This window comes from Dipteris shenzhenensis, chromosome 26, assembly GCF_047967505.1.
Source record: "Dipteris shenzhenensis isolate YYH24624 ecotype China chromosome 26, Dip_SZ_1.0, whole genome shotgun sequence".
NCBI lineage: Eukaryota > Viridiplantae > Streptophyta > Polypodiopsida > Gleicheniales > Dipteridaceae > Dipteris > Dipteris shenzhenensis.
This window is the reverse complement of record NC_141621.1, coordinates 39,224,835-39,287,523: the sequence shown is the minus strand read 5'-3', so window position 1 is coordinate 39,287,523 and position 62,689 is coordinate 39,224,835. Positions and strand designations below refer to the sequence as shown.

Genomic DNA, 62,689 nt, shown 5'->3' with positions numbered 1-62,689 from the left:
GCTAAGACCAAAGAGAGATGGGTACTCGCTTGAACGGTCATTCTCTAAACGCCCAAAAAATACGTGTGAGCAAGCACATATTTGACAAAATCGTGAATTTAAAATTTTATATTTTTTGGTGTAATTGTTTACCCCCTCTTTCATACATATACTTGGGTTGTAATTTACAATTTAAAAGACCCATCCATACATGAAAATACCATAATTATGTTCGGTAGGTTTTTTTTTAAAGGCTCCCTTCATGTCCGTAAATGGCTTGTAAGTCCCCCAATTTAAAAAATCCACTTCCTTCAACGAACCTATTACCTTGCATTTTGTACTAAGTGACCCCTGGAGGGTACTCATTTGAAAGCCCTTGAAAAGAAGAAGCCGTTGTAATTGTAAACTAAGAGAATGGATATCACAATGTAAAGATATACCATTTTATGCAAAAAATGGTCCCAAATTTCTTGTTAAGACAAATTTATGCATAACGTAATGGGTACCAATGGGAATGGAATTGTGTTGTTATAACATTGCTGAGAAATCTTATAACATTAGTGAAAAAAGAAAGCTATCAAGGTAGGTAGGAAAAGGCCGTAAGAAAGTAGGAGCCACGCATATCAAATGGGATAAGTGGGGTGAGGACAATGGGACAAGGAAAGGAGTACATAATCTGGAAATGCAACCGGTCCAAGGTATACCTTGCATTTTTGGAAACATAAATGGGAGCATGCGCAAGCACAGCATCTCCCAATGTACTTGCAAGGTGCACGGATCTACCTTGGATTCTAGTCAGCTAGCACTTGTGATCTTCTAGTAAAGGTCTCTCTCTCTCTCTCTCTTTGAGACTCTCTCTCACGCACACACAACTCATATCCTCTGATCTGTCGCTCATGGATGCGGGTAAAGAGGTGAGCAACGAAGGACCCATTGGCGCCCTTGATCTTCCCAGCCCTCACAGATCACTGCCCATCTCTCCAATCGATCACCCCCCCCCCTCGGACCACATGGAGTGGCGATTGACACCGCACAAGCTTCAAGCCTACTTCCCCGACTCACTGCCTCAGCCCACCACCGACCCTCTCAGCCGCCCTAAACCTGAAAAATGCTTCGGGGCATTCCGTAAGTTGCTGGATCAGTCCATCTTTACAGTTCTGCAGTTTCCTGGGCTCCTGGGCTCAGCTTAATGTGTGGCGAGTAGATCAGTAGGCTCAAGGCGTCGGGACGGCGGGAATCTAGAAGAGTGGGGCAGTTAGTCCTTGCTATGCTTTATGGCTTTCAATCTTGTGAATGACTATCGTGAGGTGAAAACTGCACTGTTCGCTTTGGTGTAGAGGTGGAGTCATCTAGATATGTGTATTCATCTCTGTATAAAGACATGTTTGCAATTGCAGATCCGTCTAAAAAAAAACTCGATGGATATAATAAGCGCCAGAATCAAATGCTGGAAGAATTTGGAAGACTGGATGACGCAACGCGACTTAATGAACCTTCGGCTGTAGGTTTCATGGCTTTGGAGCTTTTGAGCATTTGTATGTACGATTATGGTCAGTTGATGTACACAAATTGTTCATGAGTTGTATGAGAGAGAAAAAGAGAGAGAGGGAGTTGAGGGGGGAGGGGCTCTGGGTGGAGGGAAGACAGAAACAGATGCCCAATTGATTCCCTACTCGGTCTGCAATGTCTAATCAGGCTGAGATCAAAGCCACTTCATGGTGGGAGACCTTTGCAATTAACATTTCCAACGCAGCCAACTTGACGATATTTGTAGCCACTGTGGTTGTGGCAGCCTTTAGCGGATCTCTTGCTATAATTGCGTCCGCTTTGGATTCGCTATTGGACTTGATGTCTGGCCTTATTCTCTGGTACACTTCTGTCAAAATGAAGAAGCCCAACCCGCATGTCTATCCTATAGGGAAGCAACGGATGCAGCCTGTGGTAAGTTCTGTCTACAGCAACTGCAAGCCTTCAACAATCGGGCGAAGAGGCTTACAGGTTTTATCTTCTGCAGGGCATTCTGGTGTTCTCAGCAGTCATGGCAGCTATGGGCCTGCAAGTGCTGATTATTTCAGTGCAGAGGCTCATTACCAAGGCAAGTGTTTGGATTATAAAGTGTATATTTGCTATGAAACATAATGCGCGATGACCTTGCTTATAAGACTGTGGGTTTGCAGGAAAAGCAAGTGGATCTGCACGGAAAGAAGGCGTACTTGGTGATAATAATTATGGGCGTTTCAATAGTGGTGATGTTAGCTCTGGCGGCCTATTGCCAAACGTTTAAGAGCAAGCTAGTGAGAGCATATGCAGACGACCATTTCTTCGACGCACTGACCAATGTTGTGGGGCTTGCTTCTGCGATTCTGGCTTCGAAATTTCGGTGGTGGATCGATCCTTTGGGTGCCTTATTAGTAAGTACACTGTACAGCAGACCGTTCAATGGATGCATCGATCAAAGGTCTTGCACAGAACTTGATTTCTCGTAGGAATATTCAGAGAGAAGAAATCCTCACGGTTTGGGAAAACCACCTTTCTTTGAGCAATTAGTAAGCCAATCACAAAACCACCGGTAGACCGTATCGTCAAAAATTGAGATTCTTAGGTGTTTTGGATCACAAAAAAGCGACACAGCTTGTTTGAATGGATGCAATGGATGTATACGATTGAGTTGCGAACGGGGTACTAAGTTGGATGTGCGGTTTGTGTGTGGGCAGTTGGCGATGTACACGATAATATGCTGGACGGTGGCGGTGAGGAAGAATGCGAGGTGGCTAGTGGGGAGGACGGCATCGGTGGAGGAACTACAGAAGTTAACGTATGTAAGCTGGAATCACGACGAAAGGATAGAGAAGATAGAGACGGTGAGGGCGTATTCATGTGGAGGGAGCTATGTAGCGGAGGTGGGAGTGGTGATGCCCAAAGAGACGCAGCTGTTCGTCTCCAACGAAATCTCTCAGTCCCTCCAACTCAAACTCGAGGCCCTCCCCTTCGTCGAACGTGCCTTCGTGCATGTCCTCTCTCAGGATGCTCCCCCCCGTTCACACGTGTAGTCCCCCCCGCACACGCCTTAACCTTAGCGCATGCACACACGCGTAGCGACATTCGCACACATCTTCTCTCTCTCTCTCATGCTGCATGTCCTCTACCAAGATGCTCCCCCCCATTCACACGTGTAGTCCCATCGTATATGCATGCCTTCATGCATACTCATGCCGGCAAGCACATGCGCGTGTGCGCGCACCCATGCCCCTCTTCTTCTTGAGCCTCCTCTCATATAACAGATATTTTCCTTGCTCTCCTAGCTTTATCATTGTGCCATGGATCATCTCCTTTTTACATTTGGAATGGGCTATGTGAAGGTAGGCACTAGTTGGCAGGAATCTCAATGGTCACATATGAGTTGCAAATAGTGGGCAGGTACTTCTACATGCATAAATTCAAGCACATGGGCAAATGTCACCTCAATGCATGGAGCACATAACATTTCACAATTCAAGCACATGTAAGAGTTATTCTCAATCTCTTCTCATAGCAGCAAAATTTCAAATGATAGGATGCAAGATAGTGATATGATGCATCCCATAACATGTTGATGATGATATAATGCATGACAATCCCACATGACACAATATAATATGATGCCTAGTGACGCTACATGACAGGATGCAACATGGCGCAATATGATGATGCAACATGATATGATGCATGATGATGCTAGATGATAGGATGCAACATATCACATGTAGCATCCTATCATCTAGACTCAAAATTTTAGGAAAGTAGACTCAAAGGCTCAAAAATGAGACTCAAATTGGATTTTATTGCATCATCACTCCATCATCGTAACAAACATATGTACAAACACTTTGTCTCATATTACTAGTCTGCAAGCTTTAGAGTAGGGCTCATCTCTCATTGGACTACATAACCAATTCCACATCACAACAAAACACTTGTATTACAGATACCCTGTCTTGTATCACTACTAGTATGTGGGTAGCATGTACAAATACTCTATCTTGTATTACTAGTCTGCAAGCTTTAGAGCAAGATTCATATTGTCACTAGACTACATAGCCAATTCCCCATCACAACCAAACACTTGGCTTTCTCGCATTGCATCTTTAGGTGTAAGCCTCATCGATGGGTTTTTGGTCATCATCTTGTCACCAATGTCTAACATAATGGATTGCAAAAGTGACTAGTTAGGCATGCAAACACCCAATTTGAGATATTTATGGGCATCGCACCATTTTGTTGATAATCCAACCAAGGGGAAACACATTAGATTGTAGACTATATCTCCCTTGCATTATAAAAATCCATAACTTGGTGCAAGCCAATATTTTTAGGATGATCTTGCTCACATTGGTGTGCCCGATCCTCCTCAATCTTATCCTACATCTGCTTCATTTTTTTGAAGTCCTTTTATGCTTCTCTAAAACATCTTTGCCAATTCCTAATCAATGATTCAAAATTTACATGCACCATATGAAGTAAAATCTAGCAAGATGTTTCTAGGATGCAAGTCTATGTAGAACCAACTGGGCCTAATGCAAACATGCTAGTCCAACAAGGAGAGCATGGATTAGATGGTGCACATTGGCACAAAAGATCTTTGTTCTCTATACCATGTCTTCTCCTATGATTACATCCTCTATCTTTCCTTTTGCCTTTTCCACCATCATCTCTACTCATCCCTCTAAGTTTGCATCAACCTAACACCTAAAGGACCCTTTATCAAATGGCAACCTAAGGAAAAACTAAGAAAGGCTTCCACCACCATTGAAAGTATGATGTGATGGTCTATATGGGCTCTTCTTAAGTCGTAGCAATAACTCAAAGGAGGATAGTGGTGTGTTGTTTGCATGGCCACCTCTTTTGTGATTCTTATCTATGAGTCCCACATTAACAATAGTAATATTATTGCTACCAACTTTAATATTACAATGATCAGTGGTGGTGAACTATTGTTATCAGTGGTACTACACCCGTTACAGCCAATAAAACTAGTAGTCCAATTTCTTGCCAAGTTTACTATCGGTACTTGTGCCTTTCTTGGAGGTAGTGCTACTTCTATCAAGTGCAAGCTTGCATCTATCAATGGTAGATTTATCATCTACTAGTGGTATTGTTCATACTACTGGCAATAGATTGTCAATTTCTATTTTTTTTAAATAACATGAAGATGTTTCCATGGTTGTATCTGTCATTTCATGAAAAATATGTTCATGCACGTAAATTATGCAAAAATTGCATGCAATTACATGAGTATGTAATCCGGGAAACATTCAAAAAGCTTTGTCATCTAATCATCCATTTCTTTCTTTCCTCTTATTCATTAAATTTTTAGTTGCTATGATTTGTCTTGAGAATTATGATATGTGTGTTGAAACCATTTCATTTCTTTTAATCCTTTGAAAGGGATAGGAAAATCTGAATCCATATGGTTGGCATATTCTAAATTTATTGAATAAACTCCTTCATTTCAACTTTTGTTATATTATTTAATTATCAAATATAAAAGCAAGAATTGGACTAGGAACTTCAAAGAGTCCTTTCTTGAAAGCTTTAGGTCTACATAAATTTTAAATATACATGTTGTATTCCTAAATATTTCAAAGCCTTATGACTCATAGTCCACATATTATACAAGCCCATGCAAGAACCTTAAGTATAAGACTTGAAATCCTACTATGATGGCCTAAGGATAGTAATGTGAATAAGTTTGAGATTGGAGAAATTTTGAGTGTATACAAAGACCAAAAGGGGATTTATACACCTTATTAAAGGTATAATCCCAATGATTTCATGGATATTGGTATTGAAGGTCACAAAATTCTTAAACATCTACTACAAGCACAATCTATCATACTAGAAATGAAGTATTTGCCACAACAACTTTAACCTATATGCATGACAAATTTATATTATGTATCCATCCTACATTTTGTTGGCAAACCAATCAAAGAAATACATATGGACCTAGAATTTGAGGCTAAGTAAACTAAATGCGTTGAAAAAGCAAGTAACACTAAATGACTTTAGTCGACCAAGCTTGCATGCAAATAGTAGTCTATAAAAGTCAACATATTGAATAGTATGATCCAAGCTCAAAGAAATCTAGATTCAAGAGAGAAATTACCAAATTGAAATTCGTAAATGTAGTCAAAACATATCAGGATTCATCCATCAATTTTCATGCTAGAAACCATGTCATATTTTAGTCATCAAAGTTAGCTTAACTATCAATTTTGTCGATACATTTTTTACACTTTCATTTATGTTATCTATATATTTATTGTCAAACTCAACATAAAATTATTTGTTCTACCATGCAAGACTTTAACTTTTTTTCAAACTCCCTTTTTGAGTAAAAAAGAATATATTTACAGACAATGACTTGTTGGATTATAATTGGAGGTTGATAAAAACCAATTTTATCTCTCCTTTATAGAGAATTCATCACATGAAAGAATTAAATTAAGTTATTTTCAAGCATGTTTGTGGTCAGCATAAAATACATGGACAAGGTTTCAACTTGTTTATAATATTTTGGATTGGCATGATATGCCAAGTCTCTCATACACTATAACATGAAGATCACACAAGTGGTAGGAGGATCAAAAGCATGTCAAAACTAGATTTGAATTAAATAATTTGAAAGATCAACTTTCAAGGTGTATGATTGATTATCCCTATTGCAGGAACTACCTAAATAATTTGAAAGATCAAAGAGAGGCAAGGGATGACATGGGATAAAATACCAATAAAAGATTTGAATCATTAAGAAAAATATGCGACACACAAAATCATGGAAGTGAGTGGAAAGATAGCAAAACAATAAGGATCTACATAGAGCAACATCTTATATGTTGGGAAAGGTGCATCAATTGTTGAATAACATAAACTAGTATAATATTAAAAACTAACTAAAAATCTCTATGCAAGAACCACTAAAAACCGAGAAAAGGAATCAACTTTGGAAATCCAACTAAAAAACAAAGCCGAATGAAACTCCTATCACAAGCATAAAGAGTGGCATAGTAAAATGGAAACAACATTGGTTTTGTAGTTTTTACTTCATCAAAATTGAAGTAGACATAAGATCTTCATGAATATTGTTTGCAGAATACAAAAATGGTTCACTACGAATGTCATGTGTAAATTATCCATCGCTCATAGAGTAAGCATAAATGTTCCTTGAACTTTGAAAATTTTCATAGGCTGGAGTTTGATCCTTCACACCCCATGACACACACTCAGTCATGGTATTTTGTAGTTGCATTGCAGTCTCCACGTTTTTTTTGCATTTCATTTTGGAGTTAGTAGTATCCTAGTATGTCTTTTCAATTTTGATTTTGGCTTGTGTGTGGGGTGGGGGGGAGCACATGCATGCATGCACACAAAAAGTTCTTTTTAGTGAAATACACATGCACATGCACATATTTTTATTTTAAGTGAAATCCATGTATGTTCATATTACAAGAAATAGTCCCTAAAGAGGAGACATACAATTATAATACCAAAATATTTCATTGTAAGACAAGCAAACAGAGTAATCTATTTGATGAACAGACATGCAATCATAAAAGGATTGCCTAAGCAACACACACATGCATGTGTGCACATGTGCACGTGCATGCACACACACACACACACACACACACACACTCACGCATGCATGCACACATGCATGGTGTGCCTCCCCCCCAATGCCAAACCCACCCACCCACGCACACACATTCTTTAGAAAGATTTATTGAGAGAATATTGTGGCCTTAAAGGATTTTGAAAGAAATTCCCTTCCTATGATGAAAAACTTATATACAAGTTATGGGATGACATCATTGGAAGGTCCTCTTTCACTAGGCAATCTTAGACTAAAATGCTTCACCGTAGTCCTTTTTTTCTTAATAATATCACAAGCACAATATAGTTTCTACAATTTTGAGGTTCTATCACAAGAAATTAAAGACAAAATAAAAGTGGATTTTACACCTTCTCGGAAGATCAATGTTTTGATTTGATACAAATCCATTTTCCCTCACAAGAATGTTGGAATCTAAACTAATTATAAATTATAACTAAGTTTGGAATTTGGATGACATGAACCTATTAGGACCACTAAATACTTGCTTGTTTCTCGATGATTTTATCAAATTATCAAAGGATTTAAACTAGAATGTAAGAATCGACTTAAGAAGGATATTGTATTATTTTACAACACTTGATTAGTTCAAACTTAGTATTTGCCTTCATAATATGATTTCTCTTGTCCTATTTATTTTGAACATTTATACATGAACTGAAAAGCTTGAGGTGAGTAGTTAATTGCAACAATGTAAGCACATCTCTTAATATATTACATCCCAAGAAGCTACATTAAGATGTGTATTTTTATCAAGGTTCCTATGAACGAGTGAACTAAGCACTCAAGGACATGAGGGAGATTGAATGAACAATCTCAAAAAGTATGTCACTCTAGAGCTTGAAAATATCAAAGCAATACTAAGGACTCTCCTCTATGAAAGGTTTCAGTAGTTCATCTACCACATCCATCTGCTCTTTTGCATGCCCTTTCTATAACAAATTTGGCACCATAGAGGGCACCCCTTGCTATGAGTGTAGACCAAAGAAGGAATATTTGGCCCCTCCACACATAGCTATCCCTCTCCATTTATTTGGATTTTCAGCACATACAACCTCCTTGCTTGCCCTTGTGTAAGGTAGAAAAGGATAGAGTGGCTTGGGTTACATCATCAAGGAGAACATACATGTGCTATTGAGATATCACAAAAGATCTGTCAAGAGTAGACATGTCTAGGGGCAAAATGCCAATAGGTCTAAAGTCCTCAACATATATTTATTTTTCTCAAGATGTCTTGAAGCTCTTGGATACAATTAACACAAGTGTAGTTCTACACACCTCCCTCCACTTAGTTTTTGACATCCACACATGCCAACGATGCTTTGACTGTGTCTTAAATGGTTTGTACATAGCCATGTCTAGTGGTTGTAGCTTATCACTAATATGAGGAGGCATGGTGACCATATTAGGACCAATATCTATTGAAACTAGAATAGACACCAAATTATGTGGAAGTTGTAGACATCCAAAAACTAGTTGTTCCTTAGTAGAAAGGCTTAACGTCAGGACAAAATTCTAAAAAGGGTGAATCCACAAATGGAAAAAGTCTAATTATCCAAGTCTTGTCTTGGATGGTAATGTAAATATATGGCTCACATTCATGAAGGTAGTTCCTAGTCCTTGATTCCATTGTATGTAGAGATTCGAGATGGCCTTACCCCCTACATTTAGGGATGGCCTTATCTTCTGCATTAGTCTTTGATTCCCCTATAAAGATGTAAGGATTAGGGATGGCCTTACCTTCTGCATTAACACAGTACATCACAAAGACCCACCCCTTTTCTTATGGCATAAGTCCTTTCACATATTGGGTCCCTTTTCTTGCAAGCATTCTCATGATTGCAACCATGCCTAATCGGCATACCCTTTCATCATAGTTCCATATATTGCACAGTTGATATTGATATTTTATATACAAGCTCTCTAATTTTATCATAGGACTTTGATACAAAGTAGGGATTTAGATTGGTAGCTTGATCTTGTTTCAATTCTTGGGCTACTCTCATCAACAACAACTCCAAATTCCTATTCGGGAAACCTCCACCATTCCAAGTCATGCAATGTAAGACTATGTGTGGTTTGATAGAAGCCACTCAATAATCAATTTCTCATCTATTGCACTTAGGACCTAGATCGCATCCACATCTCTTTTCCTTTGTTCTTCCATCCAATTAATTTTCCAAGGAGTAAGGTCCGATGCTATAGTGCCTTGTTGCAATGGCTCCTAAATAAAAAGGATCCATTGTAGCTTCATATCCCCAATAGACCCTTTTTGGGACTCTTGACTTCTTGGCTACTCTTTCCTATACCCGTTCCCACATAAAAATTCTTGGAAAGAGCATGTGCAACCTTCCTACCTTGAGACTTTGTTGTAATGGCAAACTATTTCTTATGCTCTTTGTTGGATCTCCTCTTCATCCATTTCTTCTAACAGCATGCGTTGTGTGCAGATCCAATGAATATAGAGAGCTTCAGCTTGCAAGTTTGTGGGATTTCAAATCAATCGAAATAAGGGCCCAAAATTATTATGGATGGGGGGGGGGGGGGGGGGAAGGAAATGTGACATAGGCATGAGAGGTGCAATCCTTCACATGGCCATGAGGGAATAAGAGGAAGGGAAGTGGGTAAGAGGGATTGGATGGGAAATGCTATGGAGAAGGATCTTGGCTTAAAAGTGGAGACTACGTATGGGTTTTGCAATTCTTTTATAAGGTTTTCCAATGGTTTTGCAATGTTGAAGGAATTAGATTGTATCCCTTAATTTGAACTACCAAGTAATGATGTCTAGTCTTCATGCCCTATTCTCTCATTTGACTTGCTTGTACTAATTTGAATCAAATTTCTAATGCAAATTGGTACAAAGGACATTTGGATACATGTGGGTGCTTGCTTGGGGACACTATCCCCCATTGATTTGCCCCACATCCATGCCTTACTCCATCATTGACGGAGTAAGGCATGGATGTGCAAAAATTCATCACGGTCAGGTGTCCCAGTCAGCTACTGCCATGTGTTGGACTGTGCAGAGACCCTGAATTTCAGGGTGCTCAAAATTTGGTGCTTTTTGCATCATTGGATAGCTCTTGCTCCCCTGATCACTCCTATGTGCAAGAAACACAAAATGGTCATTGGTTAAGCAAATTGAACATGGGCGTGGCTTCTAAGGAAAGGTGTTGCATGTCATGTCTCTCCTTAACTTGATCTATGTGGCCTAGCCATTGAACAAAGCTAATTATTACTCGTGTAACATGGTTGAAACTCATGCATTGTGTACTACATGGGTAGCTCAACTCTCCACCTGAGTTCATTTATGCTCAGGTTGAACCCCTAGCGTTTTGCACTACATGGGTAGCTCATGTCTTTACCCAAACTCCATATCTACTACCCCACCAACCTCCCCATGTGGTTTAGTTGGTGCATTTGTGTTAAAACAAGCATGCCTTCCTCAGAAGCCATTGGGGAAGGTGTCGATAGGTGTGCAAATGTGTCTCATCTCAAGAACCTTGAACCTAAAGACATTCGTGCATTGTGGTGTAAAGTGGTGCTAGTGACAAGGTGTGGGAACATTGCGATACATGAGCAAGAGACATTGGTTACTTGTGACACAAGCATATTACGCTCAATACAATGTTCGAGAAATATTTGTTATTCAACTAAGCCACTAAGTTGCATACTAACACAACAATGTTCAAACCAATGCACCAAACCTATAACGAAGATCAATGGAAAATGCGAAGAAAATTTACTTGAAAAACATGGATAATTAATCATTAAGAATGGAGGAAACAAGGTTAAACTATAGGCTAAGAGAATCTCGCCACATGGAAGGGGGAGAAAAGTGACAAGTTTTAAAGTTGGAGGAAGTTCCAAACATGGCATGTAAACTTTCCAAATTAGTGGACCACTAAATCTGGCATCCCAAAATCCCAAATCGACATCCACAACCCCAAATTCATTGTTGATGAGAGATGATCGTGTTGCATCTTAAATAAGCTTGCCACATCACACCCTAGCGTCACCTTCCAATGTATAATAATATAATTAAAGATGTATCTATCGTCCTACTCAACAAAAAATGCACACCCCATTAGTATTTATTGAAGCGAGGGGTTGAAAAGAACAAAGTTTGAATAGTTTAAATAATTAAAAGCAATAAATGGGGGTGTTTAATTTTTTTAAAGCACCCTAAATCATCTTTTACTCTGTCACCCCTTCATCTCGAACCCCCCCCCCCCCCCCCGCGACCAAAAAAACAAAGCACAACCTAGTTACCCTTCTCTCTTCCAACCATCTTCATCTCCCCTCCATCTTGTCAAAGTTGTCTACCTCTCTTGCTCTCAAGTCCATGTCCTCTTTTACCCTTAGCCCTATTTCCTCCCCTCATAGCTCTCTACAACACATTTGTTACTCATGCACATTTTGTCACTTTCATTGCTTACGATTGCCCATCAATTCGTTGTCAGTATGTTTTTCACTCCCTTTTCATTACTACAACCCATCGTGTGTGTGGGGTGTGAGTTGTTACTCTATTGCTTAGTCAAATATCATGACTGTATTGCTTAGTCAAAGATCAAGTATGGTTTGATTAGGTTAGGTTAGGCTAGGTTACATTAGGTTAATCTAAGTCAAACTAAATAATACTTGCACTTACAATCCACAAATAACATTATTGACTTCTTCTCTCTCTCTCTCTCTCTTAAAAAATGAATTGCAAGTTGCTTGGCAAGAGAGGAACGAACGCATAGCTACCATGCGAGGATTTGGCTATGTATAGGGACCAGAGCAAAGATGACGACCACGCATACAACTACATCGACTAAGTTCCCTCGTGCTGCAGACAGGTACCAACTTTCACAAAAAATTATTTTTCTCAACAAATCACAAAACATAGGGAGTTTCAAATTTTTGAAGGTTTTTCTTGTGAATTTGCACATTTTAAAGCCAAAATATAATTGAATTGCCTGAAATTTTGCATCCGTACAAAAATTGTGAAATAAAAATTTATAGGTGAAAATGAAAATGTTACAAGCTCATTGTATCTAGTTTGCGAGTTCTTTGTGAACAATGACGAGTACCCGTGCATTTCTTCCTACTAGCAAGGACAATTAGTTTAAATTCTAGAGAAGTGGTCACTATTAGCACTGTCTGGAGGCGCTCTCCTTACACTGTTCTTAAAAAATGTCCCTCCAATTATTTTAGGCCACGTTTTAAAACTTTCTATTCTCAACGACATATATCTCTCTCTCTCTCCTCCCCCTTCCCAAATCAACTAGTCTCTCTTTCCCCCTCTCTGTCTCTCTACCAAATCAACTCGTCCCTCTAAGGGCAGTGCACTTGTACTCGCTTGTTTGTGTACCATCATAGAAGATGCCTCCCCTTGAGAGAGGAAGGGAATATGATAATCCAATCATTGTGATTGTGTTATCGTGACTTGGATAAACGAGACTAATAGGTATGTTGATAAGTTAATGACAGGTGCTTGTTCGTGGAAAATGTGCCGTCAAGATAGGTTGCATGAAAATAAGGGGCAATCGTCGATCTCTCTCATGCCAAGAATGTGTACAACGATAATCATCCCTACCGGAGGCTGCTGCCATGGCTTGGATTTGAGCATTATTACAAATGCGGGCACAGAAGCAAATTATAGTTTCTGTAACAGTATCCTCAAATACAAATGATGCTGTCGAAATAGGGATTACCAAAACTGGAACAGCGGTGGACAGTATGACAGATGATTTTAAGTTGTACGCAGGACACTTTGAAAGCAGCTAGCTTCTTCCTTCCAACATGCTGTCACACATCAACGATCCCAATCTGTCACGTCGATCCATTAGAGATTAAGGATTGCCTGTCTGCTCAAAGAACTATCGTCGTTCTCTGCTTGTATACAATGATCTGGACTACCTTGCATATTTATACCTGCTGATTGAACGTTTATATTATAAATCCAATTTTCTTCAATGATAGAAGTTGAACAATAAATATGTGAAGAATCCATGCTTCAGAAACTTGGTATGGCTCCAAAAAACTTGCCAACTTAATCAGATTTCCAAGTAATAATAATATTTACAGCTTCTCTGTGGAGATGCTGCCCAATGACCCAACGATCACTATTTTAAACTGGTCAATACGTGTATGCTTCAATTGAATGTTAAACCGAAGTTGGCAAGCCAAGCCTTCAAAGAATACCTCATTACCAAGAATGTTCTCTCATCATCAGTAGGGCAACTGATTAAATCAATCGTCATGCGGATGACCTATCAAAGCTGTGCTACAAAATGCCAGTCAACCGCAACGAATGTGCCAGCAAACCCCTTACAAAACTGTGGCACATTGAGATACACAGAGAAGAGTATCTGCAGGTCACACGGTGCTCTAAACATTGAAGCGAAAAAGCATGACATCTCCTTCTTGTACAATGTATTCCTTTCCTTCTGACCTCAGCTGCAAGACAACATTTAATTTTACAATCAATCCAGCACAATAACTCACCAGGAAAGCCTTCAGGGAAAAAGATGCAAATTGCAAAAGGGTAAAAGACATTCTGTGCTTTTCTATATCTAACCATACCACGCCTTTTTCTCGGGCAGCTGCAAAGGACCCTGCAGCAACAAAATCTTCGTATGCAACCTGCACAGCAGTTTACCGTGATAAAAAATTCTACAGCTGATACTCTTAATGCAATAAAAGCAGATTGTATCAGCAGATGGGCAATCAACCATGAAACAGATTTGTATGATACATGCCTTGACATTCTCTTGGAAGCAGGAACAGGGCTGGCAGGCATACAGGATGGTTATTGACTATCACAATTGATTTTTATAGTTCAAGAAATCTCTGTTTAAATTTATCGCTCCTACTTTGTCTGGTAATTTGAGCATGTGGAACATACAATCACCCCCAACCTATCCGTTTGACTTTAGAATTTAAAGTTTAGACTTTTCGAACAGCACAGGGGACATAGTTTGAACAGAGCTCAGACAAGTACTGAGGGTCTTTGCTAGAGCTTATGACAAACAGTTGACTTACTGTCTCAGCCCGAATGAAACCTCTTTCGAAGTCAGAATGAATAACACCAGCAGCCTGAGGTGCCGTCATCCCTGTTTGTGTTCAAAAAATGTAACTAACTCAATAGCATCTCGTGCGACTGGGAAATAACGAGTTCTATAGAAACTATCTAAACATACCTGCAAGAATTGTCCAGGCCTTGGTTTCCTGTCATGATTAGTTGAAATGAAATCATGACTATGCACAAATAACCATGGCCCAATCCTTTAAACTTTGCAGTGGTGAAGTTCCAAGACAACATAAATATCTTTTAAGACTTCAAATGGAAAATTATATTCTGTGATTAGATTGTACTGGAAAATAGAATTCTGTGATTAGATTGTACTGCAAGCATAGCAAAAGTACCTTCTCCCCAGAGGTGAAGTATGTCCGCAAACCCAAGAGATTATATGTTGCCCTAACCAATGACCCTAACCCCCCTTCTGAAACCCCTAAGGACTTCAGGAAATCTTGCCTCTCAATGGGATCCAGCTCTGTTAACTCAGCTTCAACCTGCACACTCCTTATAGATGAAGCTAATAAGACCAAAATTCCACACCCCGTAAACAACTGGTAATAAAATTAAAATGCACATCAAACGGAAGTCTTTTACCAGGTATCTACAGCTAGAAAATCACATGTAGGCCCCCATTGCAAACATTAAAATGTACTAAATCCAGTGATTAATAGGTACTTTGATCAAAAGAATACCTGAGCAGATACCACCACCACTTCAGAACCCATTTGTCTGGCAACACTCCTAACTTTCTCCACATGGCAGTTCTTAGAAGGGTTTCCAAGATCATGCTCTGCCACATTTGCTGCAAATATTACAGGTTTCATTGTCAGGAGGCAGAGTTGTTGTACCAACTTCCTTTCATCTTCTGACATTTCAACCGCACGTGCTGGTTTGCCATCGAGCAAAGCATCATTTATTCTTTTAAGAGCCGATACCTCCATCTCCTCCTGCATTTTGTGGAAATACATCATCCATGGGACTGCAACTTCGAAAAGAAGACCAGATATGAGGACATCTTTGGCGATGCACCTAGACCAAAATCATGACAAACCTTGGCTTTAACTTGAGGATCTTTTGCTCTAGTCTTTTTCAGCCTCTCCATTCTTTTTTCAACCTGTGCACTTCAATGGAAAGGAACGAGGATCAATTTTCAGCCAGTCTTGTTAATTCCAATATTAGGCATGGCCATTGTACTAAATATACACTACTTGCTCAAACAGTGCTATTTTCTTGGACAACGTGATTCCACATACTTTACCCACCTTTACAAAAAAGAGCTGACAATCCATACAAGAGATGTCGATATGACTGCAGGAACCAGTTGAAAACCTACATTGAGCTGTTAAAAGAGATTACATGATCTACATCTAGAGCCTACACATCATGTCAGAGAATGGGCAGCAACCTAATGGTAGTCCTGCATAATATGGAAGTAACGTAATCACAAGGCTCTCTCCAATATTTCAGGCATGGATGGAATGAGGAGTAAGGGGACATATGTCCTGTTATATGCCAATGGGAAGGGCACTCTGTAGCAAGAGATAGACTATCCTCACTCTCTCTCCTGCTCACTAATTGCAAACTGCAAGATGATGCACTCAATACACAAAGTAATGCTATGGATGTGAGTGAGAGAATCAGAGGGAGAGAATGTAGTGGACCTCCGAAGAGGAAATAGATACAACTGAATAATGAATGCCCAAATGGGCTGAATACAACTGTATGAAGGGGCTGAAACCCTCACTGCAAACTGAAAGACTAGACTACCTAGAGGAGGTGAAACCTCACTAGATCCCTGTAGGATTTCACCTCACTAGATCCCTGTAGAGGCTGAGGCTACCCTGCTTGAAAACCAAGAGTAGAAAAAAAACCGCTTGCATATCATTCAATATGTGTGTGACCTCCCTCAATCTTGCACTACAATATGAAGTCGTAGCTTCCATCGCTCCGTTCTCTCTCCCCTGATATGTCCTTTATGCCCATGCCCACTACATGTCACTTGTTCAATGCAGAGAATGTACAGACTGCACTCCGTCGGCTCCATAACCGGATCATTAGGGGCCACACACTGAGCACTTCGCACATGGGACGAGGTAATGGCTCCGATTTTAGCGTGGATGTTCACTCATGCTATATGTCACGGCTTCCCACCAATTTGGAGGACTACCACCATTGTACCATTACACAAAGCAGGGGATTCCATGCACACTGGAAACTACCACTCTTATGATTGGTCACACTCTGGCCAAGATCTACGGGTCGGTACTAGAGATGAAGATGAGTGGCTACACAAAGGCACACGGGCAGCGAGCTATAGGGTAGGCAAGATTTCAGAGACACCACTTCACCCTAGACCACATTTTTACCCTGCGGGCTGTCATTGAGGAGGTCGAGGCACCAAAAAGTCTACACTTGCTTTGTAGACTTCCAGAAGTCCTTCGAAACTGTCCCACGATCCTGTATGATCAAGAGACTTCTAGGGATGCAAATCATGATTTGGGGGGTGATGAGCATGTACGAGTCCGTTAGAGGGAGAGTTCGTGCCTCAAGAGGCCTATCAAATTGGGTTGAGAGCACCATCGGAGTGAAACAAGGATGCCCCCTTTCACCGACTCTCTTCAGGCTCTACATTGATGAGATCACATCCTTTATTGACTGACTAGAAGGCGAGGGATCACTGTTGACTGTCTTGATGATACAGATATGGCTATATGCACATGACATAGTCCCCATATCATCTTCAGCAGAGGTATTGCAGAGACATCTAGAGGCCCTGAGGTGTCTTGGAGAGAGAGAGAGAGAGAGAGAGAGAGAGAGAGAGAGTTGATAGTTAGCCTTGGGAAGGCCAAGGTTATAATCTTCAACACCTCATGTGTTGTGCTGTGCTGCACCGACTACCAAGGGGAGCTAGTGGAGATAGTGCAGTCCTACACGTACTTGGAGCAGTCTTCACAGGGCTAGTTTTCAGGATGATTCATGCAGCTACGGCATGACACACGAGGATAGGGAGCTTTGACCCAACTAGAGAGGCAATACTTTCAAGCACATATTCAGGATCCGCCGACGAAGGGCTGGCTTTTCGACACCCTAGTGAGGTCGACTGCCATGTATGCAGCACTTTTTTGGGGCAGTTATTAGTTAGTGAAAGATTAGAGGAGATTTGAGCAGCTATAGGTGATCATGGGGTCTAGGATGATTCGGAGTAAGCCCTCCGTCCCTCATCAGATAGTATAGGCAAAGTTCTCCATGACACCGCTTCAGATTGATCCCATCTTTTGGACGGTGACTTTCCTCCACAGTTACTCGATTGAAGGCACTAGAGTCATCCAAACGGCTAGCAGAGAGCAGGGTCAACACAACATGGTATGCACGTGTCTCCACATGGTCTGCCGATCAAGACATTCAGATGGACGGGCTTCCTCCCTTTCAGTACAGCATGAACACACCGCCCAAGTTAATCCCACGAGATGAGATTTACTGTATTGTACGGTTAGATCTCCTCTAGCTCTATACGTCTTGAGCTTGGGAAGGAGACCAAGAGTTCCCTACCAAGATCTAGTTCTATCGCAACCACTTCTTGTGAGTATCGGAGGATGGTCTCATCATGCAGCCCCGATACCTAGAGGACAGAGGAGTCTCACATGCACTGAGGATAGCCATTGGGTGGATGCGGGTCTCGTCCCATCAAATGTAGATTGAAGTAGGGAGAGAGGCAAGCACACCCAAAGAGCAACAAATCTGCAGACTATGCACGCTGGGACGGGGGGTTGAGACAAAGGAGCACTTCATGTGTGCTTGCCCAACATACTATAAGGTCCAAGGGTGATATCACTGCCTCTTTCAAGAAGGGCACAGCTTTGGCCCACTCTCACAGTAGATCCACTTCCACGACCATGTTTGTATTGGACTCTATGTCATTGAGACACAAAGACATTATTGAGACAATTCTAACTTCAGCAAGTGGTGGCCATGCCACAGGAGGCTGATGTAGACCTAGCACAACGACATGTCACGGATTTCTAAGCATTTAAGTCAGCTCCAAGACAAAGTGGGGTGGAGGAGGAGGAGCTAGCTAACATGAGGGCAGTACGGGTCAGCGGGGAGAGACAATGCAACGTTGTTGAGCTAGAGACGTACAAACCACACGACACGGAGAGTGACCAGAGCACACACGATCGAGGTTCTAGAGGAGACTGCCAGAGACGAGAGGCAACTCGACAAATGCAAATCCAGGATATCTTTGCAGCCCACGGAGAGCCACACCGGTTTCAGTTTATGAGCTTCCGCTGTCAGCTTTGAGCTTCAGTCTTTCAACTTTTGAGTTTGGATTTTGAGCTTTTGAGCTCTTTAGCTTAGCATAGCACTCAGTAAAGGCCCTAGCATGCCCATTGCTTCTGCCCAGTAGAGGCTTGTATGAGTTTCTTCTCTTGATGTACTTTGTCTCATAGGCCTGTTGAGGCCTTCTCACCACACATACACACAATGCGAATACTGAATGGATAATGAGGCATACTACAAGAGAAGAAGAATCATGGGAGAAGTGCTCAACAACTCGGGAGATGACGAGATGATTGCAATATGAACATCAATACTTCATGAGTGATCCTGCTCTTGCCTACGTGTCTTTTTCCAAACTCATATACCTCCAGCGTTTATATAGAGGGAGTCCACATGCTTTTATAATCAGCATTTTACCAAAAATGGCCCTCTAGCCTAAGATTATCACATCTAAAAGTTGACACTCTAGAGCAAATTTAGGTGCCTAAGATCTACACAAGATAGGGCCTTCCAGAAAGATCTAGCCACCCTAATAGGGCCACCAAGAGGCCATCTATTCCTGGCCTTATCCACTCACCCATTTCTACCTAATAGTTGCATGCAATACCACTCTTTGGCACCAATGGCCTATACATACATTATAATCCCCACAACAAGGACCATGTGCCCAACAGCAACACACACTATTGTAGGTACATCTTCTCAAGTGGCTTTGTTTCTCCATTGTACAGCAAATGACCTTTCCACTCATTGCGGTACCCAACAAAGAATCAAGATACATCCTTTACTCTTGCAATTTCACTTTGTCCTCGCTTCCTTAATGACATGAGCATAAGAACTACAAACTCTTAAATGAGCCACGACGGTTTCCTATCTAAATATATCGCGTAAAGAGCCTTCCCTTCCAGCACTTTGGCCATGGTCCTAGAATTTGATTTTCTCCAGAGGATGGCACTCTAAAAAAGTGCATCTCTGCATAAACCCTGCACTACCCTCATCTAGAGAAATTCCAGATTAGCTTAAAAACATTAAAGTTCCTCCTATAATGCTTCAAACAATGTATAGCGTTTATCTAAACACTCAAGAGAAGTAGCAGCAGCAAAGGGCAAATGAGTGTCCCATCCTTTTGGCAAAACAAACTCCTTTCCAATTGTGGGCTGGTCAAATGGCCCCTTAGAGCCAAACCCCAAACTGCCTAAAAGAACAAAAAACAAACAAGCTCCGAATGCATTCCTTATCTACAATGTCCATATGGCCATAAGTCTCCCTCCCTTTGGTGGAGAAAACTCAAAAAAGTAACCAGAACTTTGGCAAGTTTCAAGGATAACATTTGTCTTATGTTGAAAGAAAAGAAAAATGCGAAATTCACTTTCAAATTTATTCTCAGATGTGCATGCTAATTCGTCCAACAAAACCATCTGGATTTCATTTCAATTTAGACCATCACTCACCTGAGCAAGATCAGAAAATATCAGCTCTAGATTTATGACATCAATGTCAGCTTCAGGATCTACTTTACCACTCACGTGCACAATATCGTTGTCCTCAAAACAGCGTACAACCTGCCAAATGCAACATTGTTTGTTCCAATGTGCAACAATTTATGGATCAGAAGGAAGCCACAGTAAAATAATCCTGGTCAAAAAACTCTGCACTTGTGAATATAGTGAGATTAAGGTAGCTAGAAAGACCTTAAAACTCTTCCAGCAAATATTTCAAGTCCCAAGATGAAAAAAACTGTTTATAGAAGCAAGAGCTGGAGGGGACGATGAAAACGGGCCAGATCATAACAGATTATTCAAAAAGGTAGTTGCATGGCAGGAAAGAACAGTTTCTAACAACCAAGATATGACGTGGCTCACTGTTATTTTAATTTTCCAACTGCTCCTATATGAAACAACATTCAGGGCCGCCATGATGACCCCACTTTATGATTAGGCATCATATGTTAAACCTTGAGCTCTTATTATGGTAGGTAAGAAGGGTATCTAATGACCAAGGAATTCATGGCTAATCATACTTAATATTCATTGTTATTTTTGTTTATCTAAGTTTTCTTAAGCAGACTCTACATGAAGATTAGACGTTTGTATGATAAACCTTGAGCTAGAGTGTGAAGGTGGCCCTTTTTTAATCAATGTTGAACAAGATTCAACTTTTAACTCTCACCAATTGGATAAGTTCAATGACACTCCATTTGACTATTCTGTCTAAAGGAAGAAGGATCAATAAACGTATGTTCCTAACGTTCCGAACCACCTTGAATGTGAGCATGTTGATTTTACAAAGGGATCCCTTGACCTGTGAACATGATGTTGGAGATACCATGTTACTATCATCGTCAGGCCATTCCCCAGTACACAAATAGAGACAGTTTGCATTGTGGAGCAAGGACATCAAACATCAGAATGGCACATCTGGTAGTCTAATTCCTATGATGAATCACATGCATCTACAATTCTAAAGAGGTCTATTTGTAACACACAACTTATCACGACATACACGTCTATAACAACCTAAAACCTAAAGTACTCCGCACGCCTCTCCACTCACCTCACATACATCGACCACATACCGCTCCTAGAGGATCAAGCCACCCCGGTCACGCGCTCTCTCCACAAAGATGCCCTACACATTTTTCCACACACCACCCGTTCCACGCGTCCGCCGCCTCTTGGCTCAATACCCTGTAGCAGCTGGTAAGTGTAAAGCTTTATGCCGACAACTTAAATTGGAGGCTAAGCATCATCTCCCGAGTGAGCTATATGGTTTTGGGGAGTGGCACTAGTGCAATTCTCCCCTTGCAAAGCCATGATTTTAGATTTGCAAAGGACGCAGAGAAGATACGCGAGTACCATCATCTAGTACATCGAAAGAAGCAAGCTACAAGGACTTAGGGATCAACCTGGGTAGTATTGGGCTGTAGAAAATGGTGTAGGCCCACAGTTAGGGTTGCGCCAGACTGGGAGCTGTAACCACGTTGACATCTCTACGGACCAGTCAGGTGACTCTTAGTTGAATCGGCCATGTTTTGGGTGTGTTGGGTGACATGAGTGGATGGGGACGGAAGGGAAGAAGATGGGGGTGTGGGGGGAGGGGGGGGGGGGGGGACGGGGGTTTGCTGGGGGGCGCTTTTTCCTACACTCCAGTACATCCCACTGAACCTAACTCCAGGTAGAGCAAGAGAAGTGATAGATCATCTGTGCTCCCTAAGACCTCAGTACAGTCACTTCTGACTGGTTTTACCCAGCACATTGCTGGATGATCTAGTTCTTTTCTGAGTGGTTTTTCCCACACCTGTGGATGAATACAGTCTGAGAGATTGACTTTATTCTGCTGTGTAGGCTTACTTCTTCAGTAGGCCCTCAACTAACGCAAGTTCTGTGAGTCAATACTCAAGATAAACATCAGCGGGAGCACTGAGCAAGCAACATTGATCAGGCTGCTTTCAGACAGCATTATTCAACATAATTTTTTCACCTTCAGAGCTCTCATCAAAGAGAGCAAATACCAGAAACAAAGGGTGCACCATTGCTTTGTGGATTTCTGAAAGGCCTTTGATTTGGTGGGCCCGCTCTTGGCATTGCACACAATGTCACCTTGTAGTCATGGCTCCATATGAGAGTCACAAGCAAATTGTACCACCAGGGCTCCTCTTTTGTGGACACTCTGGGTGGACACGAGTCAACATCAGCACAGACTCTCATCCCCATCCTCCTCCATGTTGATGGCATGCTGTTGATTTTGGACACAATAGAGGGATTGCAAAGGGCATCTTACAAACCGCTTTTCCCGTATCATGCATGAGAACATCAGGAATTATAGCACCTCAATCACTACTCATGAAGCTTGTATATATAAGATGACTGGTCTGACTACAAAATCGAAAAAGGAGGGATATTGTATCCACATGCTGGAAGTGGGCCTCGAGACACTCTGACTCCAGCCTCTCTAATGCTGCACCCTTTGGTCAAGCATGCTTGGGCTGGTCAGTTCTATGGTGAACTTGGGTCATGTAAGGATGCAACCCGAGTAAAGATAGGATTTGATGATCTCAATACTTTTGTGCAAGAGTGAATGACTCAAGGTCAACTGAGTCTCGTCGGTGTTGAAGATTGTAGCGTTGTTTGTATCAAGGTTTCTCCACATGATATCATACATGTAGAGTTCATAACGAGATCCTTGCAAATAGATGCGTTGCTTCACATCATCGCCTACCTTGACCGAGCTACGAAGTATGGCCAGACCACCAAAATGGGCAATCGCTACATAAAGATATCTCTCATCGTTCATGCAACTTGTATTCAATTGAGATTAGCAATGCTGGTATGCATTGATCACCATATAGTTTTTCAATATAGCATGTGGAGACAGCATCCCTCCTTTTCAATTTCCTAGGCAGACCAGTAATCTTATATGTACAAGCTTCATGAGTAGTGATTGAGATGCTATGCTCTCATGCATGATTCAGGAAAAGCGGTGCACTCCACATGACATCATACTTGCAGAGTTCATAACTAGACCCTTGCAAATAGATGCCATGCTTCATGTCATCGCCTACCTTGACCGAGCTACAGAGTATGGCCAGACCATCAGAATGGGCAATCACTACATAAAACTTGAATTCAATTGAGATAAGCAATGCTGGTATGCATCGATCACCATATAGTTTTTCAATATGGCATGTCCATCACAATCATTAGTTGGAGAATCAATGCTCTGCCGTCTGGACACCCACATGGATGTAGATGCTCACATGTAAGACCCTCTTGTGAGGAGAACCCATGAACCCTAGGTTAGGTGAAGGCAGGATGTAATGGCCTCCATAATCATTCATCTCAGATCTGTTAGTCAGATTGATGGACTGATCATGTGGCAGTGTTCTCTGCTGTCCAGGGATCTCAGATCAAGCCGATTGGTGGCGTGGTAGCCAGACTCATGATGCGGCTTCATGCTGACATGTCAGCCTTGCTAATGCAGCAGATCTGCTCACTAGCATGGCATTCAGGCCATGTATGCAGGTCCGCGAACAGCTTGCACACATGGGCAGCTGACAGAGATATATGGGTAGCCCATTCCCTGGTTTTACATTCAGAAGAAGAAAAATAGCATGTAAAGCGGAATATCTAGCCCATGCATCTATCCTTCTCAAATCTAAATCTAAAAATTATGCAAAACAAGCTTCCCAATTCAAGGATTTTAGGTTTTCAATTCATTTTAAAGCGCAGCATACTGAAATCGAGGTTTAAAAGCAAGATCAACATTTCTTTCACACTCTATACCACCTAGTAAATCAGGTAGTTCAGGCCAAAACTACAGATGAAGCAATAACTCAACCAATTGATGGTCAAGTGTCTAGATAACACTCATAAGACGTAGAAACATTACCAGCATCTTCATTCTTGAGATTTTGGCCCATAAAAGTATAATCGTGTAGGGGTAACATTCACATGAGAAACTCTGTTTGAGTTTGTCAGATTATACTAATGCAGATTCCAGAACCAAGAAAAAGGATAAGGGTCACCTGGACAATGGAATCTACTTCCCGAATATGAGAAAGAAACTTGTTTCCCAAACCCTGCAAACAAGCCAAAAGATCAGGATCTTCTTAAACAACCTCTCCAATCAGTAATCTTTATAAGCAACACATGGCCTACGCCCGAATTCCCCCATGTTTTTGTAACAAAAAGGTAAGCATTATTTGTATGGTTTAGCAGCTTCAGTTAATCGATCAGCTTTGGTAACACCATAAAGGCAATGTAAAGAGTCCCCAGATTTTTTAAGTTTTTTAAAAAATCCTTTTAGGAATTAACATATCCAAGTAAAGTTATAAACACCATAGAAATATATCTTGCATCCTAGTTAAAGAGCTTTAAAGCAATCATCATTTATTTTTGTCCCTAGTCAACAATTTCATGACTTTAAAAATGACTGAGCTAACGCTCAAGTTGCACCAGAGTATAGCAAACTCCCAACATTTCAAAAAAATCAATGGTTGTGCTCATTGCAAACCAGACATTTTGAGCTTTTATTTTTGAACCAAGTCTTTAGTTGCTTTAGGAGAATCTGCAGTAAACAATGTGAAATGCCTCGTTTCTAACCTCATGGTAACCGCTCACAAAGTTTGGAACCATCGAGTCTAGATATTATGACATCGCATTTTTATTTTGGTGAACGGTCACATCATGGGTGTTGATTAATACCCTTGATCAAAGAATTCCTATTCAATCCCTTTCTAGTCGTATGTTGACAAATTGAACAGTACATGTTCATTTGAATCAAGTATTTAATATGCTACATGAAATGGCCTCAACGGCACTTCTCACTAATAGTCCCAATTGCTTACCAAAGTAGTGAGGGCAACCTAGGGCACACCCAATTCCAAGCACTAGTCTAACTTAATCCCCAAACTTAAATTCATGTTTGCTATATTGGGTTGTGTTAACCCCATATAGCAATAAATCATCAAGGATCTTCTAGTGCACCTACCCCTTAACCGTGCGACCAACTGTGGCACAAAGAATTCTTGAAAGCACACGTGTGTTGATGGCTTGGAAGTAAACAATTAGACATGCCACATAGATTGATAAATCAACAATGCGTCTATTCTTAAACCAAAATGGGGGTTAAGGCCAAAATTAATCAAGGACAAAATTTATTTGTACACAAACTTATCTCAAAGACTTATAGAAAAAAAGTCTAAGACCATCTAACCATGTTGAATAGCTTTGATACTATTCAGCCAAGTCGACCAACACATCATAGACCATGCTCATCGCTCAAAGTATTTTGTCACTGAAGTTTGTAACAGCCCCTCCCCTTTTAAGCAGTCCACCTCAACTAGAAAGATTCAGAGTTGGTATGAAGGACGAGGCATAACCCTTACTAAAGTATGAGGGACTTACTAAGCATCAGTAAATAACCATTGGAGTTTTACAAAGCTTAGATTTGCAATGCTTCTCAAGTAAAAAAAGATCTTGTAGTGGAAGAAACATGCTCAAGTTCTAAGACTTTTGGTCAGGTTTCAAGACTAAAGCTCAATTACCTCTAGCAAATCATATGTGGGCAAAGTGCTTAGGGGGACACTTCACAAATTTGAAGATAAAAATGATTCAAGAACCTAAAATGGGCCAAAATGCCTCTTAACTAACTGGACCTCTATGGCCTCATTTTAAGAATGGAAGGCAATTCAATTCCCGTACTAGAAAAGACAAGCTTGCAATTCTCATCCGATTGCTTTTATTGGTGTTCTTGGTTATAGCTTTCTTTACCTAACCAAGGATTATCTCGTGGTCACCAATAGTTCAAGAACTCGAAAGACTTTCACTTTTGTGCTCATCATGAAAGTCGTAAAATCCTAGCGTTATTTGTATTGAGTTTCCTTGGTAATAACATTAGTATTGATCCACATGTGTATGCACCTTTATGTGTCAAGTCTTGCAGTGATCACCTTGCTACAATTCAAAGGATCCTCATCCTGATTACATATAAGCTTACATTATCATCTGAGAGGATCATACATCACAGTTTTCTTACTCTTCACAAACAAACTAGCCTTCCTCAAAATAGGGAACACTTTACTTAGGTGTTCACAATGCTCAACAACACTCTTCTTGTAAAACTAGAGTGCCCGCCTGGCTGATCCCGCTATCCCCCCACCATCTCCTCCGTCTCCCCCCCACATCTCCTCCTTCCCGCAGCCCCGCTGCCCCTCTGTCTCCTTCCGCTGCCCCCGGCCCCCCCTTCGCCTTCCTCGCCGCCTCCCCCCGCCTTCTCCACCTCCTCCTCGCCTCTTCGCCCCCTCCTCCCTGCCATCCCCCGCCGCCCCCTTTTCTGCCGCCTTCCCCCTGCTTCCATCAGCCTACCTTCTTCCGCTCCCCTCCTTGCCACCTCTCCATCTTCTCCATCGACATATCTCCGCCTCATCCCTCCTCTTTGCTTTCCTACCCGGTTTTTATCTTTTCTCTCTTTGCAACGGGAGATTTTGTGCTTGTTCGGAGAAAGAAAATATTGATGGTGACCCTTGGTCTGGCCAGAGGGCCTCTATGTCAGCACCCTCGAATCCCACAACCGTTAAGATCCTTCTTTCTCCAATCGACAAGCAACAGGTGCAACAAGCAGTTCACTCCCTCCAAGACAAGGCGCTCGTGGGCAGAATTGTGGGCCTCACACCCAGAAGGAGACACGTGCGAGAGTGAATCTAGGTGAGCTTGGCACTAGAGAATGACCACATTCAGGAGGTCACCATCTACGGAAGAGGTGTCTTCCTCATCCACTGAGCTCCCCCAACACTACCTCAACACTTGTGGAGCAAAGCCCCATCCTCCTTGGCCCGCATTTGGTGTACCTCTTCCCTTGGTACCATGGCTTTACAGTGGAGGACATGGACACGACACACCATGTTCCACATTTTTCGGTTATGCTCTGCTTTTCGGGGCTCCCAAAGGAATATAAAGCCATCCTCCCCTCTATTGGTCGAGCATTTGGCACTGTGCTGGTACAAATAAGCTATGGGGGTGAAGCTACTAAATGAGAATCCACGCAAATGTAGAATGCAAAATGCAAAAATGCAAAATGATAGTTCTAAGTACAACAGTCATGCCAGTGGTCGACTACAAATCATCATCATCATCATCATCATCGCCATCAGGAAATCACGGTGGATGAGGCAACAATGGAGGCATGAAATCGGCGATAGACTATTATTGGCTGCTCACGGGTGTGCCCTGTCACGTCTCCTAGTCATAACTCTGCGTCTAACAAGGGCCACAATAACCCCTGTCGGTCAAGCTCCAACTTTGAACAGAGAGGGGATGTCTCCAAGTGTGACTTGCACGTCAACCCTCTGTCTGAGCTGTCGGGTCACTCGCTCTAGATCGCGATCATGTCGGAGCCTCATCTCGCGGATGTCCATGTGATCTAGTAGAAAGAACTCCATGATAGAGCTCTGAGAAGGATCTACTAAGGAATAAGTCTGCTCCTATCTCCGTTATCAAAGTATCCTCTTGCGTGCCTAACTACCTCATGGATGAAGCCCGTCAAACATCTCTGGTCTGGGTAGGAGAGGAATCGGGACAAAACCCCAAAACTATCTCTGAAGAGATAGTAGAAACGCCCTCAAATCTCATAGCAAACAGGGCACCTAAAGATGGAGTACTCCTCCGTCTCAACCTCCTGCATGTCACATAATGTGCATATGCACCTCTCCCTAGGTATGCCCTCTGCTCTGCCGCTCTCAATACAAAGTCTATGTGAAGAGATCCAGAACTGCCCAATAGAGATCCTCAATGAGTGGGGTAGGTGGATTTGCGCATATCCTGGTGGGTCGATGAAACCCTCCTCTATGATGCGCAAGCAGTGATCTCTATAGAAGCTGAGCTTCACTGGGAGCTTACTCGGTCCCAACCAAGTCCGGAATGTATGTAGCTGCAAGAGATCCTCACAGAGTACCTGGTTGACCTCGTGTAACAAGAGGGGAGAAAACAGAGCATCCATGCTGTACTGGAAGGGAGGGAGTCTATCCATGTGGAACCCTAGTTGCTCAAACCATCTCTTAGTGCGTTCATACCAGCATCTCTGGTCCCCCTGCTGAAAGTGCCGTAGAGGCAGACAAAGCTAGCCAAGGTAGTCTGTTGGGCCCACATGTGTAATCCTCGTACTCCCTAACTCGATGCAGGTACGTGATGACCTTAAATGCAGAAATGGGGATGACCCAAACTCAGCATGAATGATCTGGTGAGGAACTAATAGCTTACCGCAAATCATCCGCAATAGCATGAGAACCTGTAGCCGCTCCACACGAGCTCACTCTGTATCCGACAAATCTGGCCCCCAATAGGGACTCCCATACATCCCCGCTGGGCGGACCAAGGAGTCAAAGAGCAACCCCTTGGTCCATGGATCCTAAAAGTGCGAGCGAAAGCACTGTCTCTCTAGTCTAGCCAGTGAAGCGTATCCCCTACCTAGGCGGGCCTACATCGCGGGTCTCATAGTGAAGATGAATCCAAAGAAGACAACCCCAAGATACATGTATGATTAAACTATCTCAACAGGTGACCCATCAAACGTGAATTGCTCCTAGTGCATGACAACTCGAGATGTGTTGAAGACAATAGCCTTGGTTTTACCAAGGCTGGCCTTCAAATCATGAGACTCACAAAAGGAGTGTAGTGCATCAAGGTGTCTCTGGATCCCCTTTGCTGAGGGAGACAAAAGTGCCACGTCATCTGCATATAGCAATATCTGGATCAAAGTGCCAACAAGAGAGCATCCATCCCCCCCCCCCCAAGTGTCTGCATCACTGTTTAGAGCTCGTCAATGTAGAGGCCAAACAGGGTAGGTGATAAAGGACACCCTTGTTTGTCACCAATAGTGTCCATGATCTCGTCTGTCCACCCCGACCCTGCCCAGACTCTGCCTAAGGCTCTCTTGCAAAGTGCCATGACAACCCAAATGATCTCCTAGCCATAACCCACATCATTTACGCACCAGAGGAGGCGGGCTCTCGGGACCGTATCAAATGCTTTGCGGAAGTCCACAAAGCAACTGTAAACCCTCTGCTTCCGTGCCCTTGCCTCCTCGATGATACACCTCAGCGTGAGAATGTGATCTATGGTCCCAGATCCCATCGGAATCCAGCATGTCCTACTGCTCTAAGTCATCGGCACTCTGTGAATCGACTGACCTCGGAATCAAGCACTGAATCTTGGACATGACATGACTAATCATAATGGTCCTGAAGTTCTCCGGGCTCATGGGATCCCCTACCTTGTGGATGGAGAGATAGTGTTAATGGTCCAAGTGCATGGAAATCCCAAGCAAACCGCTTCATTAAAGAGCTTTGCTCAGATCGGGGCTAGGAGATTAATCCCGTATGCAATGAGCTCAGTGCATAGCCCCTCATGATCCTTCGCTCAGCCGTTATGAAGTTTCATTACGGCATCCTTCACTCCCCCTTTAGTGAAGAGGGTCCAGGAAGTGGGGCGTGGTATATGTGAGAGGTCAAGGACTGGATGATTTGGGGAGGTGGGGGGAAGAGAGAGAGAGAGAGAGTATTCCGAGAGGCACCAACAGAGGAGGAGCAATAGGAGCCCATATGTAAAGATCCACCCCCTAGCAGCAGGGGCCACTGTTCAACCAAGATACCCTCCCGTAATGGAGGTCCAGCGTCCGCATTCACCCTTGTATCAGCAACGAGCCCTAGGAGCTCCTGATGTGCAATGGCAAAAACTGCGGAAGTTAACCTAGCAGCCGTTGAGGAGGAGCAGATTCAGAGCCCCGCTGAACCAGATCAGCAAGGGGGGCCTGTGGTCGCCCCTACTCCCCCCCCTCCCCCCCCGGATCCCTCTCCCTCTCCACCCCTCCCCCTCCCCCTTCCCCCTAAGTTCCCCCACCCCCATCCCCCCCCTCCCCTTGCCCCTCCTACTTTGGTCATCCTCACCACCTGTCCTCCTCCCTCTGCCTCCTCCCCTCCGCCCCCCCCCCTCCATCTCCTTAGCAGGTTCTTCAGTCTCCCCCCCTCCCCCTCCATCTCCTTAGCAGGTTCTTCAATCTCACCCCTTCCCCTCCCTCCCTCCCTAGGACCTGCCTCAACTCCCTTGCCAATGAGCAAGGGTAAGACAGCACCTCCTTTCGCTTCCTCATCATAGCATCTCGTCCCCTCTCCATTCGGGAGGGGAGTCTGAGAGAAGGGGCTCGTCCTCCGAGTCAACAGCTCCCAATTTCCAGCTTGGGCGTCCCTTACCGTGGGACTTTTGGAGATTGGTCCCCTGTAATTATCTAGAGATTTCGGACTCTTGCCCTCTACCCCTAGAGGTAACGCTTGTGATCTTGCAGCCTCGGAAAGGGGGTTCGATCAACGTAGTGGGCTCCCAGACAGAGACCCAATTTGGAGATTCCAATTCGCCTCCACACGGTTGGAGAAGTGGTCCCCAGTTGTGTTTGATGCTATGCGGGAGATAATATTTCATGCATGATGGACAAGTGGATGGGGCCACAAGGACTGGACCTTTGGCACGCCCATGGTGCTGAGGTGAATTTTCAGCTATGCTTCACGCGCAAGAAGCCAATGTGTGGTTTGGCGGTAGGAGTTATCAGATTGCCGCTTGAGGCAAAGATTGACCAGGCATACTCCTGGCCACTCCAGAAGTATGCAGATTTGTTCGAGGTGGAAGTCTCCTTCATGATGAAGTGGGCACGAAAGATTGGCATTGAGCCGGTGTCCATCCTAGTACACCGACGTACAGACACGGACTACTTGCCCACCAAACCCCCAGCAAAGTCACATAAGGCAATTTTTCTAGAACAAGCACCCACTCACAGGAGAGCCTTGTTTTCACAGAGGGAGCATTGGGCAGCTCTGATGGTTGGTTCAAAACTTCCTTTGGGCATCGGACAGCACAAGCTTGGCAGACAATAATCATGCTGCAGGCATTGGGAGGCTTGGGTAACATTGATCCGGAGATGAAGAGCAGAGCCCTCTTGGACAAGTTGGTTGTGCGCGGTTTCACCCCAGGGGCAGAGCCTTGGAAACTCCTCTTACAATGAGGGCTTCTCAAGAACACCCCACGCACTGGGGGGCAGTGGCAGTATTCAAGATGGATATTCTCAGAGGCCCCCCTTATGGGGAATGGTTCCCCCTTGATAAGGAGCCTCCATAGGGTCTGGCAAAGATTAGCAGGGGGCCTCATTCGTGCTCAGCCCCGCTGCAGAAAGGAGTTTGAGCGTTAGCCCCTTGTTTGGCACCCGGAGATCAGGGATCAGGATGGAAGTATGCTCGCGTAGCGGACTCACATTGGTTGGGCACAATGGGACAGTGGACTGGCGGGCTCCTTTGGCAGATGGAGCAAATTACCCATGGAGGCAGAAGCGAGGCGTGGCACCTTAGCGCATTTGCGAGGGGGCGGGGCAGCGGATGAGGGGGATCAACCTAGCCACCCCTTAGTCCTAGTGGGAGGGACTTCGCGTGTGGATGGACAGCAGATGGTTGGGTCAGTTTTCTCAAATTGGGGTCCCCTTGAGGATGATGATGCGGCGAGGCAGGACAAAGAGATTTTTTCCCGTGTAGGACCTAAAGGCCTACTTCAGGCACTCACTGAGAGAGACCCAGAGATGGATGGGATTCTAGATGGGAATCATTGGCAAATGATCACAGTGGTGGGAGGTTTGGGGAAGGAGTGGCACATTGATCCTCCCAGTAACCCAGAGCAAGATGCCCCCAGATGACGCCTCTGGCTTTGAGAGGGTAGGCCTTTGAGGGAGGTCCAGTGGGATCCAGAAGAGTGGTGTTAGCCCTCCAAGAGTGGCCTTGCCGAGCAGGTGGACGAGGTCCCTTCTTTTCCTACACCACATGGATTGGCAGGAGGCTTCAAATGGACTCTTCGATTTGGACCCCTTCGAGGCAGAGGCATTGGGTGGCCCAGAGAGTGCCCCAGGAGGTCTGTTCCAAGTTTTGGATGCCGTTATGGTCCAATTTGCGGCCAAGGAAGATCTCCTACTCCCTCTGGCTGGCCGCCCACGAAGGCTTGCACATTGGCCCGTGGTTGGAGCAAATGCGGGTGGAGGGGCAGTGTCATTGTTGCTCTACTGGTTTTCTAGAGACGATCCCTCACTGCCTCTAGAGTTGTCATAGCGTAGCGAAGATTCGGATGGCAGCTCTCACGATTATGACCCGTATGCAGAACCTTCAGAGTCCAGAGGGGACTACACATGGGGGATGGTGGCTTGGTTGACTGAGGGAGGACACGCGTTCCAGATTGATGAGGTCTCCCCAGCCTACCCGATACAGAGTCAAAGCATTCCGAGGATAGAGCTCCATGAGGCGGTCCCTCCTGATAGCCTCGTTCCTCATTCTCCCCCAGAGGACATCGTATGGGAGGTAGTAGCCAGTATCACGGCGTGGAACATTTGGGTTGCTCGTTGCAATCTGGTGATGGGTGAGCATCTAGTTCCACCCTCGGCTACCTTGGTCACCATCTAGCAAGATATCATCTACACCCTCCGCCCCACTACGGAGCGTGGGACCCCAAGCTCTAGGGCGACAGTCGCGAGGCGCGCTCGTTTCTGCAAGGCTTGGCCTGCAGGAGTTTTTTACATTTTCACTCCGCAAGGGATTCACTGGTTGCATAGTCCCCCCACCTGGCTGTTAGCCCCCGTACCAGAGATCCCCTTAGGCAGTGAGCTGGGTTTCTCTAGAACAGGCCGGTTCCTTCTTCTTTTAGTCTTTTTCCAGTTTTTTCCATACTCAGCACCTGCGGGACTGCTGTTTTGTATGAAGTCTTTCAAGCATTAATAAAAGGTTCCTTACTTTTTTGCCCCAAAAAAAAAGGGACTATAAACTCTTCAATATATGGACATCGCATATCATTCATCACCATGATAAATAAAGCCGGAGCATTGATACAAGTCCAACGGCATTATCAAAGACTCATTATGCAAAAATCTAACTTTGAAAGCGATCTTGTAAACATCGTTGGATCGGATTTTGATCAGATGATAACCAAACTTGAGATCAATCTTACCTGAGATTATGGCCCCATGTAACACATCTAACAAACCGCCGATCTTGAAGATAGGATATAACCATCTCGGTCATGCATTGATCCTGAATTCTTGAGGCAATCTTTCTAGACTTTAATCAAGCCATGCTTGCCATAAGACAAAAGTTCATTTTCACCCTATGGTGGTACTTGGTTGAGAGCTATTGCCCAATACCTTCACCACCTTGGACTTAGATCACTAAATTACCCTTGGGGTAATTTTGGGTTAGGATTAATTAAAAGGTCAAAATTATTGGTACATAGACCTTAGGTCCTAGGATAGGATATCCATGATGTTACGTCATGGACAGGGGGTAGAGATTTTTAAGGGCTACATGATGCGGCAAGCCCCCAAATACATCCATCATGGATGAAGGGGATCATTGACACATGGCACTATTCCATTGGTCTACTCTTGTGGCCTTGCCACGTGTCACAAATTCACTCACCACCCCACTCAATCCACGGAATCCAATTACATGCAAGTATTGCATCTAGTGCACGTGTTTGATGCATTCTAATTGACACACTGTGCAACATAGGATGGGGTTGAAGCCTTGGCTTCTGTGAGAAGCCACCAAGAACCTTCTCACCTCCACACCTCCTCAATTAGGATTTGATGTTTGGGGTTAATTGTGTGTTTACAGTTCAGTTGCTACATTTCCAATTGTATGCTTTAATTCTAACGCATTTCAATTCGCAGCAATTCCATTGTGTCTACGCATCTATTTCCACCTGTGCAACTATGGAGGGGAATATCTACCCACATGACACCTATCGATGGAAATCCTTTTGGTTTTGCCTTTTCAAACCTAAGAAGAGTATTCTTCTTTCAATTGAAAGTTCTTCATCAATTATATGTGGCATTCTTCTGCTTTGCCTAGGACTTTTCCATTATAAGCTGCCTAGATATCCCTTACAAATTCATTAAGGTCATTTGTGTGCAAGAGTGGTGAAGGTAAAGTCATAACCAACAAGAACTTCAAATGAAGCATCTCTTGAGGATGTATCAACTGCATTGTTGCAAGCAAATTTGCAAGTGGTAGAAATCGTCCCGACATCAACTGTTGGTCATGCACATCAATTTTCAATAATAGACCCATTTTGTGGAGGAATGAAGTGGGAAAACTCAATTCATATTCAGGTATTCAAGTAAGACTTGATAAAAGTTACTGGTGAAGGTATTTGTCTCTGTTAAATACATTGAACATTGGAAGACGATGATGTACAACTATATATGAAATCAGGAGTTGAGTAGCTTTAGGAGCTTTCACGTTCTTACTGTACTCGTTACTGAAACGTTCCATTGTAGTTGAAATCATATTATGACCATGAATAGTTTTAGGCGTACCAATTATGAAGCAGATGTCAACGTGCTTCCATGGTCTATTTGGCACTATAAATGGTTGCAAAAGACTCTTGGGCTTCCCACATTCATTTTTGGCCTTTTGGAAAACACAAGCTGAAACATGATTTGATGTATTATGATATCATCAAGTCTGCATGGTTTCCGAGGATATACACAAGATGGTAGTCCATACAGTTTTTTATTGACTTTTAGTTTGAGCAACTCTCTTGTCATATTCTATCAAATGATGGGGATTGTTTTTAGCAACTACAGAAAATATTGTGCTATCTTCTTTTATAATGTTGGTTTCACCCTCTTGGTGAACTCAAAGAAGGGTAAATAATTCAGAAATCTCTCCCTTGGGTCCCACGATGGCAGCAAATTGTATCAAAATGGTTCTTGCAAACATGAAGGCAATTGTTAGGTGGCCAACTTTGGGAGATGTGCACGGTATTGGATCCTTTCTTTTTCACTTTGTGAAGCGCTGGCATTGCAATATGGCTGCATGATCTCACAAAGAAAATTATCACATTTGTATGGACGGATGCTCCAGAAGAAGCTTTCCAGCACCTCAAAAAGGCTAACAGAATAATTCAGAAATCTCTCCCTTGGGTCCCACGATGGCAGCAAATTGTATCAAAATGGTTCTTGCAAACATGAAGGCAATTGTTAGGTGGCCAACTTTGGGAGATGTGCACGGTATTGGATCCTTTCTTTTTCACTTTGTGAAGCGCTGGCATTGCAATATGGCTGCATGATCTCACAAAGAAAATTATCACATTTGTATGGACGGATGCTCCAGAAGAAGCTTTCCAGCACCTCAAAAAGGCTAACAGCTTGGGACGTGTTCTTGTCATTACTGATTTGACCAAGCCATTAGTTACAAAAGAACGTGCTTGTGGTGTCGGTCTTCAAGCCATTCTTGTGCATAGAAATCATCAATAATATACAAGAATCACAGAGAACTGAGTTTGTTTGTAGCACTGACCACGAAAATCCACTTCACGTTCTCATTCAACCGTTAGTGCTAGCTCACTCATTTCATATAAAAATACAACAAGGCTTCAGGCCTTCAAAGGTACATCACTTCTTTTCCAAGATGTTTCATGGGTCTAATCAAATATGGATGATCATTCGTTTAGCTAAGCAAGCTCATTTCAACTCTGTAAAAAGGCTATCAAAGTTTCTAGAGGTGGATTAATTATTCATCACCCAATTTCAGGCATCATGGTATGCCTTGGTCCATAGTGTTTAGAAATGGGACAACTAGTCTACAAGCTTTAAGAGACTTGGCGTGCTAGGTTGACCTTCATTCTCTTCATGATAACAAAAGGAGTTGGATGGGGGAGGTGCACCAGCATAAGATAGGTGCCATGTGGGCAGGTGATAGACAGCCACATGGGCAGATCTAACAGAGAATGAAAGGCTGCCACATGGGCAGCACATGGGCTGCCATGTGGCCAGCAAGTACAACAAGATCTAAGGGCTGCTAAATGTGCAACATTGAGCCATGTGGGCAGTATAAGGCAACATACCTGGCTGTTTGGACAGTGACAGAGGCATGAGCAGCAGGAACTGTACGGAGCAGTTTGGTGCAGGTGTACAGGCCTAGAAAGGTCTGGAACGGATGCAACTCATGCTGGAACAGTTGCGCAGCAGCAGTCTGGGACAGGTTGGGGTATGCTGCAGGTCCGGGCAGTGTCTAAAGGATGTTGCAGACAGGTTGCTTGCCAGAGAACCATCAGAAAGCTGGCGCAGGAGGAAGTTACATCATGGTTCATTATTCATTTTGTGGTACAGTTGCTGCACTTTCAGCTTGGTGCGTCCACTGTAGCTAGTCATTGGAATTCCCTTTGCAGCAATCACACTGTGTGCATTGATTCTACCTGTGCGATTGCGGGAGGGCATCACAGTCCGGTGAGCCTCCCCTGTATTCTTTCATGTACTTAATCAGATGATGTAGAAAGTCCACACATTTTTGCTTGCACTATCAAATCCGAAACGCTTATTTGAAACCAGCTCTACAACATCACCAATAGCAGCCAGTATAATATTTGTACAAGGACAGTAGGCATGCAACATCTAGATATGCTAATAAAAGAATAACAACCAACCTATCATAGGAGAAATAGCAAATACTCCCCTTAAGACCATCATAGAAAGAGCGATGAAAACTCACAATCATCAGAGGGCCAACACCATACATAAATCATAGAATAACACTCTAAGAATCTGTATCTAAACTGAGCTATCTAGAATAAACTGAAATCCCTGCTAGTTATCTACCCTTTTCACCAATATTTGTGACACCTAAATGGAAGATTTAGGTGCCGTCATGCTCTTATGCCCTTGATGCACAGGGGCATATTGATAAAGTAGCTGAATGAAACAGGCAAAGGCAGCTCACCTCCCCTTGACTGGCACCCTTGACCAGGCCAGCAATGTCTACAAATTCCACATTCGTTGGCACTGAGCGCTGTGACTTACTGATCTTTGAAAGCACATCTATCCGCGAGTCTGGCACGGCCACTACTCCATGTGGGCAGGTGATAGACAGCCACATGGGCAGATCTAACAGAGAATGAAAGGCTGCCACATGGGCAGCACATGGGCTGCCATGTGGCCAGCAAGTACAACAAGATCTAAGGGCTGCTAAATGTGCAACATTGAGCCATGTGGGCAGTATAAGGCAACATACCTGGCTGTTTGGACAGTGACAGAGGCATGAGCAGCAGGAACTGTACGGAGCAGTTTGGTGCAGGTGTACAGGCCTAGAAAGGTCTGGAACGGATGCAACTCATGCTGGAACAGTTGCGCAGCAGCAGTCTGGGACAGGTTGGGGTATGCTGCAGGTCCGGGCAGTGTCTAAAGGATGTTGCAGACAGGTTGCTTGCCAGAGAACCATCAGAAAGCTGGCGCAGAAGGAAGTTACATCATGGTTCATTATTCATTTTGTGGTACAGTTGCTGCACTTTCAGCTTGGTGCGTCCACTGTAGCTAGTCATTGGAATTCCCTTTGCAGCAATCACACTGTGTGCATTGATTCTACCTGTGCGATTGCGGGAGGGCATCACAGTCCGGTGAGCCTCCCCTGTATTCTTTCATGTACTTAATCAGATGATGTAGAAAGTCCACACATTTTTGCTTGCACTATCAAATCCGAAACGCTTATTTGAAACCAGCTCTACAACATCACCAATAGCAGCCAGTATAATATTTGTACAAGGACAGTAGGCATGCAACATCTAGATATGCTAATAAAAGAATAACAACCAACCTATCATAGGAGAAATAGCAAATACTCCCCTTAAGACCATCATAGAAAGAGCGATGAAAACTCACAATCATCAGAGGGCCAACACCATACATAAATCATAGAATAACACTCTAAGAATCTGTATCTAAACTGAGCTATCTAGAATAAACTGAAATCCCTGCTAGTTATCTACCCTTTTCACCAATATTTGTGACACCTAAATGGAAGATTTAGGTGCCGTCATGCTCTTATGCCCTTGATGCACAGGGGCATATTGATAAAGTAGCTGAATGAAACAGGCAAAGGCAGCTCACCTCCCCTTGACTGGCACCCTTGACCAGGCCAGCAATGTCTACAAATTCCACATTCGTTGGCACTGAGCGCTGTGACTTACTGATCTTTGAAAGCACATCTATCCGCGAGTCTGGCACGGCCACTACTCCAACATTGGGTTCAATTGTGCAGAATGGAAAATTTGCTGCTTGAGCCTTCCCATTTTCTACCTGCAAAAGCAAGAACAAATCTTGAGAGACTAGGACTGAAACAAGAAATAGTAATATTTTACACAACAGAAAAGCATAGTTTCAGATGCAATCCTCTTAAACAGTCTCCTAGTTATGCAGACCTTGACAGAATAGCACAATTTTCTGTTTTCTTTGTCCCTATGACAATGGAATTGACTCGCTGAAAATTTGCTCTCGTGTTTCTTTCTACTGAATCCCTTAACACTTCTTTCTAGTTACTAAAACCTGCTGGAATAGCCCTGCTTCCTGTCCTCGACACTAAAAACTTCCGATTTATCATCTCTAGTTGTGCAAACACCGCTGGAATAGCCCCATTTCATCTTCTTCACTTCCACTAAGGATCAAAATTTTGAACATTTGTTTCAACATTTCTCCATAATGACCATACATTCTAAATAATGGAACATTCAACATTAACAGCAATGTTTGATCCACTTAAAGCTTAAAGGTTACCAAAGAAAGCCAATGGCTTACAAAGCCACGTAGGCACAGTTGTTTGATGCCCAGCAAGAAAACTTGGTAAACTACTCCCGTAATTGCAAAGGTTTTGCCAGACTTGAGTTTGCGAATAGACGATTACACTGTTTACTGTGATCCTCTCTGAACCCTCACCCCTTCACCCACCTTCTCTGTCCCCTCCCTCATTCCTCCCCTGGCCACTTCTGCTCTTTCATCTCCCTCTTCCCTCTGCTAGCTGCCACCCTTTGTCTGCGTTGTGACAGCCTCTCCATGTGCCTTCGGTTGGTTTTTCACACGTCTCCTACCCTGTATAGCTGTGTGTAGGGCTGCAGGCTTATTACACTCTGCCTTCTGCTCTTTCTGCCAACTAGGACCCTGTGAGCTCATTCACAGCCTTTGGACTGACAGCTTTCAATACCCTCACCTAGCCAGGAGTGCCCGACGTCCCTTCAGTCAGCCCTTATGTCCTCAAGCCCACATTAAGCCTGAGGTCTTCAGCCGTGCCCCCCCATCCCCAAGCTGCATCGTGCTAGGCACTACCTGGAAAGGAGGGGTGCCCGATTGTCTCTCCAATCACTAGGTAAGCAGGGCATACCATCTCTATAGAAAAGCTGTGCCTCCCATCCGCCATCTGTCGATGCTAACATCGACCACGTGAGCACCCAACTGAAGCACTTCACCGGTGAGATGATCCTAATGCGAGCACTGCCACACACCCCTACAACTCCACGAGCAATGGGAGATTGAGTTGGGGCTTGTGCATCCTTCAGGCAGCGGGTCTGCCCAAAGACAGAATGTTTTCCTCCGTTTCCCCTCTTCCCTCCTGTAAGCCCCCCCCAGCCCCCCTTTTTCTCCACTTACTTCATTCTCAAACTTCTTCTTGCCCCCTTTTTGCCCCTCAATCCCCCTTTCTTTTTGTCCTTCTTTCCCTCCCATCCCACACCTCCTTGGCTTCCTTCTTCCCCTTTCTTCATGAAGACAAAAGACATCAACAGGAGCTTTTGATTTTGACTCAGAAAGTGGAGTTCGATAATGAAGATTTTGGTCCAACTAGAGGATCTCTCACGGCAGCGTCCCCGATCCCCATTGCCATTCATGATCGAATTTACTTTCCCCTTGGGACAAGCACTATGTGGAGCATGCAGCACAACAGCTCAGGCTGTGGTTTTGAACCATTATTTGACTTACGCCTGCGTGAATCCAACATAAGGATTGGATCTCGGCGAGCTTGGCATGACCACATTTAGGACCCTAGTCTATACCCTTCCTTTCCAATGGCCCCATCCACCAAATTCCCTCCCAAGTCTTCGCCTCCCACCTTGCCCACCCTCAACCTCCTCCAGACAGCCCTAATTACAAACCCAACTCTGCTCCCCTTCCAAAACCCACTTTCCGTGATCCCTTGCCTCTGCGCCCTAGGCTATCTCACTTCTAGGGGGTCCTATGTCTCCAATCCCTCCCTTAATGGATTTAGAACCTCACCTCCCCATCTGTGCGCCCCCAAATGAGGAGAGCATGGGGGAGGTTCACCATATAGGTCTTAGAAATGCCATGGGGGTAAAGCTGAGAAGAAAGTCAGCGCCGCAGCATGCAAGACGCCATGTGAGCAGCATAGGAAGTATCATCAGGATGTCATTAGAGGCTGCAACAAGCAGAGAAAGACTGCACAGCATCCTGGATCTGTTTGGAGCAGAAATGGTGGTTAGAGCAGCACAGAACAGAGGCGCAACAGGCTGGACTGAAGCATGGCAAGATTGCAACTGTTTCTAGGAGGGTGTGGAGCTGGTTAGGTGCCCAGATCTGGTCTGCTAGCAGCAACAGGCACATCAATCAGATGCACTATCACTGCCTTATGATAGGCTGTCCAAGGGATCTAGAGCAGCAGGAAGGTGTGTTTGTGGGGGGTACCATCACGAAGCCCACACAAGCTCTAGGAGAGCAACACAGGATGAGTGTTTTGAAGGTGCCACGAGGAGGTAGGAGAACAACTTTTGAGAGTCATAGGCGTCCATGTCTAGTGAGCACCCTGCTGATAGAGGGTGGTACACTGTGCCCATCTTTTGTATATGATTTGGTCCACATTGGACGTGTGTGTGTGTGTGTGGGTGTGTGTGTGTCTTATGATAGGCTGTCCAAGGGATCTGGAGCAGCAGGAAGGTGTGTTTGTGGGGGGTACCATCACGAAGCCCACACAAGCTCTAGGAGAGCAACACAGGATGAGTGTTTTGAAGGTGCCACGAGGAGGTAGGAGAACAACTTTTGAGAGTCATAGGCGTCCATGTCTAGTGAGCACCCTGCTGATAGAGGGTGGTACACTGTGCCCATCTTTTGTATATGATTTTGTCCACATTGGACGTGTGTGTGTGTGTGTGTGTGTGGGTGTGTGTGTGTCTTGTTGTTTTAAATCTCTCTCTAGCACAGTTCATTTATACCGGGGACGCTACGCGAGTATCATTGATTGGTACGCAGGAGTAAGCTGCCTGGGTAGGGGATACGCTTCATTGGCCAAATTAGAGAGGCAGTGCTTCCGCTCACTTTCAGGATCAGCAGACCAAGGGATTGCTGTTTGACTCCTTGGTCCGTCCAACGGGGATGTACGGCAGCCCTTGTTAGGGGTAGGATCTGTCAGATAAGGAGTGGGCTCGTGTGGAGCGGCTACGCTACAAGTTCTCATGCTATCGCGGATGATCCGCGGTAAGCCTTCTGTCCCTCACCAGATTATTCAAGCTGAGTTTGGGTCATCCCCACTACAACTGTATGCAGTATTTCAGGTTATCACCTACCTATACCGGGTCAAGGGGTATGGACATAGCACTTCTGGGCGCAGCAGATTACCATGGCTAGCATTGTCCTCTCATATGGCACTATCAGCAGCAAAGGTGACCAGAGATGCCGGTATGCACGCACAGAGAGATGGTTTGAGCGACTGGGGCTCCACATGAATAGACTCCCTCCTTCGAGTATAGCATTGATGCGCCATTCTCTCCTCTCTTGTCATAGGAGGTCAACCAGGTCATCCGCAAGGATCTTTTACAGCTACACACATTCCAGACCTGGTTGGTGTTAAAAAGAAGAGAGAATCACTCAATCTTCCACCCAAGATCTCTCCAACTCTCACACACTCTACTCAGATAGATGATCACAGATGCAACAAACACACACTCAGAAATAAATATAGACAGAGAGAGAGAGTATATTCATCCACCGGATGGTGGGCAGAAAATGGCTCCAAGGGAGCAATACAAAACACAGCAGAGTGCTGGAGAAAACTGATGGACTCTCTCTCACAAACTGCACCAGATCTGAGTGCTAAACACAGCCTTGGAGAAGGGCTTTCAGTATCGCACTGGATGCTGGGCTGAATGGAGAAGTGGGCCTTTTATAGGCACTGCCCAGGCCCCTTCAGATGACCGACCAGCAGGGTCGGTACCCTGTCTGGTGGCCAACCATATGGGCCCCATTAAACTGACCAGGGTTGCCCCTGGTCGGTGGCCCTGGTTGGGCTGACTTGGCCTGCCACAGGCCCCTATATAAGGATGCCCTGGGCAGCCAGTCTGCGCTGCTGCAGGAGCCTCCATGTGAGGCCTAAAGCCCCCTTATACTTGCTGTTGCAGGCTGCGACCAGCCCGTGTGCTGGTCGCCTATATCTGCCATGCTATCCTCCCTCTAGTTCTGGCCTGAGTCTCTCTCCCAGCCCTCCTACCTCTCACTGCCCCTTGTCCCCTCAAATCGGGGGCTCACAGGTGGGCACAGTGAGAATCTAACACCCCCCTTCAATGTCACAACTATGGGCCAATCCCCATACGTCTGATGAGGTGCTCCATCTGTTCTCGAGGGAGTGCCTTCGTGAAGAGGTCGGACAAGTCGTCGGCGGTCAAGCAATACATGAACTCGATCACGTCGTCGATGATGAGCTCTCGAACAAAGTGGTAATGAACTTCGATGTGCTTGGCCCGCGCATGGTACACTGGATTCTTGGCAATGGCTATGCAACTCCGATTGTTGCACATCAGCACTGTTGCGTCCTCCTGACACACGTCCATGTCCTCCAAAATCCACCTCAACCATAGTGTCTCACAAGCTGCGGTACATGCGGCTCTGTACTCAGCCTCTGTAGATGAAAGGGCCACTGTGGGTTGCTTCTTACTCAGCCAAGAGATGGCACCAGATGCAAGTAAGAAGCAATACCCTGTTGTTGATCTTCTGGTGTCAGCATCACCCGCCCAATCACTGTCACAGAACCCGCCTAGTTCGATGCCTTTGGTGTAGGTGATCCCGTAGGTGCAAGTACCCTTTAGATACCTTAGCACCCGTAAACCTGCATCCCAATGACTCTTCCTGGGAGAAGCAGAGAACTGGCATAATAGCCCAACTGCATAACAAATATCAGGTCGAGTATTGGTAAGGTAAAGCAAGCTTCCTACCAATTGTCGGTACAAAGGAGTATCGACCGGCTAAGATGTGTCATGAACACTTAGCTTGAGCCCGACCTCCATGGGAGTTACTGCTGTCTTGCAATCCTCCATCTGGAATCTCTTTAGAAGTTCTCTACAATATTTCTCCTGTGAAATGAAGATCCCGTCTTTGGCCTGCTTTACTTCTATCCCAAGGAAGTAGTGTAATAACCCAAGGTTAGTCATCTCAAACTCATACATGAGTAGCTCCCTAACCTGGGAAATCTTCTTGACATGGTCACCTGTCAAGATAAGATCATCAACATAGAGGATGAGTACCAATTGCGACCCCTTCTCAATGAACAAGTACAGGTTTGCCTCAGAAGGACTCCGACTTAGCCCTATCTTCTGAAAGAATACATCTATCCTTTGGTACCAAGCTCTGGGGGCCTGTTTCAGCCCGTATAACGCCTTCTTTAACCTGCAGACCTTTAATGGGGACCCTGGATCTTGGAATCCCTATGGCTGCTCGACGTACACCTCCTCCTCCAGGGTTCCATTAAGGAAGGCAAACTTTACGTCCATTTGAAAAATAGGCCAATGGAATTGGGTAGCAAGGGCAATCATTGTCCAGATAGTAACCATGCAAGCTGTGGGAGCAAAAGTTTCATCAAAATCCATGCCTTCAATCTGAGCAAAACCTTTGACCACTAACCTTGCTTTGTACTTATCCAAGCTACCATCTGATTTGTATTTAAGTTTGTATACCCACTTAGTGCCGATGACTTTCCGTCGTGGGGGCCTGGCCACTAAGTCCCAGGTATTGTTCTTCAGGATAGCATCCATCTCTGCCTGCATGGCAGCCTGCCATTCTAGATTGTCCTTCGCCTCCTCAAAGGTCCTTGGCTCTTCAAGCTAAGCCACCAACACAAAATTCACGGATGGGGTCTTCTTAAGACGTTGGGACCGACGCAATCCGGAACTGCCACTCTCAAGTATATCGGTGACCTGAGAGTCTTCCAATGTTCTTAGGTACCATTGGGGCAACCTCTTATGCTTCTCAGTGGGAGGAGGAACTCGAACTGCTTCTGGAACATCTTGCTCTTCCTCAGTACCTTGTGGAACATCAGCTTTCGATTTCGCCACCTCTTGTATGGTCAACCTGGGGCGGGGTGGGTTCGGGGGTTGAACAATCTCCTCCTCCTCAATCTGAGGCTCCTCCTAGGGTTCAAGATGACATCCCGACTGATAAGGATCCGCTTCTGTACTGGGTCGAAGAGTCAATAGGCTTTGGATTCTTTGCTATACCCAACAAAGATACATTTTCTGCTCCATGAATCAAGCTTAGTCCTTTCTTCCTTGTGCACATGCACCCATGCATTAGAACCAAAACTGCAAAGATGAGGGATAGAGGGCTTCTTACCATAAAATGCCTCATATGGAGTCTTGTCCTTGACGGCCTTCCTCTTGGTCCTATTGAGAATGTGTACTGCTGTATTAACAGCTTCACTCCAATAGGCTTTAGAAAGGTTCCTCCCTCAGAGCATAGCAAGCCCTATCTCTGTGGTGGTTCTGTGCTTCCTCTCGGCTACCCCGTTCTGTTGAGATGTATGTGCTGTGGTGAGTTGTCGCTTGATCCCATGCTTGCGACAAAATGTGTTGAACTCATTGGAGGTGAATTCTCCCCCCTTGTCTGTACGGAACATCTTGACATTCTCCCTTGTCTCCTTTTCTACTCTGGCCTTCCAGCCCTTGAACTTCTCGAAAGCTTGTGACTTTTTAGCCAAGCAATACACCCAGGTCATTCTACTGAAATCATCCACAAAGAGAAGTGAGTACCTAGATCCTGCCCACGATGCTGTAGACATTGGGCCACAAATGTCAGCATGAACCAACTCAAGTGGTTTGCTGGCCCGAAACGAGGCCTCTTGTGGGAATTCTCCAGAGATATCCTTCTCCTCACCCGCGGTCGTAATGAAAGGAATGCTACCAATGCCCTTCACAAGACATGTCCGGCTATCCCCGACAGAAACTTTGGAATCCGGGTGTGTACTTTCCATGGTTTTGAACCAAGTCTTTCTATTAGACATGTGCTTTGAAGCACCGCTGTCAACATTCCAACCCTCTTTTCCTTCACTGACTACATACGCTGAACAATGTTCGCTGATTAAAAACAACTGTCCAGTCGTCACATTGGCAAAATCATTCTTAGGTTCTTCTTTATTCCTGGCTTCTCTCTTCCACTTATGATCCGCCTTCTTCTTTTGGCATTCTTTGGCAGAGTGGCCAAGCTTTTCACAGTGAAAGCACTTCATTTTCTTCTTTCGATCAGCGTCCTCTAACTTCTTGAACTCCTTTGGCTTGCCTTTTCCAGGCTTGTCTTTGGCAACTAATGCCTTCTCGTCGGTTTACGTAAAGAGTTTCTCTCGAGCCTCCTCCTGAAGCAGGAGTGGACCAAGCTCCTCAAAGGTGATTGGTTTAGTCCGTTGACCCGCAGTGACCGTAGTCACAAAACTTTTGAAACTTCGTGGCAACTTGTGGAGTGTAACGCCAATTGACTCGAGTCCACCTTCTGACCAACCGCTGCGAGCTGGTCCCGCACGACTTTCACCTTTGTCAGATGGTCATGCAGACTATCACCCTCATTCATATCAAGATTATAAAGTTGATGCTGAAGAGTAATGATACGAGCTGTATTATCGGTTTCATACAGCTCCTTCAGTATGGCCCACGCCTCTGAAGATGTCTCTGCCAACTGGATATGAGGAATCATAGCATCTGCTATCATGCCAATTAGCATTGCTAAGGCTTGAGCATCCCTCTCCTCCCATGCACTGAGTTCATCCTCATCTGCTTCAAATAGAACATCACAATGTCCTCCAGCTTCATCTCGGTCCCAATCACTATCTTCCATAGCTTCCGTGCCACCAGATGGCTTCGGATCTTGACTTTCCAAATTGGATAGTTCGTCCCATCGAGCTTTCTAGCTTCACCAAAATTGGGAATGAATGAAGGAAGATGACTGGAGGAGGAGGAAGGACGAACAGTGGGTGTAGAGGCTTCTGAACGCTGATCCATCTCGGTGAATAGCAAACTGAAAAACTGAAGCAAACAAGATGTACTGACCTCCCGTGCTAGCCTGAGCTGAAAACAGAATTGCCTTTCTGCCAAGGGACTCCTTCCTTCAGAGAGTGCTTTGATGAAGAAGAGTTGAGAGCCTATGGCTCTGATACCATGTTAAAAAGAAGAGAGAATCACTCAATCCTCCACCCAAGATCTCTCCAACTCTCACACAATCAACTCAAATAGATGATCACAGATGCAACACACACACACTCAAAAATATATATAGACGGAGAGAGAGGGTATATTCATCTACCGGATGGTGGGCAGAAAATGGCTCCAAGGGAGCAATACAAAACATAGCAGAGTGCTGGAGAAAACTGATGGACTCTCTCACAAACTGCACCAGATCTGAGTGCTAAACACAGCCTTGGAGAAGGGCTTTCAGTATCGCACTGGATGCTGCGCTGAATGGAGAAGTGGGCCTTTTATAGGCACTGCCCTAGATGACCGACCAGCACGGTCGGTACCCTGTCATGTGGCCGACCATATGGGCCTCATTAAACTGACCAGGGTTGCCCCTGGTCGGTGGCCCTAGTTGGGCCGACTTGACCGGCCCCTATATAAGGGTGCCCTGGGCAGCCAGTCTGCCCTGCTCCAGGAGCCTTTATGTGAGGCCTAAAGCCCCCTTATACTTGCTGTTGCAGGCTTCGACCAGCCCGTGTGCTGGTCGCCTATATCTGCCATGCTATCCTCCCTCTAGTTCTGGCCTAAGTCTCTCTCCCAGCCCTCCTACCTCTCACTGCCCCTTGTCCCCTCAAATCAGGGGCTCACAGGTGGGCACAGTGAGAATCTAACAGTTCAGACCGAGCGAGCTTCCAGTCAAACTCAACTTCTACAAGGGTCATTGTTTACATCTCACAAAGGGTTTCATTGACCCACCAGGATATATGCAGATCCACTTACCCCATGTTGGCGATAAAGCAAACTCTAGGTTGGGCAAGATCGGAGCATGGTTGAAAGGGGGGTTGATTGGATCTGCCACTTGACACGTGCATGGCTGGCTGCATGCAGCACTTTGAGAGTGCGTTTAGCAGCCGGGGTCTCCCCTGGGATTACGGGTTGATGTTGGTGCAATCGTCTCTGAAGTTGGTGCACATGTGCCTCTATCTATGTATGGTTGTAGCTAAGTGTGTGTGTTTAGTAACTCCAACAGGCTCGGTTGAGCTGAGGAGATGAATAATGAAGCTGTCGCCTATGTCTATTTTGCATCTCTTTCACTATTATTTCATGCACTAGATGCTCAGCTTTTGGAAAAGGTAGTGATCTTCGTTTTTTACTGCAAGCAATAGTATTATACGAGCCAAGATCCATCACCCCACTCACTGAGGATCTCTATTGGGCAGTTTCGCGTCTCTTCACATAGACTACGCATTGAGAGTGGCAAGGCAAAGGGTCTACCTCGGGAGAGGCGCATATGCACATTATGTGAAATATAGGAGGTCTAGTCGGAGGAGCATTTCATTTTCACGTGCCCAGTTTACTATGAGATACGAGGACGCTTCTACTGCCTCTTCAAAGAAAATTCTAGGGTGTTGTCCCGATTTCTCTCCTATCTAGACCAGAGATGCTTGGAGGCTTTCATCCATGAGGCAATCAGGCACCGCAGGTGTCTACTTTGATCACGGAGACAGGAGCAGACCTCCTCCTTGGTAGACTCTTCTCAGAGCTCGATCACGGATTTCTTCCAGCCAGAGCATGTGGACCCCCATACTACGAGGCCTCGACATGATCGAGATCTAGAGCCAGTGACACAATAGCTCAGACAGAGGGTTGATGCAAAGATTACACTTGGGGATATCCCCTCTCTGTTCAAAGTCGGGGCTCGACCAACAGAAGTCATTGTAGCCCTTGTTAGGTGCAAACCTATGACCAGCAAACAATGACGACCCTCATACAAGAGGTTGGACAAAGAGAGGAAGAGAGAACACCACTGTCTTCTTTTTGTAGAAGTTCCCAGCCACTGTCTTGATGAAACCGCCTTCACCCCTTGAAGCCACTGTCATTGATTGATCAATCTCATGCAACATGTCTCCTCATGCACTGGGTAGTCGTCCTAGCGCCCAATCACCAATTACCATCATAGATGAGCCAATCAATTAAGTTTGCCACATCAAAGTAGCCGATGAGAAAGCCCACATGTGATCATGCAACATACACCCAAACACTCACAAGCCTTGGAGCAACCTGATTACAAAAGCTCTCGTAGCAAATGTCGTCGACCATGAATGTAACGTTGCAAACCTTAATCAAGGGGGTACACCCATGAAGGGCTCTCTCCAAGACCATGGACCCTTCTATTCCGACACAGTTAATCAACAACACATTTTGGTTTATGCCACCAAAGAGTAGACAACTATCATCTGTAATCACGAGGTAGAGCCTGCTACTTCGAAAAGATAGTTGTTCCTCACCAAGACATAGAGAATACCATTGTCAATGCCACTATGAAGATTAACAAGTATTTCATGGTTTGTGGCTGCTTTCCATATCAAACGTATGTGCTGCGACTCTAAAAGAGAAACAGCTACCTTGCAGACGCAACCTCATCGTAGCACATCCTAACTGGAACTAGACGAGCAGTTGTATTGAAATACGGCTCAAACCAAACTGGGTGTTGGGAAGATCTTCCTTTTGCTACTGTTTATCCTCCACCTTGATGTGGAGTCTAATCCTTCTCCTAAGGTTGAGATAAACTCGGATGCAGGTGAGTGCAATGCCTCCAATCATGGTCAGTCATGCTCGTGACAACACTAACAAAAAAGCACTCGTTATCATGCCCTTGGTTTTCCTTGGACATAGTAGACCAACATATTATCCCATCAAGTCCATTCATTTGATACTTCTTTGTTGCTTCCGCATGTCTCAAGTATTGCAGAGTCCGAGGCTGCAAGAGCCCTGAAGACTGCCTTGCCTCCTAGCTGTTTGTACATCAGAGCAGACTTCTAGGCGACCTAATACACCAAAGTGTTGCAACTCTATCGTAACGTAGCACATTCCCTTGTATGCATTACAATGCTCTGCATTTTAGAGGGAGATGACACCATTGCCCACTTCCTCTCTGAACAGTGTCTCACAAATGCATTGGGCACATAGGTCCTGGAAGATACTAAACAACTCCTTGGCGGCACACTACTAACCACCATGTTATCAAGTTCACGTTACATTTTTGCTACTCTTGCAATGTTTCTTCGATCCCATAAGCCATGTTCAGCCTGCAGCTGAGGCTCCACAATACTCTCATGCCCAATTATCGAAGGTATTTCTTTGCGTAAACGTGAAACCAGGGAAACTTATGAAACCTATAAATTCAAGAAGTCCTGACTTTGAGAGTATTGGGATGGGTCCTTTGCAGTTGATCGGTTACATTAAACTACACCACTTTCTGAAACAAGGGGAGGGCTAAGATGAAGCGATCACTTGGAAGAAAATCAGCCCCGTGGCGCTCATTGCCAATGACAAGCTTAGCAAGCCACATATCCACGGTACATTGGATTGTTTAAAACCTTAGAAATGCAAACTTCTAACGTACAATACACTGAAAATACACAAAGACCATTTGGGTAATCCAACATAGACAGCTAAAACAGCCCAGAAAAAAAGCTCGCACCAGAGCGTTGAAAAGAGTGGACTTCCCAACGTTGGGCAGACCAACGATTCCTGTGCGCAAGCTCATGCTGATCTTAGAGCTGCTGGAGAGGAGCCTGCAAGCGTGATGGATGCCAATGCGGTGAAGGGAATGGGAGGCAGGGGAACTGGAGAGGCCGAAAGAAGGGAGGGGAGATGATGAGGAGGTGGGGAAAGCAAAGGCAGGGAGAAAGGAGAGGGGGCGTGCAACAGTGAAGGCCATGGCATGGGTGCGATAGCAGCAGCAGCACCCCACTCCCATCGCCATTGGAGCTCCCTCCCTCTTCCTCTACCACCCACAACCCATCTTCTCTAAGGATTGTTAATTTGACACTTTTGGGTATATATGCTCCTTTCCTCACTTCACGCCCCAAAGGGTGCTCTTAGAGCCCCCCGCCCCCCCCCCCCCCGCCCCCTAGCTATACTCGACTCCACTAGCTTGCACCTCGCATGTCCCCATGCTTGGAGAAGGCTGGCTCTCAACGCAAAAACCCGTGCTGCATTGCTCACCCAGAATTTGAGAAATTTTGAATTTGTGAATCCAATATCCAAACTTACCAGTGGCTCTATTAACGCACAATAGATGGCTTGAGAGCATCAGTCCCTCTCGGTTCCACAAGTTCAGCAGGTGATCCACCCTTGCAAGCCGACACGCAAGGACGCTCAGATTGAACAAATATGGAGAGAGGAGAGGAGAAGAGTGGAGATGAGGAGAGAGAGCACAACTAGAGAGCACACCACAAATGACTAACTGGACACTAGATTTAGTTTAAAATGTAGAATATATACAAATCCCTTTAGGGTTAGGGTTAGGGTTAGGGTTTCTAACCCTTTCCTTTATAGCATTCTATGTGTTAGTGCTATGCACAATATTGAACATATGATGTTGAGATGGTTCCTCAACATGTTCCCTCAAGATCAACATCATGAAATAGGCCTTCCCTCAAGATGATGATCATGGGGAATCAAAGAAGGGCTGAACATTACATTTCATCACATCCCTTTAATGGAAATCTCCTTCCTCTGCATCAAACCAAGAGCTTGTCAGTGCTTCTCAAAAAGCTCTTTACCAAGTGGTTTAGTAAAGATGTCTGCAACATTCTCTTTGCTATCACAATGATGTAGTGTGATGTCACCAAGTAACACTCTTTCTCTGATGAAGTGCTCTCTGACATCGATGCGCTTTGTCCTAGAGTGATATATTGGATTCTTGGCCAATGCTTGAGCGGATTGATTATCACAGTATATTGTTGTTGCCTTTGTATCATCAAAGTAATATGTTTATATAGCCTCACATGCACCTGTAGTGAGTGCCCTATATTTTGCTTTAGTTGAAGACAAAGAAACACTTGGCTGTTTGATTTACAACCATCATATAGCACCTTGACCAAGGAAAAATGCATATCCTTGTGTAGATCTCCTGGTCTCATGATCTCCGACATAGTCCCTATCACATTGTCCATGCAACCTTGGATGACTTCCTCTGTATTCTATTCCAAACTTTCTTGTACCTCTGATGTATCTCAAGGCTCTTTTGGCTACATTCTAGTGACACTATTATGGATTTGCCACCATAAACTGTGCTAGTGAACTTACTGCATAATAGATATCTGGCCATGTGATAGTCAGATATACAAGAGATCCGATGAGTTGTCGATAGTACCTATCATTGACTATAGGCTTGTCTGAATATGGGGTAGTTCTTGGAAAATACTCCTCCACCCTTGGTTAGCTAATTGCAAGCAAAAAAGTTCAAAACTATGTCAAAATGAGAGGTCCCGAGAGGCTCGCCATGCATCCTTCTCTCCAAGTGACATCCTGCTCTTTTCATTCCACTCCTGAGATGCTCCTCTGCCCATCCCCAACTGACATCTTGCTCCTAGCACATCTCTCCATCCGTCTCTATCTGAACCGTGCTCCTGCGACGTTCCACTCTTCTAAGATGCTCCTCCGCCCATTTCTGAAAATATCCTGCTTCTCTTGCTTCAGGGCGCTCCTCTCCGTTAAGAAAACGCTTCTCCCCGTCCGTCTCTGGCAGTATCCTGCTCCTACGCCACTTTGTGGCCTCAGAACCAGAACCGTGGCCTACTTCTCCGTGGCCCCAGAACCTTTCGCTCCTCTTCTCTGTGCTCCTGCTTCTCCGTGGCCCCAGAACCCTTCGCTCCTCTCCATGCGTTTCTGGAGCAAGCCTCCTCTCGAGCTCTTACAAGTCTTCTTCCAAGGCTCTTATGTGTGGGTCAAGCTCTTGGCCTTCATCTGCTTGCAGCTAGCCGGATTGATCTTCACGACACCGTTCGGATGCTTACCCTACTCTTCTGCTTCTCCCCTTTGGCTCCTCTTCCGTCTGCCAGTAAGAAAGACAACTCTTGTGATTGCTACAGCTCCTCTCTCCCTTCGTCTGTACCCTCCTCTCAATTCACCTCGGTCAACTACAGCATTCAACAAGAGAACTGGTTTTTTGAGGAAACGAATAGATTCGCCTACCCGCTTGAAATCCAAAGAGCACAAGCTTACGAACAACAATGGCTACTTAATCATCCAAGTAAGAAAACGAAATAGATCGAAAGTGTACCTAATTCTTACAGGTTCTCCATCTTTTCCATTTCGAAACACCACGATTTGAAAGCAAGAGTCTTGTAAAAGTAGGAATCTCGAAGTGTGATTTGAAAGTAGGGTCTTTAGTATATGATTTGACTTTCAAATCTTGAAATTTGAAATTTGTATCTAAGATTCATAATTTCAATTTTGAATTTTGAATTTTAAATTTTGAATCTAAGATTTTGAATTTTGAATTTTCAAATTTGAATCTTAAGATTTGAATTTTGAATTTTAAATGGGGAGATTTGGCCATGCGGCCAAATCTTCCTGGCTTCTTTCAAAACATACAAGATTTGGCCACACGGCCAAATCTCACCAAATCTCCCTAGACCTTGGTGATTTGAAAGAAGCTATAAAGATTTGGCATCACAGCTAAATCTCCCTAACCTTGTTGCTTTGAAAAGATTTGGCCACACGGCCAAATCTCCCTAGATACTCGTGATTAGAAAGAAGCTAGCAAGATTTGGCCGCACAGCCAAGTCTCCCTAAATCCTCATGATTTAAAAGAAGCTAAAAAGATTTGGCATCACAACCAAATCTCCCCAAACCCTGCTGCTTTGAAAAGATTTGGCCGCATGGCCAAATCTCCCTAGACCCTCGTATTAAAAGAAGATAGCAAGATTTGGCCGCATGGCCAAATCTCCCTAGATCCTCGTGATTAGAAAGAAGATAGCAAGATTTGGTCACACAGCCAAATCTCCCTAAATCCTCATGATTTAAAAGAAGCTAGAAAGATTTGGCATCACAACCAAATCTCCCCAAATCCTGCTGCTTTGAAAAGATTTGGTTGCACGGCCAAATCTCCCTAGACCCTCATGATTAGAAAGAAGCTAGCAAGATTTGGCTGCACAGCCAAATCTCCCTAAATCCTCGTGATTTAAAAGAAGCTAGAAAGATTTAGCATCACAGCCAAATCTCCCCAAATCTTGGTGCTTTGAAAAGATTTGACCGCACGGCCAAATCTCCCTAAATCCTCGTGATTAGAAAGAAGCTAGCAAGATTTGGCCACACAACCAAATCTTCCTAAACCCTCGTGATTTATTAAAAGCTAGAAAGATTTGGCATCGCAGCCAAATCTCCCCAAACCTTAGTGCTTTGAAAAGATTTGGCTGCATGACTAAATCTCCTGAAACCCTGGTGCTTTGAAAAGATTTTTGCTTTGAAAAGATTTGACCGCACGGCCAGATCTCCATAGACCCTCGTGATTAGAAAGAAGCTAGCAAGATTTGGCCACACGGCTAAATCTCTCTAGACCCAGGTGATTTAAAAGAAGCTAGAAAGATTTGACCAATTTGAAAGAAGCTAGTAAGATTTGGCTACACTGCCAAATCTCTCTAGACCCTAGTGCTTTGAAAGAAGCCCACAAGATCTGGCCACAAGGCCAAATCTCCCCAAACTCTAGTGCTTTGAAAGAAGCCCTCCTGATGCTGCAAAGGGGTATCTGAGGTGGATTATGGGACAAAATGAAGGTGCAAGTCATGGACTGAATTCCACCTGGCCTTGGAGGTTCTACACGATCTGTTCAAACATGGAGGGAATGGAATTTATACATAATGTGTACCAAGAGCCAATGGCACTAGGGGTTGCTTTTTTGGATGTAATGTATGGACCAAGTAGAAGTAGAAATTGGAACGAGGATCGCTTTGGGTGTTTGTTGAAAAGCTTGATGACAATCGCTTCTACCCCAGTGCAATTCCTTCTTGTGGTGTTCTTGACCATGGATCATGTATCATGTTTGCATTAAATAAGACATGCGAACAATATAAAATATACTTCGGTTGCCTTAATTTTTAAACTGTAGATATATTTGTCACTGGATCTATGGATGGCTTAATTGCCTGTATACTGGTAAGCAAGGAAAAGCATTTCAATGATATTGAGCACTATACCAATATATATTGAAGATGAAAAATATGAAAAATCAAGTAATACAGAAGAATCAGGTGACGAGGATGATGATGATGAATTTGACATTGAATTGTCCTTGAAAAGAAAACATTCAAGTATCATGAAAGACATGATCATGGGTTTCTGTCGAGAAGATGAGTATGTATTGGACTTGTTCTCTGAGGGGCTTACTGCAATAGAGTCTCTTTCTTGTAAAAGCCGTGTCACTTATGAGGAGTTGGCAAAGGTGGAAAGTATCTATTGCATGTATGCTTACAGTAATCATGAAATTCGACAATGGGCTGGCTTGCAAGAACCAATATTAGCAATAGAGGGGGTACCAAAAGAAGATGATACAACTGAAGGTGGAGGGGATAAAGAAATTGATACCATACCAGGACAAAAAGAGCTTCAACCCTTCAATGAAGAGTAGCTTGAGCATTTACAAAAACACGCTTCAAAGTTTTGGGAAATAGAAGAGGCAGCAATAGGTCCTTGAAATTGTCCTTTTATATGGTGTTCATGTTTTCCATATGTTATCTTGCTATATTCTCCATATGATGTATTAATTTTGTTCCAAAGATCTTTTAATATTACTTGGAAATTTCTTCTATCTCATTGCCATAATCCAAGCATTCATATGTATTCTTGAATATGTTTAATTTTCTATATTTCATGAAAAGATGTGTTTGCATGTTGTAATTGTATGGAGTGTGATACACATCCAAATCTATTTATGAGTTCATAAATGTTAAAAAGTGTGTTGAGTCTTGATCGTGATGAATGAATTAGTGTAAATTGTTGTTTCTATCCTTATTCATTTCATATGAATGCTCAAATATGTTTTGGCCGCTTGGCCAAATCTTTTCTTAGTGGGAACACTCGGGCAATGCTAGATAATGTTGGACTCCACTCTATCTATTATGCAAAGGTTTTTGCAATTGTAAGGATATGTAGTTTTGGGGATTAAAATAACTTGAAAGGGTATAGATTCAACAACTTTAGGGGGTATACTAAGCATATGAACATGAATGCTTTCTTTTTTTAAGTAATCCAATTTGTTTTGAAAAAGAAAAACATGAATGCTTTCACACAAACAAATTGCATTGAGAGCACACAACCTAAAGTTTGACAATTTGGTTTTCCATTTCAATCTTCAGTTTGTTTCTACTCATGAATTTCATTTCCTTGTTTATCAACAAATCTTGGCCATCTCAATTTCAAATCTCACTAGAAGCATTGGGTGTACATGTGACACCTAATCCAATGATTTGTTATGTGCCTAATTTGAACATTAGCATGCAAGTTCCAAGCTCAACATGGTTGATTGAAAATGTTGAGGATGCAATGTCTGGAATTAATGTTCCATTGACAAATGTGGATGCAAGCTTAGAAGGTAGAGGAAAAGATGCAATGTCATTGTATGAAGCCAAGGTGCAGGAACAAATCTTAGAAGGTAAAGGAGAAGACATAATGTCACCCTCAGAAATAAAAGAGGTGATAACAAAAATAAGACTAGCAATGATTTGAAAGGGTTATTTTTCGAGCATTGTTTTTCGAAGTCAAACAAACATATGAGCTTGCACACTGGGAAGCATTGGCTTGTTCTCCATCCTAGGTGTTTAGAGTTTCTACAATGGTTGCTTGATCACTACCATGTTGGCATTTGGTCCACTGGAGGAGAAAAGGGCATGGTGCAACACATGCTGGACACTTTAGAGCATCATGTTAACAGAAAGTTACATTTCTTCATGTTTTGGGGTGTGATGGCATGCCACAAGCATACAAAGAGTAGAATCATTTGACCAGATAGGATGAATGTGGAAGCGGAGTTTAAACCATTAATGAGAGTGGTGTGTTGTTTTAAAGAGAAATGCGAACCAGCAAGAGCAGTGTTCATTGACGTTTCGCCTTACATGGGTTGTGTTAATCCAGCAAAAAATTGCATTTTCCCTGCAAAATTTGATATAGATTGTGGTGATTCTATTTTGCTTCATGAATTATTGCCGTATCTACAAATGCTAGATGATGCAGTAGATGTGCGTAGTACCATCTCTTCTAACAAATTTGGTCAAGCTCCGATTGTCGAAGGGCATGATATGTTCTATTATTTTCAACCAGTGATCCTTGAATTCAAAGCAAAAAACAAAGAAGTGCTCGAAAGGATGAATGTCGAATCTCTTATGTCTACTCATAGTTCAAAAAAAGACACAAAGAAAGGTATTGCTTCACCTATAACCAAAACTAGAGTGAGAGGGACTTGTCCTACTACAAGAAGTATGGTGCATGCTCTCAACATGTTACATTGAATGAAGAGGAAAGAATGCATGCTAGGAAAAATTGCCAAAATGGGCCGTTGAAAGATAGTGAGGCAAAACGCTTTGCTATGGTTCTTGGATGCAAGGAAAAGGGAATCACTGCCGATGCTGCAAGGGCATTCTTAGCCAACTTGATTCGATTTTATTGCATAGACAACCCTTAGTGAATCTGAGTGATCTTGTTAATTAGAGTAGTAGACACAAATGCTAAGCTAAAACATTTGTACCTACATTCTGATTTATATTTGGACACTATTTGGTTAGATTCGATTTGCAAAACATTATGTTTCAATTTGTTTTGTGAAAGAATTAATAGACATTGAGTAAGTACCTTGTGCAAAAAATGCTCTATGCTTTATGATGTGAGATTGTATTCCTCCACTAAAAGAATGATTCTTTGATTTTAAACATATGATAGGTGTTGCAGATTGTCCTGAAAAGTTGAAGAGCTATCTTATTACAAATTTTGATCCTGCATCTAATGATTTATGGAAACATGAATTGCCCATACCCATTGATCACGTGTTCAAAATGAATGGCATCCATTATGAAGTAAAGAAATCAACAATACCTAGCGCAGGATATGGTCTTTTTGTACATACGAGCATCAAGAAGAAACAAGATTTGATGGTATATAATGGTCCAACGTATGATTATGATACTTGGAGATCTCTCCTCAAGTTTTTCCCAAGGATGAAGACTTATGGAATGTTTCAAGATCCATTCATTGAGCCATTAACAGATGTGAAATGTATTGTGGGAGATGTATTGTATGGAAACATTGCTGGATATATAAATAGCTCAATGTATTATAAAGAAAGAACAAATGTTATATTTGTATACATCCCTAAGCTACCACCTTGGGCTCAAAAGTCACAAGGTTATTTGAGTGCCCATGGCTACATTACTATGCAAACCATAAAGGATATCTCCTTCAGAGATGAGCTATTGTTAATGATTGTGTTAAACGATGTGGTGCAAAATTGGCTATGTGTCAATGGTTTTGATTATATTTAGCACAAGAAAGCAATTTAAAAAAAGGTTTTTATGAAGACCATGTCTCTGAGTTTCATGAGCTCTATTGTGATGGAGTCTCACGAGCTCTATTGTGATGGAACGGTGTTTTTGAACACCACATTTATATGATGGATGTCAAAGCTCTACCATAATCCTATTGCATATGTCAAAACTACAACTTATCAACATAGAAACATATGCATTTGGCATTAATTTGATACGTCTAATATACCAAATAAAATTTGACAGTTGTTGCAAATTTAATTTTGTTTTTGAACACCACATTTATATGATGAATGTTAAAGCTCTATAACAATCCTATTGCATATATCAATACTGCAATTTAATTTACTCCAATGAATCTTCCTAATGCAACACCTATAAATTGGCTTTTGTTTGTGGTTTCGATGCATATAAAACAACAAACATCTTTCTTTCACTAGCAAATCTACAAATGTTTTGGCCATGGGGCCATGTTCACATCTATTAAGGCCTTTTGCCATAGCAACATTCGGAAGCTTGTTGCTTGGGTTCTAGGAATTGGGAAAGTATTGTGCATGGTCTAGTCTCCCCCAACATAATTGAAACTTGGGTCCTTAATGGAGCTAATGTTTCAATAAAAAACATCAAATTTTACTTTTGAAGCGACTATATTTTATTTCGTGGGAATTGGGATTTTCCCAAATTCTCTAATATAGTGTTAACTAGATTTGGTGTGTTATCTGCAGTGTAGATAATGTTCTTTGGTTTCATCTCTGTGAACCATTCCTGATGTTTTGTCATGTGAGATGATGCACTGATGTCGATGTACCAAGGATCTTGATCTGCTTGATTGACTTGATAACTGCATTCCCTTTCGAATTGCAATCTATGTCAAGATACAGTGTTTCAGACTTCTGCATATCCTCGCTTGCAAGAAACATATTCTCAGGTTCATTGGCATAATGACTGTGACTTGAATGTCCACCACAATGATTTCCTCTTTCATCGAAATTCCCTCTATTGTTGCTGGATTGACTGCCTTGGTCATACTGCTTCTTGCAGTGACAATCTCTTTCATAGTGTCCAAACTTATGATAGTAGTTGCACTAAATGCTTGAGATGTTGCTGGATGCATTCCCTCGTCCTTGGAATCTTCCTCTGTTGGAATGATTTCCTCTTGGTTGCTGATACTAATGCTGATGTTGACTTTGCTTATGACTTTGTTGCTGATGATGACCACTTCGTTGAAAAGTTTTACCTCTGCCTCTGTTACTATATGAAGCTATGAATGCTTGATCATTGGAATGACCTTTGTGTGCGTGAATGGCTTGCGTCCTGAGTTCTTCACCAAGTAACACTAACCATAGCTCTTCCAGCGTTGGAATTTGCTGTTGAATGGCAATGCTCAAGACTAGATTATCGTATCCCTCTCCTAGTCCATTTAGGATGACTTGAACCATTTATGCAGGATTCATGGTCTCTCATGTTGCTTATAATCCTTGATTCTGAGTAAATAAACATGACCAGTTTCATTGCTATTGTAAAAACTCTAGTTGATTTGGTTTCTCAGTGTGAGAATCTTGGATGTGTTCTTGGACTCATAAAGAGCTGCAAACATATCCCATGCTTCTTTTGATGTCTTCACTATGTTGAGTTGTCCTAGCATGACATCTTGCACATTATGATTGAACAAATGATATGCATATTTGTTTTTCTTGTCCCATTCTGACTGTGCTCGGGCAATGATAGGATCTACTACAGGTGCGAACACTGGTGGTGCAGCTATAGATCTGACCTCTCTCTCTCTCTCTCTCTCTCTCTCTCTCTCTCTCTCTCTCTCTCTCTCTCTCTCTCTCTCTCTCTGTGAAATAGAAATCCCTCTCAAGATGCCTCGCTCACAATGAAGCATATCTTTCTCTCTCACTCGAAGTAGAAACTATGAACGAAATTATTAATTCTCTCAATAGACAAAAATCCTATCACTCAGCAAAAGTGAACACTCTCTATTAATCACACTCTCTCACATGGATCATTATGCCTCAGTGGAAAGCAAGGATGCTCTGATACCATGAACAAATATGGAGAGAGGAGAGGAGAAGAGTGGAGATGAGGAGAGAGGGCATAGCTAAAGAGCACACCACAAATGACTAATTATACACTAGATTTTATTAAATCTAAACACACACAATCCATAGGAATCCATCTCTCTCTCTCTATCTCTCTCTCTCTCTCTCTCTCTCCCTAAGTATCTCACAACACACTCCTCCTACCCTCTTCCCCTTACACACCCCTTCTGATCAATCCAAAAATCAATGTCTTTCTTCAAAATCTGTCCTACACAACATTGAAGTGATAGATCTAGTCTACGGGAAGGGGAGTGCTTCACCAACATAGAAAGAATGGGAGAAAGCAAAGAGGAAGAGGTTGTGAGCATGAGGCTAAGAGGAGGTTGAGAGGAGGAGCCTAAGAGAAGGTTGAGGGGAGGAGGCTGAGTGGAGGTTGAGAGGAAGCTAAGAGGAGGAGGCCTCGGGAGGCCTCGAGAGGTTGAGAGGAAGAGGTTGAGAGGAGATTGAGAGGAGGCTGAGAAGAGGTTGAGAGGAGGAAGAGATTGAGAGGAGGAGCTTAGGAGGAGGTTGAGAGGAGGAAGCGAGCATGAGGTTGAGCACAAGGTTTAGAGGATGTTGTGAGTGAATGGGGATAGTTTGGGAGGAATCTTGGGAGATGTTTGGGCAAGTGGGGACACTTTTAAATTTTTTACTTTTTTGGAGGGAAAAAAGTGCAATTTTTGAGGCCCACCAAGAGAGGGAGGAGGATAGGCAGGAACAGCCAAAAGTCAAGGAGGAAAGTAAATGCCCCAAGTAGTGGTGGGGCAAGACGAAGGCAAGTGGGAGCCTAGTGGGGACCAAGGGAAGTCTCTCCACCAACAAGAGAAAAATATGGTATACTCCATTCTTTTAATGCCCAACCTTCCCATTGGCTGGTTTTCTAATCACAAATCTTAAGGGCCTAATTCAAGAGGCCCTTTTTTAGTCCAAAATTCCCCTAATGCAATGGTAATCCTTTAAAGGTTCTCATAGTCTTTAATAATTTCTTCTTGATCCTCCTCTCATGCAAGCAATCTTTTTCTTGCTCTTTTGGCTCTATCATTGTGATGTGACTCATCTCCTTTTGACATTTGAATGGGCTATGTGAAGGTAGAGGTGCTAGTTGGCAAGTGTATTGGTGGTTATGCATGAATTGTAGATAATAGGCAAGGTATTCTACATGCATAAGCCCAAGCACATGGACACACTTAATGTCAATGCATGGAGTATGTAACATTTCATATTTCCAAGCTGATGAAACATTTATATGAGTTCATGCAACATTTCATATGATGGATATGATGCATGATGCAACATGATGATGCCGCATGATGTAACATGATATGACACATGATGATGCTACATGATCTAACATGATACCACATTATGCAACATGATATGCTACATGAAAATCCTATATGAAGGATGCAACATGATATGATGCATGACAATGCTATATAATAAGATGCGACATGATATGCTACATGACAACGCTACATGACACATGTACAATCAATTGCAAGAAAACTTTAAAAAATAAAGTGAATAGAACTTGCGTAATACAAAATCCATGCATGCAACGTGGTACAAAATGCATGCATGCCGCATGATATTGCATGCATGTATGCAAAATATAAAAAAACAAAAAGCACCTCTCCATTTGAGAGAGTCCAAGTACTGGCATGTTAGCCTCGGGTTAGGTTAATTGTGGTACATGGTCACCAAGCATCGACCTCGGCTAGGAGCGAGGAGCGACAGAGGCGGTCGAGCTCCCATTTTGTAGTAGAGGTGCCGTTGATCGCGGTGATGGATGAAGCTTGGTGCACCGAGTGCACACTCTTTTAAAGGGTGGTTTAGGTAGTTATTTGGATTTGTAATAGGTAGGGAAGAGAACAAGAGAGCAGTGTGCCGAATTCTCTTCCTCTTACTTGAATTGCTAGGTTAGGGAGTGTTCATTGCAGCCGAGGTAGCTTGGTTGTATTAAGTTGATTTGATCCAATGAAAATGAATAGGTAATTGACTCCTATTCAACTCGATTGTTATGCTTCATTGTCTAAGTGTGGAGTGCGTGGTAACTCGGTATTATCCCATCATGATATGGTTCTCCCCCATTAGCTAATCCCGACCTCCAAGTGTTTATTTGGTACTTGTTTTGCACCCGAGTACGCTTATCTTAGGACTGCAAGAGCAAGCATCTTCATGAAGTGCAACACTGGGTTGGGAATTAAACCAAGCACTTCTAAGTTAACTGGGCGAGAGACCAGGAGCATCAACATTTTGGTGATCCTATTGGGAAAGGGTCAAGTGAAATCTAAGTTGACGAGCTATCAGGGTAGGAGATTTACAGAATCAAGTTGGTAAGCTTTGGTGTTAGTGGGAAGAAGGAGAGAGTTCATGATAACCCATGATGAAGTAAAACAACTGTTGGGAATCATGGGGTATTATAGAAAATTTATTCAAGTAACTCCATACGAGTGGCATCGACTAGTAGAGTGCATGTAGAGTGCTTGAAGATCAGGGTGTGGAACACAAAAAGTACTTGAATTGCTTTGTGACTACTT

The 62,689-nt window shown here is 43.6% G+C and overlaps 2 protein-coding genes across 2 annotated transcripts; one reads left to right on the top strand and one right to left on the bottom strand.

The window, feature by feature from the left end:
* Positions 1 to 829: 829 nt before the first annotated feature.
* Positions 830 to 3,179, top strand: LOC147885049 (metal tolerance protein 7-like). The gene is made up of 6 exons (XM_087397855.1): positions 830 to 1,104; positions 1,377 to 1,480; positions 1,675 to 1,920; positions 1,994 to 2,074; positions 2,157 to 2,390; positions 2,694 to 3,179. Exons 1-6 carry the CDS (start codon positions 876 to 878, stop codon positions 3,027 to 3,029), a joined length of 1,230 nt encoding a protein of 409 aa, XP_087253981.1. The 5' UTR covers positions 830 to 875; the 3' UTR covers positions 3,030 to 3,179.
* A 10,139-nt stretch (positions 3,180 to 13,318) lies between these two features.
* LOC147885048 (GTP-binding protein-like protein) lies at positions 13,319 to 50,608 on the bottom strand. Its single transcript, XM_087397256.1, has 13 exons — positions 50,226 to 50,608; positions 38,430 to 38,618; positions 37,558 to 37,724; positions 37,267 to 37,471; positions 24,499 to 24,552; positions 20,426 to 20,536; positions 15,748 to 15,810; positions 15,389 to 15,643; positions 15,044 to 15,190; positions 14,818 to 14,845; positions 14,660 to 14,730; positions 14,201 to 14,260; positions 13,319 to 14,074 (listed from the first exon to the last, which is right to left on the bottom strand). The coding sequence occupies exons 1-13, from the start codon at positions 50,508 to 50,510 to the stop codon at positions 14,006 to 14,008; spliced, it is 1,704 nt and encodes a 567-aa protein (XP_087253382.1). The 5' UTR covers positions 50,511 to 50,608; the 3' UTR covers positions 13,319 to 14,005.
* Between the last annotated feature and the right edge of the window lie 12,081 nt (positions 50,609 to 62,689).

What these genes read in the sequence shown, in the direction of transcription:
- LOC147885048 (XM_087397256.1), bottom strand. Translation starts at nt 50,510, where the DNA reads ATGGCGATGGGAGTGGGGTGCTGCTGCTGCTATCGCACCCATGCCATG. An exon ending in AAGTAGATTCCATTGTCCAG is followed by an intron (nt 20,537 to 24,498) that starts GTGACCCTTATC and finishes TGCATTTGGCAG; the next exon opens with GTTGTACGCTGTTTTGAGGA. An exon ending in GGCCTGGACAATTCTTGCAG is followed by an intron (nt 14,731 to 14,817) that starts GTATGTTTAGAT and finishes GAACACAAACAG; the next exon opens with GGATGACGGCACCTCAGGCT.
- LOC147885049 (XM_087397855.1), top strand. Translation starts at nt 876, where the DNA reads ATGGATGCGGGTAAAGAGGTGAGCAACGAAGGACCCATTGGCGCCCTT. An exon ending in GACTTAATGAACCTTCGGCT is followed by an intron (nt 1,481 to 1,674) that starts GTAGGTTTCATG and finishes ATGTCTAATCAG; the next exon opens with GCTGAGATCAAAGCCACTTC. An exon ending in TGCAGAGGCTCATTACCAAG is followed by an intron (nt 2,075 to 2,156) that starts GCAAGTGTTTGG and finishes GTGGGTTTGCAG; the next exon opens with GAAAAGCAAGTGGATCTGCA.